The following is a 72,089-nucleotide window of genomic DNA, read 5'->3' on the forward strand; positions in this document are numbered from 1 at the left end:
GTCTGGGGAAAGGGCCCCTGCCTTCACTGCTCAGGAGTTGGAGAAGCTAGTAGACGGGGTCCTCCCCCAGTACACGCTACTCTACGGTCCTCCAGACCAACAGGTAAGTACACAGGGAGCACGTTGTATGGGCTATGCCTGGGTGGAGAGGGCTGGTTGTAAGAGGGAAGGGGGCAGAGTTCAGGGAACATGAAGGACTGTGAATGCATGTGCCACATGGCAAGGGTAGGGATGGGGGCCACTCACATGGGCGGTGCAGTTGGTATTGACTTCTCTTCTTCCCTTGTGCATGTCATGTAGGTCAGCGCCCACCAGAAGAAGGACATTTGGCGTGCCATCGCCAAGGACGTCCGGACCCTGGGGGTCCACCAGAGACGGGGCACCCACTGCTGGAAAAGATGGGAGGACATTCGCCGCTGGAGGAAGAAGACGGCGGAGGCTCAGCTGGGGATGGCCTCCCAACGTGGGAGGGGTGCCCGTCGCCCCATGACCCCCCTGATGTTCCGGATCCTGGCAGTGGCCTACCCGGAATTGGATGGGCGCTTGAGGGCATCACAGCAGACACAAGGGGGTGAGTACACTATCATTCTGGGGATTTGGTGAGCAGTTGAGGGGTCTGGGTGGGGGAGGATGGCTGTGGGTGTACCTAGGCCAGGCACAAAAACCTAGGCTAGGCCCCTCCGTAATGCAGGGCATGTGGCACTCTACCCCACCTCAGTAGTGGGCCAAGTACAGGTATAGGTGCCCGTGTGGCATCCATGTGTGCAGATGTCCACCATAGCCATGTAGGCCATATCCCAGCAATTGCATCAGTAGAGGCCAAGAGCACGGCATAGTGCAGGGGGCTGCTGTGTCTGTATTGCCACCAACGGTAGCAGTAAGCCATGCACTCAACCTGTCTTTCTTCTGTCGTCCCCTCCCCCTTTTTCTGCTCTCCCTGTTCTTTTGTGCATCAGCATCATCAAGCGGAGGTACAGTGGCACCGGGGCACGAGGGAGCTGCATCCCACATGGTCATGGAGGGCCACACCACGGACTCAGAATGCACCAGTGGGACGGAGGGCGAGGGGAGCTACACGTCGGTCACCGGATCACCAACCAGCGACAAAGACTCGTCCGCCGATGGGAGCTCCCTTGTGGTGGCGGCACCATTTGTGCCCCCCACTTGTACAGGTACAGCCGCCACCTCCCCTACCAGCACTGCCCTCCCAGCAGCCCCTCAGCGTTTGCCCCGTGCCCGCTCACCCAGGAGGGTGGGCATCACCTTTGCCCCCAGACACCTCAGCCCCTGCCCCTGTCACCCCTGCTGCCCTCAGTGAGGAGGTCATTGACCTCCTCAGGTCACTCACTGTTGGGCAGTCTACCATTGTGAATGCCATCCAGGGTGTAGAAAGGCAGTTGCAACACACTAATGCATTCCTGGAGGGCATTCATTCTGGTCAGGCTGCCCATCATCGAACCCTGCAATCTCTGGCCTCAGCACTGATGGCAGCCATTGTCCCTGTCTCTAGCCTCCCCCTTCCAACTTCCTCCACTCAGACCCAATCCCCTGTACCCCAGCCTGTCCCAAGCACCCCATCAGACAAGCATGCATACACCTCAACACCCAAAAGTAGCTCAGGCAAACATAGGTTCCACACAACCCACAGGCACTCACACAAGCATCACCCACATGCAGACACAACAACATCCACTGCCTCCACTGTGTCCCCCTCCTCGTGGTCTCCCTCCTCGCTCCCAGTATCATCTACACTCTCACCTGCATGCACTACATCTACAGGCACTAGGACTCGCACTAGAACACCCAGCACCACACCCCGCTCACCTGCACTCACCACCCCCACTCCCATTTACACGTCCCCTGTGTCCTCTTCCAGTGTGTCTGTGACGCCCCCTCCCAAAGTACACAAACGCGGGCACCCACACACCCAACATCCATCCACCTCACGACAGCCTCCAGTACCTGCACCTGCACCCAAAACACCTAAAGTGACACCTCCTACAACCACCTCCTCTTCCTCCACTCCCAGACCCCCTCCAGCTACCCATACCAGTGTTCGTCAGAAACTCTCCCTCAGCAACATTGACCTCTTTGCCCCCACCCCTCAAAGTCATCACTCCCATCGTAGCGCCTCAGCCAAAAAGACTCCAGTACCAGTGGTGCGTGTTACAGGTGTGTGGAGTGCACCGGCCACCAGGGCAGGCCATGTGACACGGAGCCAAGGCACTGCCAGTCCACGCCCTGTAAAGCATCTCAAGTTGGAGAGTGGCCGACGGGACCGGGTAAAGACTCCTGGAGGAAAAACTACTCACAAGGGTGCCAGGGGGATTGCAGAGTCAGCTGTGACTCCTCCAAAGGTCGGGAAGGGCCAGAAGAAGTCTGCACAGCCTGGTGTGAGCAGAACGGCTGAGAAGGGCGGCATCCTTCCCGGCGGGCGGGACGCCACCGCCAGCACCGTCGTCACTGGTCAGGAGACCACTGCCACCGCCAGAGACATTGCCCAGGAGGGCACAAGTATCGTCACTGGTCAGGAGGCCACCACCGGAGTCATTGCCCAGGAGGGCACAAGTATCGTCACTGGTCAGGAGACCACCGCCGGAGTCATTGCCCAGGAGGGCACAAGTATTGTCACTGGTCAGGAGACCACCGCCGGAGTCAGTGCCCAGGAGGGCCCAAGTATCATCACTGGTCAGGAGACCACCGCCCGCCGGAGTCAGTGCCCAGGAGGGCCCAAGTATCGTCACTGGTCAGGAGACCACCGCCAGAGTCAGTGCCCAGGAGGGCCCAAGTATCGTCACTGGTCAGGAGACCACCGCCGGAGTCAGTGTCCAGGAGGGCCCCGGCTCCCACAGCCCCGCTGGGCAATGAGGGACCGTCATGCCACACACCAATGCACAGGTCAGAGACCGCCATGGCAAAGCACCGCTGAACAGGTCAGAGCACCGCTGAACAGCCCAGAGACCGCCATGGCAAAGCACCGCTGAACAGGGCAAAGACCACCATGGCAAGCACCGCTAGCCCATGAGCGGCAGGGGCAGTAACAGAACTGTGACCGTCACAGCGAGAGTGATGCACTCTGGGCACCAGTCCCCCTCCAGTACCAGTGGAGAAAGGCATCCACTCAGTCTGTCCTGCACAGGATGAAGCACTCTGGGCACCAGTCCCCATCCAGAACCAGTGGAGACTGTTCTCAACTTGAGAGACTGTGTCTTTGCACTCCCCAGGATGGTAAAGTGGGCAACCCACCCACTTTATAGACTTGAGAGACTGTGGCTTTGCACTCCCCAGGATGGTAAAGTGGGCAACCCACCCACTGTATAGACTTGAGTGACTGTGGCTTTGCACTCCCCAGGATGGTAAAGTGGGCAACCCACCCACTGTATAGACTTGAGAGACTGTGGCTTTGCACTCCCCAGGATACATCAATGGGCATGGAGCCCCGTCGTGGATTTGGCGTGGTGCTGTAATCCGGCTGAGGTGCCCCCCCCCCTTCCCTTCCCCCTGAGGTGCCTGTTGTATTTCGATCTGATGCCCCAGCAGTGTTCTCTCCGTTTGTGGACAGGTATCTTGTGTGGGCCTCGCCCATGCATTTTTAGACCAGTGGTGCACGGACATTGAGATGTGCATATCTGCACTACTTCTCGTAATGTATATACTTTTGGATGAGTTTATATATATCTGTAGATATTTGAAACATGTATTTTGATACATTACAATGTTTGGACTGATTTCCTTTTGTGTTTGCATTCTTCCGGGGGGGGGGTTGTGGGTTGTTACTGTGATGTATGGAAATGCCTTAGTGTGTGTGTTGCAATGTGCGTGGGTGGGGGTGTTGCGTGTGTGTCCCCCTGACTTTTGCTTCCCCCCTCCCCTATGTCGTAGGTGCAGTACTCACTGTAGTCTTCGCTGCCGCAGGCGCTGGTGTTCGTAGATGAGTAGGAAGACAAGGGCAGGTAGGATTTGTAATTCCGGCTCCATGGTGGGCTCCTTCCCCGTGGGATGTGTTAAGGTGAGCGTTTTCCCATTGAAATGTCTGTTTCCGCCGTGTTTTTATCCACGGTGAATCCGCCCCGGAAAAGGTGGCGGATTGGCGGGTTGTGATACTGTGGGCGGTACATTGTCCTCCGCCTGTCTGTAGGCGGTGACCGCCGCGCTGCTTGTCTGTACCGCCGTGGCGGTCGGAGTGTTAAAGTGGCTGTCTTTGTTGGCGGTTTCCGCCACAGTCATAATTCCCTTTTTTTGTCCGCCGGCCTGTTTGCGGTATTACCGCACCTTTAACACCGTCCGCCAGGGTTGTAATGACCCCCATGATGTTTAGGATGAATTAAAAATGTGAAGCAGGGAAAAACTGCAGAAAAAGAAAAGAAAATTAATGGTCTTCAAATGTAGGTAGGTAGTGCAATAACTCATATAGCAACACAGTTAAAACCACAAAAAGTATTCCTCACCAGTTTAGAACAATAGATAATATTCATCTAAATAAAATTAAGACCAAAACAACAAAAATCCAATATGCAAAATTCAAGACATCTCTTTTTAAAGGTTTAAATGAGTCTCAATCTTTAAGACTCAGAGGTTAAATCCTTTTAACACACAGAACCTGGGATGTGTCATAAATAATGATGCAAAAGGGCCACAGAGGAGGAGATACATCGAAAAGTAAAACAATGCGTTGATTTTGTAGGCGTCGCAAAGGCGATGCATTGTTTCTTTCCATGCTGCAAGGCAATGAGTTGGTTTCCAGGAGAGCAGCCATGGTTCCTGACTGTGATGCAGGGATATTTTGATGCCCAGGGACAATGTGTGGAAAACCTATAACGTGTTGTGCAGAGGCAACAGGCCTCGATCAGTGGGCAATGCAGTTATTTTTCATCTGCTTGATTTTTCAGCCACGAGGCAGGCGCTGCATCGATCTGGCAGGCGCTGCGTAACATTTTTCAAGCTCTGCATCGATTTTCCAACATGCTAGATTTTCTTCTCTTTGGTGAAGTCTTTGATAGCCCTGAGTCCTCAGAACTGGAGACAAGCTCAATCAAAGCCTTTGGAGAGCACTTGAGGAGGAAGGCAGAGTCCTTCCAGCAGAGTCAGGTGTCAGCAGGCAACAGGGCAACAGGCAGGCCAGCAGTCCTTCCTGCGAAATAGCCCAGATGAGTCCTTTGGGCAGCAAGGCAGTCCCTCTGACAGAGTCTAGCTGTAAGTCCACAAGTGTCTGATTTGGTGGGGTCACACACCCAGTATATATTCCCAAAAGTGCCTTTGAAGTGGGGGAAACATCAAAGAGTGTTTTTTTAAGTGCACAAGTTCCCCTTTCAGTTCAGCCTTGTCTGCCAGGAGCCCTGTGGGGGTTATCAGTCGTTTGTGTGAGGGCAGGCTACTGGACGTTGAAGTGAAAGAGAGAGACCCTCCACCCTTCCTGCCCAGTGAAACCCATCTGTATGCAGGTGCAGCTGCGTGTCCTGTGTTTATGGCTGTCCGGGTGGAATGCACAAGGAGAGCTGTCAACCAGCACAGGCGAGGCGTGGATTGGAGACAGGATGTAAGGCACAGATAGCAGTAAGCACAGAGAAATGCCTACTTTCTAAAAGTGCCATTTCTGAAATAGTAATGTAAAATCCAACTTTACCAGTAAGTAGGATTTCCTACTATCATTCCAACCACATCAAACATGGGAAGTTTATGCCTCTCAGATGAGAAATTACCACTTAAAACATATAAAGGAATCTCTAAGGCTGGCCTATGAGAGGACCAGGCTTCACAGTAGTGAAAAGCGACTTTGGGAGTTTTTCACTACCAGGACATGTAAAACATATACATATATGTCCTTCCTTTTTCTTCTATAGCACCCTGCCCTATGGGTTACCTAGGGCCTACCTTAGAGGTGACATATGGAAAAAAGGGGATTTGAGGCTTGGCAAGTAGTTTTAAATGCCAAATTGAAGTGGCTGTCAAACTGCACACACACGCCTAGCAATGGCAGACCTGAGACATGGTTAAGGGGCTTCTTATGTGGGTGCCACAATCAGTGCTGCAGGCTCACTAGTAGCATTTGATTTACAGGCTCGGGGAACCTCTAGTGCACTTTACTAGGGGCGTACAGGTAAATTAAATATGCCAATTGGGTATGAGCCAATGTTACCATGTTTAGTGGAGAGAGCACAAGCACTTTAGCACTGGTCAGCAGTGGTAAAGTGTGCAGAGTCCTAAAACCAGCAAAAAGGAGATCAGAAAATTTGAGGGAGTTAGGCAAAAATTGGGGGGAAGATCCCTCTAAGTCTATCAGATCTAACAATATAGAATATCTAAAAAGTGTGTTTGATAAAGGAAATCCGTTATCTGAATTTGATAGTAAAATCTGAATTAAAAGCATTAGGTTTAGGCAAACAAGGTAAAGCATCAACTTTAGAAAACCAAATAAAGGTCTCTGAATGAGAGAGTATTGTGTGCTAGGTGAGGAAGCGTAAATAAGAGTGGTGTATGTTTTATTTCAAGAGAGTTTGTGGTGTCATGAACTGGTTTGAATTTGAAAGGTTGCACTATGTGGCTTTCATTTGCTGAATTGTAGGGACCATGGTTATCATGATTTTGATGTTTTTTCTTGACTTTTGAAGGCACTTTCCGAGACGTAACTAAAACGGCTTGCACTGGATAATTTTGCTTGTGCTCGCTATGCTAATGCAATTGTGATACAAAGCGGTGATTTAAGTCGCTGAGCTCATCCAAGTCTGCAATCTCAATATCTAGTTAGTTTGTCGAATTGTCTGCTAAAAGTTGACGTGTGCTCTGTGAAGTGTTACAGGCACACCAGGATAGGGACATAATATCAATATGTTTTGTGTGTGTAATAATCTGGATTGGTGCTTATTTATTCTTCAGCACAGGAGTAAACCCACTGATCAGAAGTAGGCTCCCACAGGTCAGGAGTTTTCTACTGTGACATTGAGGGTGGTGTAAAAAGTATAATAATCTGTATCTTCAAACTTTGACATTCTCTTTCATGGAGGTTAAACAGAAAATAATTGCTCAGTTATGCTTATACTATTGAAAATACACTGTGCGCTGTGCTGTTGCTTCATCAGGCGTCATGCTGGGATAGGTCCTGTGAGAAATTGGGTTGCTGGTTGACTGGGAGAACATAGTGGAATTGAATATCCCATTTGTGAGAACTTGAGGTGATTTGTCTTGACCTTTGTTCTTGAGTTGCAACCAGATATTATCAATCAGATACAACAGAATGTGATTTCTTGGCAGACAAATTCCCTTAATGAAATCCTTCAATAGTCAAAATACTGCAGCAATACTCAAGAGAACATTAAGGTCCCAGCCACACAAAAGGAAGTGAGAGTGTTTTTGGGAATGTTAGCTGTGAGGAAAGTGTTTTATTATAGGGTGTGGTTGTGTGACCTCACTGTGTAATAAAGTCACAGTTCTGTATCAGGTGCAGTCAGGTGTGTTTGTATAACCTTAGCTCTGTCCTGGATAGCTGTGGCTCAGCACAGTCAGTCTTTATCAAAGGAAAATATGTGAAGCATTAAGAAGTACTGAAACAGTGGAATAAGAAGAAAGCAGCACAACAAAAATCCAATACCAATTTATAAAAATCCTTTGCATTTTTATATTTTTATAGACAACATATCACATAAATCCAGTGCAGGGTTCCGAAAATATGGATGTCTAAATACACAATAAATCACAGCTTTTTACTTAGCACAATAAATCATTGTAATCTACTTCAATTTATTTGTGTTTTAGGGTTAGTCACAACATGTAATTTGAAAAGCAGCTGTAAAGGCACCCTTGTGGCGACCAACTATGGCAGGGAGGCAGTCATAGGGACCTTTGAGGTCCAGTTGAACAGTTGCCTGTCAAAAAAGCAGTCTCCAGTCCAGTTGCAGGGTCAATGAGTGAACCACCATAGGAATCAATGGAGTGGTCCTGATGCAAGGGATACCGGATGCTGTAGATGCTCGAGGATGGTGAGCCAATGTCGAAGGCCTTCCTGCAGCCACCGATTGGTCCACAAACACAGAAGGCACGACTTTGGCCTCAGAGGTCGATGTCCCATGTAATCTGGGTGTACTGCCAAACAAAACTAGTTACTGCTGGTCTATTGATCTCCTATTACAGCAAAACCATCAGTTCCCTTTTTCAGTGACTTACGTGCTGGGAGATCAAACTCCACTCTGATGACTCTCCTGAATCCAGTGGGACTCGCTCTCCCAGAATGCATCTCCGCATCCAGCAGGGTGGATGCTTCTTGGTTCAGGAAAACTTTTCCTTAAGCGGAACAGCACAGGCACTGTCCTCTCTTTGATAGCCCAAGAAGCAATAGGTGTAGCACAGTATTTGATGCAACCTCTCTTTCCTGGGTCCAGGGAACAGGATGGCAGTAGTCCTTCTTTGGTCCTCTTTCTAATCCACAGGTGATCTCAAGTCTGGGTGCCATGTTTATGCCTGTATCTTGCCCATGGGGATGTGGCTACTAACTAGCCAGTGGTCTACTAGCTCCCCTCCCGTCTGATGAAAACTTCTTGCAAAGTATGGCATCCAAAAAGTCCAGAATGTACCATTTTGCCAATTCATAATGTGGCAGAACCTTTTTGTTGGTGTGTGGAGCTCCCTACACCATCCTAGAGATGTGGTTACTTGAGGGCTACACCCACATTTAAAAAACAGTTTGGAAACAGCTTCTCTGTCTCTGTCTGAGATGGAAGCCTATCTGCTAAAACAAAAGAACAACACCTCTTGTGTGTGACTAACATTTACCCTTCAAAGGCAGCTTCCTCTTTGAAGCTCACTTTTTGGGCTCATACCCTGTTTGGCCATCCTGCCAGGAAGAGGTCATACCTTTTCTCTCAGCAGACCCTTTGTGTTCCTTACTTCCATGAGGACAGAAGGCTGCCTCGAGAAGGGTGTACCACAAGAAAATCTCCACAGTTCTTAACTGTGTGCAACCGTAAAGGTCCTGGAAACTTTGGGCAACAATGTGGCAATGTTCTAAAGTTGCTGTAGGAAAGTGATCTGTTTTGCCCTGAGCACCCGTGACTCTGAAAGTGCCCTGGACTCTGGTAGCCAGGCTCAGGGCCGGTGCTCTCTCCTCCAAAGGTATATGGTAATTGGTACAATTTTAATTGGCAAATGCAGGCTACCTGTAAGTCCTTGGTATATGGTAGGGCATGTAGGTTTAGAGACCCCAGTAGACCTAATGCACTTAAGTGTGAACTGCTGTGGTGCCTGGTGTCATTTTCTAGCCAGATCTGACTTGCAGGCTGGTTTTAAAATAAAAATATGTTTAAATTCGACTTTAGAATGAAAAGTCCAAAATTACCTTTTAAATACTTATAAGTCACCCCTAAGGTCTGTCCTAGATGCCATAAGGGTTGGGTGCATAGTTATACAAAGCAGCAACAATACAAAATATGTTTTGTATGACCAGGTAAGGAACAACAGCCAAAATAATTTTTCTCCACTGCAGTGTTGCCAGTCCCCTAGGCTAACATGGGAAAAGCTTTGTTAAATTTAATAAAAGTTATCTTTGAATTGGAGCTAGCTAGCAATTCCATTGGAATTATCACATTAATAGTCATATTAAATCTAACAACTTGCCAAACTTGGATTAAATATAACTGTTATATGAAAGTCATTTTTGAATATACTATCCTGAAGTTACCTAAAGCAGACCAATAGAATGCTGCTCTGATTGGCCAGCCTTTGACAGTCTGGGCCAAGCTTCTCCCTGAGTAGGTGTGAAAAGGTCTGGGGCTGCAACAATACAGCCATTTGATAGTAAGAGATTTGCTTTCTGGAAACACCAGGGAGAGGAAGGGGGCTGGGGAGATAAGCTGGACTTCAAAGGCAGGATAAAAGATGTCACAGGACCCCGGTCGCCCACACTTGATTCCCAGCCAGATCGGAGACCCCCTAATTAGATATGGGGTAGAAGGGGAATGTCATCAGTTGTTAGCCACACATCTTTGTGTTGGGTTACACAGACAGACAAATGAGAGATTGTCTGAATTTGGATTTTTAGGAGACTGTTGCATTCTGGGCCATGTTGCATTCTGGCACACTTCACAGGAACTGGTCATAGCAGAGGGAGGTAGCTTCAACCCTATTGGTTAGTGTGCACCCATCTTGCCACTCTAGAAAGGAGGATACACATGGAACAGCTGCAGGAGCTCCTCAGAACACTGCCTGGAACAAAAGAAGAAGGACAACCCTGGTAGGCCCCTTGGACTGCACCACAGAAGCCTTGCACTCCGAAAGACTATACCTGCTGCACTCACAAAGCTCCACGAAGAAAGGGCTGGGCTTGACTCAGAGGAAAAGGAGTGGACTCCCTGACCAGCAACAGGTACAACAGAGCTAGAAGAAATCAAATGCAAAGTCAGAGAAAATTACCCCAGCTGACCAGTCGTAACTAGATTTTCCTGGACTGCATAGGAGCATTGTGGGAAATTGAGTCCTGGCTACCAAGAGGCAATCCAGAGTCTCTGAACCCTTGTCTGGTGCTACTAGACCCTTATTTTCCCCAAAGGAACAAAGAAACCATAGGACTTCAAAGTTTGGAAACTTCCTACAAAGTTTTGCAGAAAAGCTCCAGGAGGAGACCGGCTCAAGGTTGAGACTCAAGCCGCTGACCCCAACTCACAGATTGGGCCGACTGTGCTGGTTCGTCCCACTCAAAGTCGACGACCACTTCAAGACCCTCCTCGCCATCAATGCAGATGAGTCAACGTCCGTCATTTCATTGAGTCGCTGAGTTGCAGCAGGCCGTTGTTGTTGGCTTTTGAAGTCCAAAGAACTTCTGACAAGCCTGCCAACTGGACAAAATAATCAAGAAAAAGACTAAGGGCCTCATTTAGAGTTTGGCAGAGTGGGTTACTCCATTACAAATGTGATGGCTAGCTCGTCTGCCATATTACGATTCCATTATTTCCAAAGGAAATCATAATATGGTGGATGGGATATCTGTCACGTTTGTGATGGAGTAATGCCCTCTGACAAACTCTAAATCAGGCCCTAAGTCCAAATGTGAAACTTTGACTGACATCTAGCCCACAGCCGAGCCAGTCCGCATTCCATCATGGTTGGCCTGAAACTTTGACTTTGTTTCCAGAGCGCACAGTCAGTGGTCCTGAGTTGTGCTTGAGGCTTTTTGGCTCTATAAAGTACGATGTTTATTTGAATTTTTAGAACTTCATATATCTCTGGTTCCCTACATTGGATTGATTTTCTTCATTTTGGTTTTATTTTAAAGATGAAAATATCTCCTATTTTTATAAATTGGTGTTGGAGTTTTTATTGTGTTGTGTATTTGACTTTTTTACTGTTTTGGTAGTGTTAGAAAATGAGTTGTTGGTTGACTGGGGTGTGATCCTTAGTTAAGCAACAACCACAATCCTAGTCAGGGTAAGTGTCAGGCAAACCCTATTATTTACCTTTGCTTACCCTCTGGTAGCTTGACACAGAGTATGCAAGCTTAACTTAGAGGCAGTGTGTAAAATATTTCTTTCAAACTGTGAAAACATCACACAAAATGAATCCTCACAAGTTTAGAAGGATAGGGTAGGCTTTAATAAATAAAACAAGACCAAAGCAGCAAACAATAAGTAGAACTTGAGTTATGAATGTTTAAAGAATAAGCACTTTAAAGCAAGCAGCGCAAACCAGGGATTTCTGGTCGGGCCGGACTGGGACAAAGTAAAAAGTTTAGGCTGACCACGATGCAGCATGGGCCGGATAAAGAGACCCAGTGAGGCCTCCTAAACAAAAGTACTGTAATCGTGCTTGTGTCCTCAACAGAGATAGCGGGGAAGCTGCAGCAATGTGGCGGTGTTGATCCCCTTGGCAAAGGATGCGTCAATATTCCCCATGGAGTAGAGGAGTTGCGTCAATTTTCTCTACACCGCGGTGGTGATGCATTGATTCTGAGGTGCGGTGGGCCAGAAGGCAATATCCCAGTTCCGATCCGTACAGCAATGGCGATGCGTTGGGTTGACAGAGGATGCATCGGTTTGGTTGCAACAAGGACCTCAGGCCCACTTCCAAGGGTCCAGGACTGGGGTGGCACCATTTGGCAGGGCCGACTCACAGATGGCTGAGTCTAGGTGCAGAGGTAGAATGGTTGGCTCTATGCCCCAGAGACTTCAGATCAGGAGACCAGTCAGCTGGCCCTTGTAGTCACTATGAGTTCAATTCTGGGTTGGAGAGAGGCAGGTCCAGTCCTTTTCACTCCCAGGCAAGATGGCAGCAGGCAGTACAGCAAAGCAGGAGTTCAGCAGAGTAGTTGTCCAGCAGAGTGACAGTCCTTATAGCAGCACAGCAGTCCTCCTTCATGGCAGGGTAAACACTGTCCACTGAGCTGGATGTGTCAAAGGTCTAGTAGTACATATACCTAGTTCGGACTTTTAAGTGGGGGAGTCTTCAAAGACTGCACTTTTGAGTGCACAGAAGTTCAACCCTTCCTTCCCTGGTTCCAGACTCACTACAGGGGGCTATGCAGCCCTTTGTGTGAGGACAGGTGTCATGGATTCTGTAGTGTAAGCCACAGTTTGCGCCTCTGCATGCTCATGGTAATTCACAGGAGTAGATGTATTATTCATATCTCAATATTCATAGTGATGACCCCCCTCCTCAGTGCATTATGTCATGATCATGTTTGTATTGTGTAATTTCCTGGTAGTAGTGATAGGACTGTGGGATTATATCCTTCATCTTCCCTGGTGGTAGTGGTGGACATTTCAAACAAATCACTGTATTGAACAATGTTAACTGAAATTGGTTCTCAGGGAGCTTGGCCAAGATGGAGACTGTGCAATTCACATAGCGTGGAGCTCTCGGCCTCAAACACGGCATCCTGAAGCATGACGGAGGCTCCCCACTGCCTTTAACTCCGGCACCCGCTCCTGACCACTGACGGGACATCGTGGGAGCCCTGACCTTCTCCACTGAGGCCTCCAAAGCCTTGGAGGATCGGCTGCCTGAAGATGCGGCCTTTGGCCTGACAGCATTGGCCCATGAGGTGCTGTCCGCACCCGGACTCTGGGCGGCCGAAGAAAGAGAGCCCCTCGCTACACAGCCAATCGACTTCCCTGGAGGGAAGCAGGCTAATTTGTTCTGCATTCAGTCGTGCTGGCTTTTCCCCATCAGGCAGGACCAAGGGGAAGAGAAAACATGGGAAGGAGCGCAACTACGGCCACCAATCCTCCTTGTTACTGCGAGGAGCCGTTGTACTGGCATTGATGCTCTGCTCTTCTGAGTGTAGCGCCTAGGTGGCCCACAATCCGATAATCTGTGCTGCATTCAGTCGCGCAGGCTTTTCCCCATCAGGTGGGACCACGGGGCGGAGAAAACGTGGGAAGGAGCTCAACTGTGGCCACCACTCTTCCTTGGCACTGCGAGGAGCCGTTGTACTGGCATGGATGCACTGCTCTTCTGCCACTGTAACCTGGGTGAGTGTACTGCCTAGGGGTCCCCATATGCTTACTCTCTGACCTCCAACTAATACTCTGGAGTAGCCCCAATAACGCTGCCCCAGCCGGTGGGTCTTCTTCTTTTCCCCAGGACTACAAGCTCTGCTGGCGGCTACAAGCTGTTGATGACAGCGGCACATACTGATATCTCTGCCCCTATGGCACAGCCTTGCACATCGCAGAGGGTAATACGAAGTTGTTTCCCCCCCCCTTCTACTTATTATCTGTTAGAGACACTACCACATAGCGGAGACCCAAAATCTATGCACAGCCCTTCCACTGTTGCCCCTCACTCTACATGATATACTTGCCTACTTGACTGTCTGGGACACTGATGCTGACCTGAGAGGGGGTGTGATTGCTGTGAGCCACCCTGTGGGGTCTAGGCACTGAAGTGAGCCTACTCTCCATTCCCCATATCGCCTCTGAACTCCATGCTTTATCACATACTGTCCCCTATGCAAATGAAGACCTACCATGCCTGGCGAATAGGGGGCTCTCAGGATTGCCTTGCATCAGAACTCACTGGCACTGTGAGTATCCCTCATAGTTCACACAAAACAAGGTAGGGCAATGGCAGTGGCACCCTGAGCAGCGGTTCAGAAGGAGATATGCTGTGCCCGATGGGAGGGTCTCTCGAGAACACACTAGCCACCCACTCATGCAGATTCAACAAGATCCTATCAGCTGTGCTGGACATTAAAACCACCATAGAGTTGAAGGTTGATGCCCTGAGGATTGATATGGGTCTAATGAGAGAAGATCACAAAAAGTAAAAGGAGCACATTGAGAGCACAGAGTCCAATCAAGCCTTCATCAGACCGACGGTCTCCGATACTAGTGCACACACTAAGGCCCTGAAAGATGCGGTGGACTACCTCAGAAAACTTGGGGATGATCAAAAAGGCACGTCCTAGCGAAACAACGTAAGGACTGTGGGCCTTCCAGAAAAATTTGAAGGGCACAGTATGAAACTCAACATTGAGGAATGGTTTTTGACAACGATCCTGCAAAGCAAGCACTCACAACCTTCTTCTTCATTGAACGGGCCCACTGGGTACTGAGCAGGTCGCTCTCCTTCGGCCCCCCCCCACCCAGTGGTCACTTACCTTTTCAGCTATAGAGACAGGAATCATATCATGCACGTCACCCAAACAAAAGGCCTGTGGATGGTGGAGAACTCCCAAGTCAACAATTTTCCTGACTATACCATGGAGGTGCAATGACAGAGGTCTTCTTTTCTGTCCGTGAAAAGGTGCCTCCGTGAGCACAACATCAGATATGCTCTACAGTTTCCTGCTACACTCTGGATAATGCAAGCAGACAGTGCCACTTTCTGCTCTATGCAGTAGGAGGCTTGTACTTGGTTGGAACGCAAAGGCATTGCTACCTCACCTCTGGAACAGATGGACTCTTCCACAGTGTGGAAGGAGCAAAGACCTCATGGACATTGCCATAAACTCCCTCCGATAGGCCTAATGAAGGAGCAGACTGGCAAAGAAAGGGCACAGGCGGTTGTGGAGGTGGAACTGCGTGTGGCGACCGCATCCCCCACTGGATCAGAGGCAGGGAGACTCAACAAAGAGACATCGGACATTGCCCTAACATTGGTTGATACATTGCTTGAGTGGGGTCCTGTGGTAACTGCCCAAACGCCAAAGATGTGCTATAGGTACATATTCTCACCCAGTTTGAAATGGCTTCCACTACACCTCTGTGAGTACCATGCAGTGCAGAATGGATGGGGGGAGTCATAATGGTGTAGTGGCCGAAGGTTGTGAATGCCCCATCCATGGATTGTTACTGATATATTACAACTACACCAACTAAAGACCGAGTGGTTTATAATTTTGTTCTTTATTTCATTACAGTGCTACAGGCCATACACCTGTGGTGTGCTAGCCACAGAGGGGGAGTTTGATGACAAATGTATGCTTGCTTTACTTGTTAAGTGTTGCTTATTTGTTGCATGTTTTAAAAGGTATGCAGTCTGCTGCGTTTGGGGGCTGTATTGGGGATGCTTCTTTTATGTTTAAAGTTATATGACTGCTGATAATGATAGGGCTGGGACACAATACCTGCTTCTGACCTGGAATCTTAACGGACTAGCTATCTACTTGAAACAATATGAAACAATATGGTGTGCATCAATATGTATGCAGGTGCAAGACCATTTTGCACTTTTCCAGGAGACCCATCTTACAGCCTCGGAGCTTGAGAGCATTTACAGGTTGGCGAGGCACACTCGTGGGACCTCTTACTCTAGATATGCTAGGGGCACTCTCATATGGGTAGCAAGAGGGGTACCGCTGGAGGTGTCACACACTAAAGTAGATCTGAAGGGGAGATGTGCGGTACTTTAAGGGATCTTAGATGTCCTCCGTGTCATTTCTTTCTTCATATGCTCCCAACACCAATCAGGCACTGTTTCTGCACTTCCTCACCCCTGCTCTGACATATAGTGCACTAGCACCTTACTACTGGGATGGGGACTTCAATTGCATTCCAGACTTAGACCATGACTGTTCTCGCCCACCAGTACCCGGGGCTTAATCCACTGCTTTAACTCAACATCTTAGACTCTTGGGTTCTCACACTCAGTTTTTAGGTGCTTGGCTCACTCTACATTCCACGACCAGAGAATACTTATTCTATTCAGGCTTACACGACCCACACACAAGGATCAAGCTTTTTTACTGCAGTTCAGAGCCACTATCGAGGGTTACCCGTGCTGAATGTCTGGGGCGCACCTCCTCAGATCACTGCCCCTTACAACTCTGAATATCATGGGCCATGGGTGCTCATGTATTCCTACAGGGCAACTCATAACAGATGCCCTGCAAGATAGTGCATTTTGCGACATCCTATCAGACCATATCATCACATACTTCAAAGAAACGAAGGTATGGCGTCTGACACCAACATAAAATGGGACGCGCTGAAAGTGGCCCTTCATGGACATGCAACACACAATCAAGATGGTGTATGGCACTAAGTTAGTGCTATGTAGGGAACTACACTCTTTGGAGACAGACATCCGGGGATATGAATGGATGTAGCCTGAGGACCTGACGGTGGCTGTCTCACTGGCACAAGCATGGCTCGCCCACAAGATGACGCTAGAGCAGTTGGGCAAAGTGGATTACAAAGATTACCTTACAAGGAAACACGTGGAAGGTGACAAGACAGGCAGGCTTTTGGCCTGGCTCCCCCTGCTCTTATTCCCCCGGGGTTCCAATTACCACTATTTCTGATGTGACGGAACACATGCTCAATATTCAAGAGGCCAATAATAATGCTTTCTGCTCCTACTATACCAAGCTAAATACAGCCCAGCTGAAGGTAGATACAAACTTGATTGGGCCATTTCTGATAGTATAAACCTGCCACAACTACAAGCATTCCAGCAGGTAGATCTTGAGGTAGCCCTATCAGTAACTGACATTTTGGAAGTGATCCAAAAAATGGCGCATGGCTAGATCCCTGGAGCAGATGGCTGACTAGTCGAATTTTACTCTACTTTGAATTCCCAACGCCCACTTGTTGAAAGTATTTAAATCTGCCTATTCCACAGGTATACACCCCACATCACTTCAGGAAGCGGTACTGGTTGTCCTACCTAAGCCAGATAGGGACGTCCTATTGATGGGGTCCTATCGTCCTTCTCCTTATGGAACACAGACTACATGAGCTTCGCTAAGGTGATGGCCAACCGGCTGATCCCCATAGCACAACATGAAATACATCCAGATCTGAACAGGGTTATACCTGGCAGGAATAGGTTCCTGAACCTGTGTCGCCTGTTCATGCTGATAGATTGGGCACGGTCTTTGGTCACGAACCGCTGGGTTGCAGAGCTCGACATAGATAAGGCGTTTGACACCCTGGGTTGGGATTATCTGAAGGCGGTCCTTGAGAGACTTGGGATATGCCCCAGATTTCTTCAATGGCTTGCTCTATTGTATAATACATCGCTTGCCCGGATGAAAATTAGATGCACCATATCCGACCCACTTAATATTGAATGCAGCCCCCGCCTGTGCTGCCCCTTATCCCCAATAATTTTCACATTGGCTATGGAACCCCTCGCATGGGCAGTCCAGATGCCAGCCTCAGAATGAGGAATTCAATCCAGAGACAGCTGGTGTGTGGTTTTGTTGTATACCTCAAGGATGATGCTACAGGACTCCACCAACTTATGGCGCTCCTTCGTCAGATTGCAGAAGCATCTTGATTGAGGGTGAACTGGGAAAAATCCCATCTGTTCCCCCTGACTGCCTTGTCTGAAGTCCAGCACAGAGGGCTTCTGTGTACTCCACTCCCCTTGTGATGTGACTCCTTTAAATACCTAGGGGTCCAAGTGTATCACCATGACAAAGACTTGGCGATGGCATTGTGGGCAAAGCCCTTACTGGTGTGAGGTCATCCCTCCCATTCTGGACATCATTGCCACTCTCTTCAGGAGGTAGGATTGCCATCTCCAAGATGTTAATACTCTCCAGGTTACTGTATTTTGTCCCGCCATCCCCATCCTGGTACCCAGCAGGTAATTTGCAGAGCTATGCTCACTCCTAAATATGCTGATATGGGGCAAGGGCAGAAGGTGAGTAGCACTCGCCAATCTCTATTCCCCTTTGGAGCGGGTGGATTAGATGCCCCAAACTATAAATACTACCATGCCGCTGCCCAGCTGCAGTGGCCCATGCACTGTCTGGCTGGTCAGAATATGTGTGAACTGGGATTGTGGTTTGGTAGAGCAACACCACCCCCGTATTGGGAGGGCTGCTGGGCTCCGAGGTGGAGGACCCCAGTAAGGGGGCAATGTCCTTATGCACGTGGCTATGGCTTGTTGGATCACATATACGGTCAAGAACCATACTTACCCTCCATATGCACAAGAACTACCCCTCTGGGCATTTGCTGGGTTGCTTAAAGTTCAGCTTGCGGCCAGACTCGACCTCATGGTCAGAGTCTGGCCTTAAGGGTGAGATGACCTTTTTACCGGCAAGATTCTTGGCATGTTGGATAGCTTTGTGGATGGTTATGGTGCACTGCCAGGCTTCTTCCTTATCTACGCTACATTTCTGCAACAATGACACACAATTTGGCATAAAACGCATGATGAGCCAGAGACCTCATTATTTTTTCAGGCGTTGTTGACACTTGTGGGTGGTTTCAAGGCTGTTCCACATCTTTTATGGCTCCCTAAGCACTGACAGGGAGGTACCCCTCCACTCTCTTCAAGCCTATTGGATGCCTCCCTTGACACTACACTTACAGACAAACAGTGGATGCATTGTATAGGGCTACTGAAACTTATCTGTACAAACAACAGACTGAAATGCACACCATTTCATTACCACCACCATACCAACTTTACCCTGAAACAGTTGGTGTGCATGTACCCAGGGGCCCCAAACACCTGCCCTGGAAGTCTGCTCTTGCCCCCTCCATCTGACTGTGGCTGTGAGATCTAGGCTCTGGAATACAACATGCAACAGGCACTGCATACTGTCGGATCAGGGTGCTTGAAGCCGGTCACTCCTCCTGATTGGCAAAAATATTTGGAGAAGGTAGAAGCTAAATCCAATGACAGGCTGCCCTGAATACATATTTTACTGCTCTCACTCCTGGGGATACAAGACTCATGCTTACTCCCTTCTCCCAATGGGGACTCTCTAGACTACTGGCTACAACCCCGGCAGAGCTGATGTCCAAATCTAAGTCCATATGTGCATTGGCCCCTCATCAGGTAATGTCAGGTGATCCTCTCTCCTCTCCTCTCCCCCTCCTGTTTTCTCCCCCCACCCACATTGCACCCAGCCATGTACAAGTGACTACATGCTACAGTTCAGTACATTTCAATGTAGATGAATGTGTTTGCAGGATCTTGAAAACTAGTGCCAAATATATAGACACTATTGTCCTTACGGAATCATTATTCTTGCTTTTGCACTTCTACTTGTGCAAACTGTTTATATTTTGTTTCAACCCACAAATGAGCACATCTGTATATTAGCAGATTTTTTAAATGATTTATGGCTTGTGATTGCTAAGTTACTGCTGTTCAAATTAATAAAGAATTATTTTTAAAAACCTGAACTTGGTTTCCAGAAGGTTTTCATGAACTCTTGCCAACCGGCACGTGCAAACTAATCCATGTGAAAGCACCCTCACTCTGACTCTCTGCTCCAGGTTCAAGTCGGCTTCTACACCAAGAAACTGTTATTGCGCTACACATGCACTGTAACACCTGCACAAGGAGCGGCTATTTAAACCGCTGCTTGGCTAAGCTGTAAGCTTAGCCTTGTTGGTTCCTCTCACTTATCTGACTCCTGACACTGTGATTCCATGTCAGGACCGGAGGCTCTGATTATGCTTCTCTTTCTATGCTTTAATTTTACAGCAACAATCAAAACAAAGTTTAAAAACACTACATATCCTATGAACATGTTAATATCACATGACCAATCATAGAGCCCCAGCCCTATATAACCTCTATTCTAAGAGACATCAAGACTCCTCTTTCTTAGATTCTCCACAGCTAGTTAAGTACCTTTGATTTCCTTTTCTCATATTATAGCCAATATTATTGCCCTCTACTGATTCTTACTCACCTGGAATGGACAATTTCTTTCCTACAGGTCTTGCGATTCATTGTGAACAGTCAGAAGTCAATTCTGATTCCTTCTCAGCGGCTGGAGTTTCTGGGGTTTCAGGTGGACTCTGCCCTGACCCAATTAATTCTTCCCCCTCTCAAGATCTGCAACATCAAGAAACAACTGAGATCGATTTTGTGCAAACAGACTGTACTTTTGAGCTGCATAACCCGTATAGTGGTCCTTCTGTCCTCCTTGATAGAGACTATTTTCTCGGGTCCCCATCATTATCGGGCTCTTCAATTTCTTGCATTTCCAAAAAGGCCTCAGTTACTCCGACCAAATTCCCCTGTCGTCAGAGGTGCGGACAGATATGCATTGGTGGCTGGCCCGTATGTATGCCTTGAATGGCAGAGCAATCTTTGCATCATCTCCGGAAATCATGATCGAATTGATGCCTGCTGTTGGGGCTAGGGCGCTCGATGCGACCCAATACCCATGGGAAGTGGTTGGTCCAGAGTGGAGCTGGACCTTCATATCAATTGCTTGGAACATTTAACGGACTCCTTCATGATCAGGAGCCTCTCCCCGGAAAGGACAGATTGTTGCAACCTCTTTCGGATGGACAACACTTCCGCCGTGAGGCATGTCAACAGTCCGGGAGGGACAAGGTCCTGCATTCTGGCAGAGATAGCCAAAGATTTCTGGCATTTTTTCATTCAACATTGGATATCCGTGGCAGCGGAATACCTCCCAGATAGGAACGACTTGGTAGCAGATTGGCAGTCACCTTCGAGACTTCAGCGATTTGAGACTACATGTGAAATTCTTCCACTTTCTCCAATACCATTGGGAACATTTCTCAATTGGTCTTGTTGCCTCTCAGCTCAACCGTTTTTTCAGCTGGCATCCATATTCTGCGGTATTAGCGACTGATGCCTTTCTTCAGGAATGGTCTGCATTCCTGGGTTATGCATTACCTCCATTCATGATGATACCCAGGGTTTTGTCCCAGGTTCGTCACCAGAGAGTGGACCTGGTTCTAGTGACTCCTCTTTGGAGAGCACAGGCTTGGTTTCCAATTGTCCTGGAAATGAGTTGCTCCTTTCGGATCCTACTCCCATCTAAGTGGAATCTACTTCTGGACCCCGTGGGCCTTCCTCTTCCTCTTGTTCAGTTGGAACACCTCTCTCAAGTGGCATGGAGAATTTCAGGGAGAGATGGAATCTCCCAGGACTTTTGCTAGGGTCTTCTGACTTCATCTTTAAGGACTGGTCCTTGAGTTCTCACAAACTCTACACTTCAGCTTGGAAACGCTAGTGTAATTGGTGCTGTGAACGGGGTGCTGATCCCTCTTCAGCAGATCATAGTTTGATCTTGAATTTTTTGTCTTCTTTGGCTTCCTCTGGTATGGCCTACAGGTCAGTGAACAATTACAGGTCTGCCATTTCTGTGGGTCATTTGCCTTTTGACGGTAAGCCTGTGGGGGAACTCCCCATTGTATACAAACTTTTAAGAGGTATTTGCTTGACCATTCCTCCACATCCGAAGTATTCTTCTCTATGTAATGTAAACATTCCCCTGCGCTTTTTGGATTCTTGGCCTACAAATCAGTATCTTTCTAGGAATCAACTGCCAGCTAAACTTACCATGTTCTTGTGCTTAGTTTCTTATAAATGAGTGTCAGACATAAGGGCTTTAGATTTGGTGGGTAGTGTTTTCTCCTGAAGGAGTGACTTTTTCCATTACACGTCATACCAAATGTCATTCTAGGTCAGTGTAATTTCCTAGTTTTCCGGATAATTCCAAATTGTGCACAGTGCAGTGTTTAAAAGCGTATAAGGTGAGTACTGCTGAGCTTCGTACTGACATGGGCGGTCAATTGTTGATTTAATTGTAAAACCCCTTCTGTCCGGTTTCATCGGCTACTCTAGCTAGATAGATGCAATGGCTTCTGAAGGAAGCAGATATTGATACTTCTAGATTTGGTTCTCACTCTGCTATGTGCGCAGTGGTGTTTAAGTCTTTTTCTATGGGTTTTCACCTTAAGACATGTTGTCTTACCCATTTTTGGATGGGTGGAAGAAGTGAATTAAGAAACTGTTCCAGACATATCTTTTTAATCAGTTCTCCCTTTGTGGTAGTCTCAGGTTGTAACCAATGTTCCACCAGGTCTTTGACTGCGAAATATAGCGATCTTGACGGCTCATTAGGCCCTTCTTTTATCTGTCTCAACCTCATTCTGTACATCTCACTATCAACCCACAAGGCGCTTTTCCTGATATCCTCATATGGCGTCATGCCTCGATGAGTCACCACTTGGTAAGCAACTTGAAGGTCCCCAGATAGTAGGGAGCCTAGATACTGATCCCATTTCTCTTGAGACCAGATGGCTGCTTGTGCCAATCGTTTAAAATTATTTAAAAAATAATCTGGGTCATCTCCTTCCACATACTTCTATAGGACTATGGAGGGTAATCCGGCGTGTCATCTCTGTTGCCCTAAAGTCTCAGCCAGTTTTCCTACTGTTGTTTCTTGGGTCTGTGCTAGTTTATCCAGTCTTTCCGCTTGTCCTGTGATGGCCGTTTGGATGGACTTCCGATCTTTCTCTGCTGCCATAAAAAAGCGCACCATGGCCTTTTCTAACTTGTGTTAGCCTTCCACACATTTTTGACATTACCACCTCCATTTCCTGCAACACCACTTCTGACGCCACTTGTGGGAAACTGGGTCAGAAATAACACCATTCTGTATCTAGGCTGGAAACTAAAAAACCTTTAGATTGGCCGAGTGGAAAAATGTTTTTCAATTTTAATTTGGACTAATATTAATTGACTCATTTTAAAAATAAATTACTCGGACACCAATTTTCATAAAGTTTTTGTTTTTAAATCCAATAAACACCATGACGCTTAATCTGACTAGTCTCCCCAATCTCCAAGTTACAAAGCTAAGGGACCTGTTTAGGGAAAGGGGTTTCCAGCATCCTTCAATTCCAGGAAAGCAGTGCTGATGAAGACCCTCAAGGCCTGGGCGGAAGTCCAGCTAGAGACTATCATACAGGAAGCTTCTAAGATAAAAGGACAGGAGAAGAAGGATTGTTGCTTGTGTCTGGAGTTTTTATTGGCATTCGGCAGCAGCATAAAGTCTGCACAGCCCTTGAGGTTTCCTCCTGGAGGCGAGACAAGCCATAGACTGTCAAAAAGCCACCATTTTTGGCAAATGATGTGTTTTATTGGCTGCCACCGTTCCTCAAGCTCCCCCATGAGCTCCTGTATACACTGTGTTCCATGACACAAGTATCATTCCTGCTGCCAGGCAACTGTTTAGTTGCAGGAAGTTTCCAGTGTTGTTGTCAAAGACATCATGGTGCCATGCCACTTGATCATGCGGGCCCTGCATTCCAGCATTGGAATGGTAAAGGCATCTGAAGAATTAAAGAGACACGTTTGTACTACGCTGAGAGTGAATAACTAACAGTTTACTGTTAAAGAATGCGTTGTTGAATTAAACATTTCTGGTGCAGCTCAAGAGAAGTATTTGTGATGCACAGGATATAAATAGCAATTGATTTTCCATTAAGGAGGCATTGCCAAAGTGTATGTTTTTGTTCTCAGTTCTGAGACTATGGAAGGATTCTTGGCATCCATATGTTTTTTACTGCTACTGATGAACCAGTTATTCCTTTGGATGACTGGAAGGAGAGTTTTGAAGCTTATATCCAGGTTGTTTAGGGAGACATTTTTACCGCAGCCAGGAAGTTGGCCACATTAAAACATGGTATTGATGCCAAAGGGAGAAGTATTTTGAACTATATTTCCCTTCCACAACAATGATGAAGAAGAGAATTATGGGATAGATGAATGTGAAACAGTGTTGTTTCAATTGAGTTAAAATTTTGGGGAAAAAAGGAATGACATGGTGGAGAGGTTCAAGTTCCTTAAAAGGTGCCAGTTTCCAGGTGAATCTGTAGAAATCTATGTTGCCAATGTACAATCATTGTGGCCACGTGCAACTACAAAGATTTAGTTGATAAAATGTTTAGAGACCAATTGGTGTTGAAATCTAATGATAAAAATTGTAGGAAGAATTAAACATTGAGGGTTTAACCTTGCAGATGGTGGTGTATAAAAAAAAGAGCGGGCTCTGCAAGTGAAGGCTTGAAGGAGTTGGCAGCCAAGGAAACAATCAAGTGGGTCAAAAGGAGTTTCCAAAGTTTAAGAAAGAGAACAGTATGGGAATTTCAACTAAATCTGGAGATACAATCAATGTGATGTGTGAGATAAAGGGTCATTTGGCAACAGATTATTGTTGTCCTGCTATAGGACAGACATAAAGGAAATGCAGAATAAAGGGCCATTTCGCCAGGGTGTGTCGGGGTAGAATGGGTGATATGGGAAAGCTAAGGTGCAGTAAATAATGTAGAGGGCTGTAGTGAAGAAAGTATTTATCAGGATGTAATTTTGTAGGTGAAACAGGTGGAAAGTGTCAAAAAAGATAATCCTTTTTGCTCAGTCAAGATTGATGGTGAATGTGTAAGGATGATGGCAGATTCTTCTGTCAGGTATACACTCATTGGAGAAGAATATTTAGAGAAATTCCCTAATCATATCCTAAAGCGTCTAGATAGGAAGTTGGAGGAGTATGGCAATAAACTCATAGATCTGTTGGTATTTATTGAAGCCCAAGTGGAATTCCAAGAGATGGAGGTTCCTTCTAAGGTTTATTTAGCTAAGAAAGGGTTTTGCTTACTGGGGTGGCCACAACAAAGAGAATTTTTCATGCAACTTGACCTGAACCATCCTGATGAGGTTTTAGGCGTGCGGTCTAGAATATGCAAGGTGAGGAGGACATCTGTGGAAGATGAGTATCCTTTGGTGCTCAAGGAATGAGTTGTCGGGGCTCAAAGAGCTCATGCACAACATTGCAGTAAAGGAGGGTGTGATTCCTAAGGTTGACAGATCCCATAATGTTCCTTTCATTTTCAGAAAGCCCTTAAGCCAACAGTTGCAGAGGTTACATTGAGGCATCAAAATGGTAAGCTCCCTTAATAATAGCCAAGAAAAGCAATGGGGATCTGCACATTTGTGTTGATTTATGGGACTCAAACACTGCCGTTTGGGTTGACAGGGATCCTTTGCCCAATATTGGGGAAATGTTGCCAATCATCAAGGGAGTCAAAGTATTTTCCACTCTTCTGCATACCGCCAAATTGTGTTACAACCTGATTCTCATCTGTTGATATCATTTGCGACACCAGAGGGTCCCTATAGGTACAAGCAGATGCTGTTTGATTTGACGTCTGTGTCCATAGTTTTGCACAGAGCAAGGCATCATCTTTTCAAAAGTTCACCCAGGTTACATACTTCCAAAATTATATTCTGGTATTCAGGGCAGATGTCGCTGAGCATAAAAACAATGCTGGAGATTTTGCAAAGGAGTGGGTTGCCGATAAAGATGGAAGAGTGTAAGATAAAAGTAAATGGTTTGGAGTATCTGGGGCACTGGATTTATCGAAGAGGCATTTCTTCAAAACTAAAATTGGTGTCTGCGATAGAAGAGGCTTCTTCCCCAGTGAACAAGGATCAATTAATATCATTCCCGGGTCTAGCGGAGTAATAATCCAGATTTATTCCTATGTTTGCAGCTAAATTCATGAGGAAACTCATGCTTAAGAATTAAAAATGTGGTTTGAGGAATGCGAGAAGGAGTTCTGTGAGCTTAAAAAGAGCTTTGTATTGGCCCGGGGCTTAAATCCTTTGATACCAAGGATGTGTCCATTATAAGCACTGACCCTAGCCATTGTAGTGTGCCGTGTTGTTGCACAGCAGTAATTGTGGTGAGGTCACTATTACATATGCATCAAAACCCTTAAGAGATGCAGAGAAGATTTACTCCACAAATGAGAGGGAGGCATTAGCTTGCTGGGGAGGGGTCAATCATTTCAGGAAATTTGTGTGAGGACTGAGTTTGTGATCTGTACCCATCATCACCTTTTAATTGATGGTTTTTAAACAAAAGTGGTGGGAGAGCCTTTTTCAGAATAGCACATTGGGTGATGAGACTGTTAAAATTCACTTATACATTAGAGAATGTTCCTGGGAAGAAAATTTTGACTGTTTGTCAAGATTGCTGGAAGCAGAGAGTGAAGATGTGGATAACAATCTTAATGAAGTGATGGTGGCCAGTGTGAATATTGTCACTGAGGACAGGATTTCACATGTGGAATAGGGAAGTGCAGTAAGGAAGAATGTGGTTTTATAAGAGGTAAGGAAGTACATTGTGGAAGGGAGGCCAGAGATAAGTAGAGTTTCAGCAGATGGAGAGAATTTGCACCGGGCGGGTGTTGAATTGTCCGTTGTGGAAGATGTGTTAATGAGAGGGGAGTTTCTGGTGGTGCTGACAGATCTGATGGAAAAGGTTGTGAAGTTGATGCATGAAGTGCTACTAAAAGGTACATCAGAGCTGAATATTATTGGCCAGGGTTGGAACGTGATGTCGAGCATTATATTAGGGAATGTCTGTTCTGTGTTTGTAGTGACAAGTCACAGAATACTGTATATTTTCCCCCTCTAATTTCGGACATATCTGATGGTCCATGGAAGAAAGGGCCATATGTACAAACACTTTTTCCCATAGACACAGAATGGGTAAAAACCTTTGCTACATCTGGCCCAAAATTGCTATTGATGTCACAGGTCCAGTGAGTCTGTTGGATAAGTGTCCCAAATATGCCACAGTGGTGGTAGATTATGTTCCTTGATGGCCTGAGGTGAAGCTCACTGTGCAGGACTCTACTGGTGTTGTGACTGATTATTTAAATTAATTGTTTGACCGGGAATATGTGCCTTAGACCATTTTTTCTGACAATGGTGTACCATTTTTATCTGAAGAAATGAGGGAGCTTCAAGGGAGGCATGGCATTGATCATATTCGGTCATTTATTTACTATCCTCAAATCAATGGTTTGGTTGCGAGGTGAAATAGTATGCTCAAGTAAGGGTTGCAATTGGCTTTGATGAGTGGAAGGGAGTGGTAGAAAGCTGTGAGCACCTTGATGTGAAACTATTGCACACCGCCCCACAGTGTAACGGGGACATCCCCTTTTGAGGTAATGAGAGGGTGTAATTCATGAGCATTGCTGTCAAAAGGGGCAGAGAAAATAAGGTTGTTTTGGAGAATGTGTTGAATGAATATTGTGTGGGTGACTGGGTGCAAGTGATGAAGGGGCGCAAAGTAAATAAGTATGAATCAAAGTGTCCCCTCCAAATCAGAACAGTGAATAAATATTCCTTTCTCCTCAGTGATGGGAATGTGTGGAACCATAAGAAGGTGGTGAAGATTTCGGATCGGCTTGAATGTGAAGAGGAAGTGCTTCATTCAGAGAGGTTGGGGCAGGTTTGTTTCCAGGAGAAGTTGTTTCCGGTATAAATGGTAAGCCTCGGGTGCTTCGTAAACACCAGGAACGTAGGCCCCACGAAAGTTTAAAGACATCATATTAGAAGGGATAAGTAGGCCAGTATGTTTTTTTTATTTAGGACTTGTTAGAATTGTTTAATGTTTATGTTTTACACTCATGCATTTTTCCTTTCCAATTATGGTTTATTGTTATTATTTTCACTGTTGTTTTCTTGGTATAAAAATTGTTAGTAGGTATTTCACATTTGGGCTGTAAAGATTGTGTTTGGTTTTGGGGATGGAGGATTGTATTCAGTGTCATTTGGAAGATTGAGGAGGGATCATTCTAATCTGGAAAGTGTCCCACACAAGTGTCTACACGTACTCTCAAATAAAGAGCTTACCTTTGCTAAGTCAGCCTGCTTCAGTTATCTTTTGGATTTATCACACAGCTGGCATATCTAGCCCTGGAAGCAGACTATTTCGCCCTGGCCAAGAAGAAGTGGGCATATGAGGAGAGGAGAACCACAAGGGGTGTTAGACAGGAAGATGGTGGCAGTGAAGAGGAGAAAGAAGTGTCCAGAATCCAAGACTACCGAAGGGGATTATCCCAAAGTAGCAAGACATTGACAAATGACTGCCAGCTTTTGAAAGGGCCCTCAGGATGAGAAGGGTGAGTTCTCAATACTGGGGTTCAATCCTGTGGGAAGTGATCCCAGTGGTGGGGAGAGATAGGCTCTCCGCCTTAGAGAGAGTGAAAGCTGAAACATATCCTCACATGAAGCAGAGCTTGATCAGAGTGTTTGGTCTAACCCCTGAGCAGTATAGGATGACATTTAGGGACACCCAGAAAGTTAGTACCCAATTGTGAGTTGACTTTGTAGACATAGCTGTTAAGGCACTAGAGGGCTAGCTACAGGGTAATAAGGTAAGACCCTATGAGGGGCTGCACAAATTGTTCATGAAGGAGCACATATTGACCAACTTCCCCACACAGACGTTAAGCCAGTATGTATTTCACTTTAAACTGTCTATCCACAGGGAACTGGGCAAGATAGCTTAAGAGTGGGTTTATACCAGGGTGACCAAGAAGAACCAGGGAGATGATCAGAAGAAAGGAGGACAGGTACCCTCCCAGTCAAAAGGTCCCCAAACACCAGCCTCAGGAGGGAGCTGCCAGAACCAATCCACTAACAAAACAAAGGGGTATCAGGAAAGACATTTTGACGGTACAAAGGCAGGGCTGTATTCTGACTGTCAGGACACAAAAGGGGAGATTCAGTCTGCATTAAGAAGCCCCCACCGGTTGGTAGTCCAAGGGGATAATGTAGGTGTGGGGTTGGGTGTTTGGACAGATATTGGGAAAGGGTATGCAGAGGTGACCTTAGATTCCGTGGGTGGGGTGGACGTTGCAAAACTGACAGCCTTACCTGACAAGCATGGAGAAGTACAGGCAAAGGCCTAAGATCAATGAGACTGAGGTTGAAGGTCTGAGGGATATGGGAGACAGTGTGACCATGGTGTTGGGTGAACTGGTTTCACCAGGGCAGATCCTACCCAATGTATTTCACCCGGTCACTGATGCAGACAGCAATGGTGAGCTTGGAATGGGTAGGCGTGACTGGCCCTAAGAAGGTGGTTGTGTCTCCTGCCCTCCCAGTTGAGTGTCTACTGGGAAATCATCTTGAAGTGTGGAGATATGCTTCCTGGAGAAGCCAAGGAAAGAAAGGGTGTTGAAGAGATGAGCAGGACTTCAAAGGCAGGAGAAAAGATGTCACTGAAACCAGGCCAGCCCTCACTTCCTGGATCCCCAGCCATATGGGACCCCCTCTAATTAGATTAAGAGAGGGCTGGAAGAGGAGAGCAGTCAGTAGTTGGCAAAACCTTTTGTTTGGGCTACCCAGGCACATGCTCCTAGGAAAGATTTTCTCCATTTTGATTTTTGGGAGAATGTTGCAATATGGGCCAGAAATATGCCCCACCTCGCAGGAAGTGGTAATAGCAGAGGGAGGTTGCTTCAATCCTATTGGTTAGTGTGCCCTTCCTTCTACCAGCCCAGAATGGAGGATGCATATGGAAGAACTGCAGGAGCTCCTCTGAACACTGACTGGAACAAAAAGAGAAGGAGGACTACCCTGTTGGACCCTTGTACTGGACCAGAGAAGGCTTGCACTCTCAAAGACTGCAAATGCTGCACTCACAAGGATGCTTAAAGAAAGGACTGTGCCTGACTCAAAGTAAAAGAGTGGAATCCCAGATCAGCAACAGGTGCAACAGAGCTGGAATAAAACACCTGCAAATTCAAATAGAGGATTTATTGAACTGCACAGGTGCATTGTGGGGTGTTAGACCTGACAGCCTTAGGATGGTCATCCCACAACTTTTTGCCTGCCTCCCTTCACTTTTTGGCAACTGTTTTTGCTGGTTTTAGGACTCTGCACACTTTACCACTTCTAACCAGTGCTAAAGTGCATATGCTCTCTCCCTTGAGTATGGTAATATTGGTTCATCCCCAAAAGGCATATTTGATTTACTTATAAGTCCCTAGTAAAGTGCTCTACATGTGCCCAGGTCCTGTAAATTAAATGCTACTAGTGGGCATGCAGCACTGATTATGCTACCCACATAAGTAGCCCCTTAACCATGCCTCAGGCCTGCCTTGCAAGGCCTGTGTGCAGTTTCACTGCCACTACGACTTGGCATTTACATTTTCTACATATAAGTCACACTTAAAGTATGCCCTAGGGAACCCATAGGGCAGGGTGCTATGTAGGTGAAAGGCAGGACATGTACATATGTGTTTTATATGTCCTGGTAGTGAAAAGCTCCTAAATTTGTTTTCCAGTACTGTGAGACCTGCTCCTTTCATAGACTAGCATTAGATCTGCCCTCATACACCTTTTGAGTGGTAGATTCTGATCTGAAAGGGGTAACCAGGTCATATTTAGTATGGCCAGAATGATAATGGATAATGGTTGGATTTTATATTACTATTTTGGAAATGCCACTTTTAGAAAGTGAACATTTCTCTGCACTTCAGACCATCTGTGCCGTACAGCCTGTCTCCAATCAATGTCTGGTCTGTGCAGGTTGACAGCTCCCTTGTGCATACCACCCAGACAACCACAAACACAGGACACTCAATAAAACCTGCATTCATCTGCATATTGAATGGGTCCTCCTGGGCTGGAAGGATGGTGAGCCTGAGACTTACATTTCGATTCCAGTGGCCTTCCCTCACACAATGGTCTGCCAAACAGCCGACTGGGCAGACAGGACTGAACTGAAGCGGCAACTTGTGCACTTCAAAACAACCACTCTTTAAAGTCTTCCCCACTTCAAAGTCATTTTTGGGTATGTAAGCTGGGTCTCTGACCCCACCAAACCAGACACTTCTGGACCTACACCTGCACCCTGTCAGAGGAGCTGCCTGGTTGCCCAAAGGACTCATCTGGACTGCTTTGCTGAGAAGGACTAGTGCCCTGCTGTTGCTCTGCTGTCCTGCTGGCCTCTGACTTTGCTGAGAAGGAATCTGCCTTCCCCAAAAGTGCTCTTCAAAGGCTTTGCTTGAGCTTGCCTCCTCTATTCTGAAGTCTCAGGGCCAAAAAGACTTCATTACTTCAGGAAACTCCTTGTGTGCTAAAAATCAACGCACCGCCTGCCAAAATTGACGCAAAGCCTGCATTGCGACAGAGAAATCTCTGCACAGCATAATGGAACGACCCAGCCCCGACTTCCCAACTGGAGTTTCGATGTAGTGCCTGCCTTACGATGGAAAATTTGATGCATCGCCTACTGGATCGACACATCGCCCGTGCCTTCTTCCAGAACATCAAGCATTTTCCCTACATCGTCCCTGGACGTCAAAATATCCCCTCACCGCAGTGAGGAACCAAGACTTCATGCCAAAAACTAAGCAAACTCCTTGCTGCGTGGAAAGAAATGATGCGTCATCTGTGTTGTGCTGGAAAATTCAACACAACACCCTATTTTTCCATGCATCTCTTCCTCTGTGGTCTCTGTGCTTCTTTATTTTTGACGCCTACTAGGTACTGTGTGCAACAAAGAGACAACTGTTTATTTCTAAGGATTAAGACTCTTTCAAACCTTTCAAAAGTTATATTTCAACTTGTGCTTATTGGATCTTTGTTGTTTTTACCTTATTTTATTCAGATACATTTTATTTATTTTTCTAAACCTTTGTGGTGTGTTTTTGTGGTATTTTCTTTTTTTTTGTTTTTTTTTACATTTGAATTGTTTTATTAAGAATGTAGGGTGGTACATAATATATAAAAGTGAACTTTTCAAAGCGTTTTTTCAAAACGGTTTGTCTTACAATAGTTGTTTCCGTAATAGATATACAAACTTATACAGTCTGACAGATATTCCTGACTGGATAATTGAGAGATTGTGAGCACACTCTTAAGAAGGAACGGGTACTGGGGGAGACGATAATATGAAGAGTTGGTCTTGCAATAAGGGAGAGGTAGGGATGACTTGTGAAGTGAAAGGAAGAAATAGGGGAGGGGGGGTGTTTTGTGGTATTTTCACTGAGTTACTGTATGATTCATTGGACAAATACTTTACACATTGCCTTCCCAGCTAAGCCTGACTACTCAGTGCCACGCTACCAGAGGGTGGGCACATAATTATTTGGATTGTGTGTGACTTACCCTGACTAGAATTGGGGTCCCTACTTGGACAAGGGTTAATGCCTCTGCCAACAAGAGACCCCATTTCTAACATGGGGGAAATTGAGCCCTACCCCCCAAGAGGTGATCCAGAGTTTCTGGACCCTTGGCTGGTACTATTGGACCCTTACTTTACCCAAAATAACCATGAAACCACAAGATTTCCAAGTCTGGAAACTTTCTGCAAAGTTTTGCAGAAAAGCTTCAGGAGGAAGCTCAGTGATGAGAGTGAAGCCAATTATGTTGACTCGCCAATTGAAGCACCCGTGTTGGTTTGTCTCGCTGGAAGGCTCCTGGCAGAGCCCAACTCGATGTCAAGAGGAAAGCTGTTAAAGACTGTTTTGAGACCCTCCTCGCTGTCAACTCTGAGGACTCAATGCCTGTCTTTTCACAGAGTTGCCGAGCTGCAGCATGCCACCAAAGCAACTCAAACTCCAGATCCAGCAAGCTTGAGTACCCTCTGAAGATTCAACTTAGACCGGTACCTAGCCCGCAGCCTAGCTGCCCCGCGCTCCATCGTGGTCAGCCTGAAACTTTGACTTTGTCCCAATAGCGTGCCCCCTAGAGGTTGTGAGTGATGCTTAAGGGTTTTTGATACTATAAACTAGAATTTTAAACTTAACCTTTAGAAATTCGTATTCCTGATTCCCTACATTGGATTTTTGTTGTTTTGGTGTCATCCTAAAAAATATTTCCTTTTTTTTATAAACTGGTGTTGAATTTTTCTTTTGTTGTGTCTTTTACTTATTTACTGTTTGGTAGTTTTAACTGTTTTGCAAATGCAGTCTCCTAAATTAAGCCTGACCGCTCGTTTGCCAAGTTACCAAGAGTTGAACCAGGTTTAATTTATTGAGACATGAGTGGACCTTTTAGTGATTGTGGTATTATTAACAGCTAACGTTGAATACCCCCACCTACTAATAACCCACTTTCTTACAGTTGCAAAAGTTACATTAAATTCAACTTCGGCAACAAGTCGGATTTAATGCAATGATTCTCTTGCTACCTTGAAGAATCATATTTAGTAGTCCTATTCAGAACCTAGTGCTGCTGAATTGTCAGCATGTCATTTCGTACTTGTAATTTTGTATTTTTGTGCTTGCCAATCAGAGCCTTTCCGCAATAAAAACAACAATGCTGTTTTTTTTCAGTCAGGGCATGTAAAGCTACTAAAACACATCCATCTTTTTAATATAATACATCCTGCCTTCTGCGCTCAGTAGGCTGATCTGAGGTGTGTCTTATAAATTGCCATTGATTAAGAGGGCGAAGTTTGGTTAGCCATTTAAAAAACACCCTACCAGTCAGCAATAACAGTCTGGGAGTAATGCTTTACTTTGTCACACTCTTGGTGGCACAAAAATGCTGCAGTCCATGAGGGACACATAACTTACATGCCCAGGTTACCACTGGTAGCATATACTAGGGACTTATAAGTAAGGTAACATGCCAATTTGGGTTAAACCAATTAAACGTATACTTTTAAGGGTTAGAGTGCATGCACCGAGGCCTGGTCAGCTGGACCCAGTGCATAACAGATTCATTGTAACAGCACTTAATAGTCAAAAAGTGGGGGCAAAAAGTTGGAGTGATCGAACAAAAAAGCCACGGTCTCACAGTTGGCTACTGTTGTTGGTGGATTCCTAACTTTTCCCTAGTGACAAAGCCTTTCCAGAGGCTCACACACAATGACACCAGTGACCCAAAACCATTTGACGAAGAATGCATGAAAGTCTTCCTAGAGCTTCTAAACCTACTTTAAAGCGAGACCACTCTAGTAATGCCTGACTATGACAAAGAGTTAATTTTGTATTGTCATGAGCGCGAAAGATGCACACTTTCTGTGTTGACACAGTCCCATGTAGAAGAAAAATAGCCAATGGCATGTGTTTTAGCCATGCTTGATCTAGTGGCCGCAGCGCTTCCTGGTTCCTTAAATACAGCCACTGGTGTTCATTCGAGCACACAGCAGTACAAGGACATAGTGATGGGTTACCCACTTATCGTGATAGTTTTGTATTCAATTAAAACCTCTCTGACCTGCACTTGAACCCAATACATGACAAGTAATCAGCTTACCTAGTATAAACAGGTGATTTTCGGCTGCTGAAAATGTTCTACTTAGACATTGAAACGTCCTAAACTCTACTACCTTCTTGCCTACTCTTGATAGAGATTCTGACGAGGACAAATTCCACCATGTCAATGTAACAGCGTTGCTCCATGCCACGACCAGATGTTCTAGATGTGCCACTCGAACAGACTCATCACACTTTATTTGTAGATGGCTCTTCTTTAAAAAAAACAAATGTGGAATTTTGAGAGCAGTATATAACCTTTGCACAACCAATGGTGTGGTAGCATTCTAATTGAATTGTCGAGATTGTGCTGTGCGTCTGATGGGCAGAGGGTTACCATTTATTCTGACAGTTAGTACTGGTTCATCATGGTGCATTACTTCGGGTAGACTTGTTCGCAGACAGGTATTCTGGCCTTCTCTGGTTCCCCTTCACGAAACAGCATGTATATTAAGAACTTTTTAGATGCACTAGAGTTACCCACAGAAATAGCTGTCATGAAATGTGGTGCCCACAAGAATGGCGACGATGTTATCACTGTTGGAAATTGGGATGCGCATAAAATACTGAGCTCTTGGACTCAGTACATTTTATTTGGATGAACCATGCAATGACAAAAAAGAAAGTGTACCAAACATGTTATTCAGCAGTGTGCAAACTTTTTGCAAACTCCAAGCGATTTATAACAATGTTCCTCAGACTGAGAAGGAGAAATGGGAATGAGCAATTTATGTGAAATATGCCAAAGAACTTTGAGTGTTTAGTGATGGGAGGCCAGGTCGTACCTGATTCCATATTTCTGGCCATGGTTCTACACTTACATGGTGCTACACATGTTGGCAGACATGGATTGGTGCTGACCTTTTCACAATATAATTTTTTTGTATTGAAAAAATAAAAAGCACTAAAGCCAGGATTCCAAAAGGCCTTCATGCAATCAGTTCAAAGTTTACAGACAGGAACTCTAGTATCCTCTCATCATACCCCCTGATTAATAAGGATTGTTTTAAGGAATTACTGCCTAAAGTAAAATCAGGCTCCATGAATGACGTGCTCTCCTACAATCCTGAAATCGGTGTTCACTGAATTTCCAGATATTGCGCCTTCTCAATTACGCCATAATTTCCGTATCAGTCCCGAGCACTTTTAAAGAAACTATTGTGGTACGCCATTCAGAAGAAACTTGGGGAAGACCCTCTTATACTGAAAAATGATCGTCTTATTTCCTTGTTGCCATTTTTGGCTAACATATTCGACGCACATGTAGCTAAATGCTTATGCACCTTCTTAGAGGAAAGTGATTATCTCGATCCTTCTCAGGCAGGTAGGTGACATTCGTGAAGAAAGTGACAAAGACACCATTTTGGCCTTTGTTCTCATAGATATAGCCGCGTCCTTTGACATGGTTGACCACAAGCTTTAAATGGACTGAGTCAAGGCTGCAGAATTACGACTCTGCAAAGGACTGGGTCTTCTCCTTTCTAACAAATCAGACTCAATATTTCCATCTTTCACCTTACAAATCCTCTGAGGTACAGCTGGATTGTGGAGTTCCCCAGGGATCTTTGCTGTCTCTGCCTTTATTTAACCTATATATTCGCCCTCTTACCCACCTACTTAAAAAGAGAAAATGCATGATATCCAGGTAGTGATTGCTCTGGTAATCTCTAGGATAGACTATGGCAACTCTTTCTAAGTTAGCATCTCTAAAGGCCTCATGAAAAAAACAGTACTTGGTCCAGAATCAAGTGGGACATTAGATACATTAACTTCCTTATCAGTGCCACATCACATTTTAAGGAAAGAACTTCATTGGCTACTGGTGGCACAAAGAGTAATTTTTAAGACAGGCTGCATCATCCATTAAATTCTATGGGCCAAATGTCCAGCCACTATTTCCACACGTATTCAGAAATATACTCCCACTCAAGCTTTGCAATCCTCTCGTGCTAATTATTTGATGGTCCCCAAATTCAAAAAGAAGAGAACTGGTGGAGCCAGATTTTCAGTTCTGGGCACCTACCTTGTGGAATTCTTTCTCTCCAGCAATAAGATCTGCCACCTGTTACCATAACTGTAGGAAGGTGCTGAAAACCTTGTTATTCTCTCAAGCATATAACTAATTAGTATCTCAGCACTTCTATATTACTCGACCCTCATCGCCTTGAAACTGATGGTGAACATGCGCTTAATAAATTACCCTAAAATAACATAACAACATTGGTACAATCCACATTTCTGTGCCCCAACTGAAATTCTGTGTCAAAATTGTATTGTGTGTCAGAAAGTAAATGCAAAGAAGAGGATCTTTGGTGATCATGAGTCACATAGAAAAGTCAGATGGCCCATTCAATCATCTTCAAATTGACTTTTTGAAAATGCAACTGATGTAACAAGCTGAGGTATGTTTTAGTTATAGTTCCTCCTTCTCATGCTGGGTCTTTCTACGAGATGCGATATTCAGACCGTTGGCAAAACTACTTTTGAGGAAATTGATTCCAAGATTTGGCATGCCTGTGTTTCTTAAATTGGACCAAGGCAGTCATTTTAAAAGTGATGTGATGCAGTTATTGTACATAGCTTTAGATACTGATCAGATGTATCACTACAGTTACAGGCCAGAAGCATACGGGGCTGTAGAGCGAGTCAACAGAACAATTAAAGCTATGCTGGCGAAAGCATGCATCGCCACATCTATACATCTCTCAAATGTCCAGGTGCACTGCCACTAGTACTTATGAGCATTAAGTAAACCCCTTGCAAAAGAACAGAAGCTTAGTGGTAGTGTGATAGGTTGCGGCCAGAAGTCAAGAGACTTAAAGTGGTCAGAAAACCGAACAGGAAGTGTACTGTTAGTGGTGACTGATTTAAATATGAAGAACTTCATGAAAAGCAAAAACTGTAGTTAGAGTGAAAAAATCTCGTCAACTATTTTTGTAGCAAAACTTCACTGAAAGATGAAACATCACTTGTGTTTGTACCATTGGCGAACAACTCGAAAGACTTTGTAGCCCATAAGTACCCAGCTGAAGAAGACAACCAGCACCATAGATATTTAACTATCACAGAGAGCATAGGATAGAGTTCAAATTGTACTGACAAAATCAAAGAACTGAATTGATACTTAATGATGACTAGACCAAAAAACATATTTTTTTTTTCTTTGCTTAAACGCCTTAAAGATAGAGATGGTGTTTAAAGCACAACTGTGTTGCAAAATTGTCCTAGAATTCTAGGACAAACTGCTGCCTTTATCCTGCTTGACCTCTTGAAGGCACTCAACATTGTCTCCCATGGCACCCTCATCACCAGACTTCAGGAATCTAGAGTCCAAGGTCTAGCCCTAAGTTGGATTGTCTCCTTCCTCTTCAACAGAACACAGCATGCCAGACCCTCCACTTTCACCTTTGAACACAGGAAGCTCATCTGCAGAGTCCCTCAGAGCTCCTCCCTCAATTCACCCCTGTTCATTGTTTACATGACACCTCAGACCCGCATCGTAAGAACTCATCTTCTCCCTTACTGACATGAACTCCACCATCAGGTACAACTTCACCACCTGCATGTCCGAAGTGTCCAACTGGATACAAGAAAACTGCCTCAAACTCAAAACGGAGATCCCGATCTTTGGTAATAAGAACTCTCCCTTGGACACCTCTTGGTAGCCATAGCCACCCAAGCCCTCATTGCCAGCAGACTCGACTACAGCAATGCACTCTACGTTGGCATCTCCAAACAACTCAGACAAAGGTGATCATTATGAACACGGCGGAAGCAATCGCCATGTTCATGCTGGCGGTCAAAACACTGACCGCCAGCGACCCCGGAACCCAGCCGGCCAGATAATGAACTTTTCTGTGGGCCGGCGGGCGGAAACATTGTTTCTGCCCGCCGACCCACAGAAAGGCTTGGCCGGGACATTGACGGCGGCTCCACATGGAGCCGCCGTCAGTGCCTCTGTGCATGTGCAGTGCTGTGCATGTGCAGTGCAGTGCAAAGTGCATGTGCAGTGCAGGGGCCCCCAGGGGTGCCCCGGGGCACCCGCTCTGCTAGCCTTTTCCTGCCGGGATATCCCGCCAGGAAAAGGCTGGCGGGAAATGAAACATTATGCGCATGGTAGCGGCGGGAGCCTGGCGGTGGGTGATGGCTGCCGCTGGTGGCCGTCATCATGTACATTATATGGTGGTTTGGCCAGCCATGCCGGCTGGCGGCTTCAGCCGCCACTGCCGGCATGGCGGGCCAAACCGCCATGATCATAATGAGGGCCAAAGACTCCAAATTATCTGTGACACCAATGCCAGTCATCCTCGATGTCCACAGAAGCACGCAGATCACCCCTTACCTCACAGAACTGCACTGGCTACCCATCCAGAAAGGCTGCAAAGTCAAACGTCTTAGTCACACCTACAAAGCCCTACAACACAGGACCAGCATACCTCAATGACCGACTCCAACTCTACCAAACCTCCAGGCAGCTGATTCATGCACCTGTAGTGTATTTTTAAAATTCTTTATCATCAGGACACCATCAAGTTATTTTATAAAAAAATATTACTCATCTTTAGAGAAGGTACCTATTAGTTGGTATTAAGATCTATACATTTTGAAGACAAATCTTATTTCTCGATTTTCAAAGATACTTAGAAGGGTGACTAAAAGAGTGTCAATGGTGAAGTATTTCCAACCTTATTTTCAACCCAACACAGCTTTCACGTAAAATTAATCATGATTAAAGAATTTGTATAGATGAACTTAGTGAATGAATAAGGAACCAGAAGGAAAGAACAAGTGAAAGAACAAAGGGTAAGATGAAGCATGGGGAAGAGAAGATTAAAAAGGCTGAAATACATCCAAAGTCAATTTAGATTGGGCAAGAAGGGGAACATATGTGTTATTCGTGAACAGGAAGGGAGCAAGACTGTAGAATTGGTGGGTTGGAGAAATTGTGACCATGGTCATCTAGAAACTAATATAAGGGAAATATTCATGTTTTTGGAAAATCTGCATATTTACAGCTACCACATCAGTGGGATGGCAGCTGTTATATTGCCTTAGTCCTTCCAATATTATGTTAAGTAAATGACATGAATAAAAGGAATGCTACAAATTTCAGGAGAAGTAGATTTAGGCCCATATTTATGAGAAATGATGGACAACTGCCCTAGCGCAGTTGTGTGTCAAAATTTGTAATGTAAGCTACCGTAATTCGCTAGTGCCATCCATGTGCCATATTAAAAAAATTACGCACAATGGCGCTTAGGAATGGTTAGCATTAAAAAGATGATGCTAACCATTGCGACTTGCAATAAGAAACAATTACGCTAATGCTACAAAAGTGGTGCTAGACCATTTTGCAGCACGTATTTTTGACGCAAAATGGGTTAGGTCCATTTTTAACTGCATGAGTGTAAAAAAAAAACATACAAGCAAGAAAAAACAATTTGAAAGACAAGATGGAGATTGCAGGCCAGGAGAGACCCAAGGGAGACCCCAATCACCCAAGTACCAGCCAGGAGGGTCCAGCAAAGACCCAGGAGAAGGAGAAGAGGAAGCAGAAGGTCACTTTACTGAGAAGGAGCATGACATCCTGGTCAGAGAGGTGACAGAGCACCAACACCAGCTCTTCGTCATTTCCAAATTGCCAGTCGGTAGGAGAGACACCGTATGGCAGACAATAGGAGACAAAGTCAACAGCGTGGCAGAGGTAAGGAGGACTGTTGACGATTGTAAAAAGCGCAGGCACGATTGCAAAGCGGGACTAAGGAGAAACTGGCCAGGAACCAAAAGGCAGCACTGCAGACTGGAGGTGAAAGTCTTGCACCACAGGAGGACCTGGATGAGTTGGAGAAGATGGTCACAGTGGTCATCCAGGAAGAGCTGATCACTGGAATCACAGGACAGCACAGACTACCAAGAACAAACAGAGATGCAGGGTAAGTTGGAGGGGGGAATATCTGGAATCTCACAAATGGCAAAAAGGGGAGGCCCATGGGATAAACTCAAAGCATGCTAAAAGGTTTCATCAGCACATGTAGGGCCTGAATCAAAACACCTCATCTCCACCCAAGTCACACTTGTACTGACGCTCTGGTTGTGCAACATATACACAACGTGGACATAAGCCACTCACTATGGCTATACTCAACCATGTAAATATGCAGCACATTGCCTGGAAGTGGTGTGCAATTAGTGTGTCTGTGCCACAACAACACCCATTGCATATTGTCATAGCCCCTGATCCAACACAACTTGTACATCAGAGACTAGGAATTAAGTCAATACCACCCCAGGGGTGGTGTCAGGATGGCGTAACAGGGCAAAATGATTCCCTTCCTCCTTGTGTCATTGCCCTTCTCATGTGTGCTGTATCTTGCAGCCACACATCGAAAGGACACCTTAGCAAAAATAGCTTGCACATGTGCAGGAAGGGACACCTCCCTGCACATAAATAATGTATCCCCTCAACGCAGGCACCCCTTCATCATGTTGCAACAATTTCTGTGTTAGTGCAGGGAGAACAAACCTGCGCAGGCGCAGGGGGAATTGCAGGGGTGTACCGTATTCCACTAAACATGGCACATCCCTGCGTTTCTAAACTGGTGCAGCGTCGTGCAACACATATTGCTGCTGCACTGAGCTGTGCCACTTAAGCAAAAATCAGGCCTAAAGTGTGCAACCTGTGGAATACAAACCACACAGGATGAACCCACAACAACTCTCACACAACGCCATGCGCCATTTTGGAATGGCCGCAAAATTAAACATATACCATACATGGGGCATGTCTGTGAACATCATGTGTGTAGCTGTACAAGTAGCTGCAATCTCACCATCTGGCAAGATAGAATGTGTTGTGTGAATGGTTGGTCTACTGCTTAATGGTACAATCAGCATGCGTGAGAACGGGCACAAGTGACATCAATGTTGCACTACTGGCACAATGTCACTAGCCCGTGATGCAACTGTATCATCATTCCAATAATAGCCCATGTGGAACCAAGCTGCAAATTCCCCTTGTGTCACGTCTACAAAGTCACAAAATGCATGTATTGATCCACATTCAACATCCTTACAGCAACACATGCATTTTGCCGATATGTTGTGTGCAAAGAAATATTCCAGATTTAGGGAGGAACAATCAAATGGGGCAGACAATCCATAATGGTTGCACTGTGCCTTCCAATTAGCACATGTGTGGGGCTTGCTACAGGCAGATGACAATGTAACAAAAGCATTGTATGCATTGGACCTACCTGTGCTATGCTGCTCTAGTCCCATCATTCATGGGGCCAATGCATCATAGCACCAAAAGAGTGACAGCACACATTACACTACTGTGGCAATGTCCACCATGGTGAATAGGAAGGCTAATTACATGCCACCATCGTGTCAGTGGCAGGGACAAGGAGCCTGCAAGGACGCAGGTAGTGCAGGATCAAAGCACAAAGGGCCAGATGTAAAAGGACACAATGGTGTGCCAAGCCTCCCCAAATTTGGAGCAACTTCATTTTAAAAGCTCACTCCTGGTGCTGGTGTTAAATTAGCTGATGATGGGCCACAGAGCAACCATTGCACCATAGTGCATGGATGGCTGCTTTGATGGGGAGATTGTTTTTGTGCAGGAAGGAACACCTTTCTGCACAAACATATTCTTAAAAGGCCATTAGCTCTGTCTATGTGTGTTGCAAAATGCAGCATACATTGAACAAGTTAAAAAAGAGGAGAAAAGATGGCACATAACTTCATTGCCTAATGCCAATGCCACCCCTGGGGTGGCGATATATTTTGGCAATGACTTGTAAATCTGAGGCACTGTCAAAATGCAATGTGCGTTGCTGTGGCACACTCACAGCAACTCCCATTGCATGCCCCTACCACACAAACTGCTGTGTGTGAAGGGGCCCTTTTTACAAGATGGCATTAAGCCACAATAAGTCACTTAGTGCCACCTTGTAAATCTGTCACAGGGCATTGTGCCACCTGAGGATCATGAAAAATGACACTCAGGTGGTGCAGGAGCACCTAAACATGCCCCAAAATACTTTGTGAGCTTGCCCCATGTGTAATGCACAATGCTATACATAATATACAACTAAAACCTTGGATCTGTAACATGTCACTGAGCCTCTAGTAGCAAGTAAATTATGTTCCATGTCAGCAGACACCACAATCCAAGATTTAAATTTCACTATCTCATTGCTGAGGAAGATGCCTTACCTCCTGCTGACCTGCCTGTCCTGGATTTTACAGATGACATGGATAACCAGGTGCTGATCATCAATGAAGAGACTTTCCAGAATGTCCTAGGTTCCCTCCAGACACCACTTCCAGTTGCTGGGACACACAGAGTTTTGGGGTCTCCACATGAACCACCCAGATACCAACACACAGCACCAGTCAATCATGACATAGCCCTGGACTCCGAGAACCCAGACCACCTTCCAGAGGACAGTGGTAAGAGTTGAACGGGAGCTGGCCAAGCAGGTGTGGGTAGGGATGGAGACCATGGCAGGAGGCATTAAGGGAGGTCAGAGGTGCCTCACTCCAATTAAAGACAAACCAGCTGCCATCAGAGGCATCCACTCCCCGCTGCGTGGACTCCAGCAGTCCCTGGGCAGTATAGCTGCTGTCATGAGGCAGAGGATTCAACAATTTCCCTCCCAAAGTGTCAGCAGCATGATAGACAACAGGCTGGGGGCTCTACAAAATACCCTGGTCTCTATACAGCAGGAAGTCGTTTCCCTCAGGGAAAACATGGCTTCCTACCACCGTGATGTTGCTACGGTGCTGAGAAGTCAGCAGTTCCTCCTTGCTGCAGTGATGCCTTATGTGTTCCCACAAATGCAGGGACCTTTGGCTTCACATCTCTATACCCTGATGTGTGTGTGGCCTCTTCAACCTCAACAACAGCACCACCCATAGCAGAGGAGGTGCCACACACATCAGAGGATGAAGATGTGGAAGGAACAACATTCACAAGGAAAACCACCCCTAGCACTAGTCTGTGCCACATGGACAGTATCTCCTTAGTTCTGTGTTTAAGATCATGTCAATGTTATGACAGCAGGAAATGTGCCCTCTTCATTCAACCACCGTTGACTTGTCTGCTATGTAATGTCATTGTCTCAAATCTTACCTATTGGCAAGTTTGACACTTACTCACTAATGCATACTTCTCCTAACCATGTCTCATTACATGTCCTTCACCCCTGGACCATGATTGTACAACAAATGGCTAAGGTTCTCTCATGGGGTCTGTGAGCTGGACATTGTATAGCATTTGAAAATACACTTGCACCTTTAAAATAAAGCACCTTATTCACATGTACCATTTCTATGTGTACTGTGATCCATCAACTCAGCAAAATGATTGACTTGTGTGAATCATTGTCAATGAGTACAGAACCTAATGAGTGCATTAGTGTCAGACGCAAAGCCACACACTGGGATCCTAACATGAAAAAGGTGAATGATGGTGTTGTGGGCTACAACCAACTTAAAGAGTATTCAATACTGTGTTGAACAGAAATCCTTGGTAGGTGATATTCTGCATATATGGGTCAGAACCAAGTCAATTGTAATTTACCCGGATGGGAGTACCAATACAACTAATATGTGTGGTACGGAAGAGGCTAATATACTCAGTGACAGGCACCTGTCAGTGTTAGAGGATACAGTCCCAAATTTGGTTATTGTCATATGTGCCACACTTGCCAACAATGATACTGCAAGACCCCTCCAATGACAGTTGAAGTTCCATATTTACCTGTCCAAGATAACGTATACATACACAATGTGAATGGCTGGAACAGTGGATGACAAATGTATGGACTAGCTGATGTTATTTAGCTGCCAATCTGTCAGCTCCATGGTCATAGGATATGCACATGGTAATCCATGGAAATGAAGACAGGAAGCATACTCTAAGCCAATTTTCCTACTTGGCAAGTGCCCACATGAGAAGAAAACGCAGTCAACATGGAGAAAAATAGTCTAATACAAACAGGATTTATTTACAATTATTTAAAACTTCATACCTAAACCTAACCTAAAAACTACCCTACACTAAACTAACCTAAACTATCAACTTAAATTACACCTGCACCTATCCAACCTATTAAAAACTAACCTTACAGATGTATGCCACACTCTAAACATTGTCCCCACCCCCGTTAAGAGACAAGATACAAGTAGGACAACATAAACTAAGGCTAGACATGTACTTACCTAACCTATGTCCTAAACAAATCTGTTTTTTTAAAGTTTTTTAAACGTATTTATTTATATATATATATATATATATATATATATATATATATATATATATATTTTACATATATACCCCAAAATATCGCTCCACCCACCCCCAAATAAAAAAGTACTAAAACCCACCGCCAGCTATACTTATTCTAACCTATGCCTAGCTTACACTATTTCACTAACCTAACACTAGCCATCTAAAACTCAATTCAAAATATCTAATAACTAGTAAAAGGGAGAGGAAAGGAACTGGGAGGTTGTGGCACTGCCAATTCACATTTGTCTTTCGATTTTCTCTTAATGTACTTTAACAACTTATGATTTTTTGCACTCTCCTTCTTCAAACATTCCAATCTGGCCTTCATGGCGACCATGTCCCGTCCCATGTCTGATTCAAAGTTTGATGTCATAGCTGCAGCAGGTGACTGTATGGGTGCCTGGCTCGAGACAGGTGCAGCTGATGTGGAGGGGGTCGGACCCACAGAGGCGCCCTGGACCCTTTATTTTTTCCCCAGTGTGACCTGCTTTGTTTGTGGCTGCTGCGGAGGTCCCCCATATGGGAAAGCACATCAAGCCTCTGTGGCCTTTTCCTTCGGACCTCCTCTCCATCCTCTGGTGTCCATCATTCACCTCCAATATGTGCCTGTACCTGTCTGCCTGTTGGTGGAATGCATGTTGTTCTACTGGTGTCATATTGGCAGCCGAAAAATGAGGAGAATAAAACATTAAGGGCCAGATGTAGGAAGCATTTTGCATGGTGCAAACTGCGAAAATCGCAGTTTGCGCCATGCAAAATGCTCATCGCAATGCACATTCACAATTTGCGAGTCGGTACCGACTCGCAAATTGTGAATGTGACTCGCAAATATGAAGGGGTGTCCCCTTCCTATTTGCGACTCGCACCGCGATGCTAAATTGCTTTGTGACCGCGAATGCAGTCGCAAAGCAATTCTCAGTTACCACCAGTGTCACACTGGTGGTAACCCATTCGCAAAAGGGAAGGGGTCCCCATGGGATCCCTTCCCCTTTGTGAATGATGCCCAAAATGTTTTTTCAGAGCAAGCAGTGGTCCAATGGACCACTGCCTACTATGAAAAAATGAAACTAAATGGTTTCGATATTTTTTTTATTTTGCAACTCGTTTTCCTTTAAGGAAAACGGGCTGCAAAATAAAAAAAAAACTGCTTTATTTAAAAAGCAGTCACAGACATGGAGGGTCTGCTGTGCAGGCCACCATCCCTGTGAGTGCAGGGACTCGCTATGGGGTCACAAAATGCGACCCACCTCATTAATATTAATGAGGTGGGTCTTTGCGACCCCATAGCGAGACACTGTTCTGCATCCGATTTTGAGAATCGGAACTTCTTACATCTGGCCCTAAATACAGCATTGGGTGGAGGTAGGACAGACATGCAGTGTACACAGCATCTGCAGATGACACATGAAGTCCACCACATATTCTACAACAATGACTGACTCCAAATCTATGACTATTCCCTACCAGCCATCCACAACATCATGTACATGTCACTGGGATAACGGCTATCCATTGTTGACCATCAGGGCCCAGAGAGGAGTGGACTACTGCATCCTTGCTCAACATTTGTGTTAACAAACTAGTGAGGATCACGTGGCCCAACAAGTCCAGATTCCCTGTGCCATTTCCAATATGGGGCACTTTGGATGCAATCCACCACTTTGACACCCCTGGTGCTACGTCAAGCCTTGTCCAGACATCATGGATGTAAGGTGAGGGGTCATCTGATAGGGGGGGGGCTTGAAACTTCCCACCGGCTATTCTAAGGTTTGGTAAAGCTTCATTCATGTGTCCTGTTTTCAGACATGGTCTGAGCATATGTTACAAGGGGGCACACCCCATAAAGTTTGGGTAAAGCCTGAACAGCACATCAAAGTTGTCTACAGATGTTGTATCTGTTGCCTCCTACCCGGTGCTATGTTGTGCAAAATATGTAGTGTAACACACACATGGGTGCCCTTCGGGCCATAGTAAGATTGGCACTGCATTGGGTGCTGTTACAGTATTCGTATCTATTGAACAACATGTGTACATGCATGTTAGACATCACCTAAGTACAAGGTAAACACTCGGCATTCACATTATATGCACATTTGATGTGACCAAGATCACTCATAAATATCATGATGGCTAGACCATGTTGGTAAATCTGCTGCAATCTAGCTTGCAACAATCCATAGACATTTCCCATAACCATCAGGAGCTGAGTTCTATACTAATTGTGTACTCTACTAACAGTTGCCCAGCACAATATTGCTCCTTGTATGACTGCGGCCTCAATTTATATCTGAAGGGTACTGAGGCACCAGTGGTGCAAGTGTCTCCTACATAAGCCCCATAGAGACCTCTAAACATTACCTTCATCTGTACCACTTTGTGAGTAACTGTAAGCTACGTGTGGCACACAGTGCTGTCAAAAGTGCTGTGACAAAGTTGTTGGCAACAGGCATGCTAATTACATATACATCAGCTCTGACACCTATCATGATTGACATCAATATATATGTGACCATGCTTTTCATTTCCTAACACCCACAATTCCATATCAACACACCTTGCCACTTGTGCAACAATCAAGCCATTCTCAGTGCTCAACATTGCATCAGACATGATGTCAACATCCTGGCTCTGATGATATCATAGCATTGGTCACACAAAACTTTGAATCATTGCATTGCATACAATGTTCAGATCCTTTGGCAAAACATGCTGCACTCAACCTTATCTCCACTTGTCAGTCACATGTAAATAATGGTGTTGCTTTGTAAATGGGATACTTACCAACTACTCCACCAATCTGAATTTCCAGGTGATGCAGACTGTCTCACACAAAACCCTGGATTGCCACACATAATGCACAAGGTGACACTTACTGACAGCATTGCGGTCTTCAAATCTGGACACCTCTCCACTGGTGTAGGGTAGAGGCCCACCTGCAATACATGAAAGGACAACATAGATTTCTGATATTTGTACATTTCTGTGCATGGACGACAGTTTTAAAATCAACTTATTAAGCTGAGTGAGCAAGTCAACCTAGTGGTAGACCTTACCAACTGTCAAACATCTATAATCTGTCAGTCATACACAGGGTCAGATAATGGAGACCCTGGCACCTACAAAGCATCATTTTCCCACACACTCCTGTGGAACATTTAACTGCACCATATGTACATGGAATTGTCATGGAGGTGTTTTGTTGCTTTACACCTCCATGACCATTTGTATTCTGCATCTGAGGAGCATGCAATGGTTGTTGCAGTGGCTATCCTATTGTGACACCCATGGATTTTGACCCTGCCCCAGATGTTGAAGGCATCTAACTTATTGTCACCGCAACAAGACGTACAACTGCCCAGAGGTTGTGTGAATATTACAAAGCGTTGAGGAATGCTTTGATACATCCTTGTTTCTTGTTTCTAATAGGTGTGTGCCATTACAGGACACACATGTTTGAGCTATTATGCCATGGCAGTTTACTTATGGTCATTTAGTTGTTCCTACCTGCACATTAACGGATTGAAATCACTGATGTCTTGCCAATACTGTGTGGCCAGCCATTGTTGCCATGGTATGTCACTAATTTTCCAGGAAGGGATACCAACATGTGCATAGACATTTACCTCAACACAGACACACTTGCTCTGTGGTCCAAAGATGCCTGTTGTGGTGCAGGTTTCTGAGTAATGTGCTAGTGCTGGTGCAGATTTTGACCCTGCCCCAGATGTTGAAGGCATCTAACTCATTGTCACCGCAAAAAGACGTACAACTGTCCAGAGGTTGTGTGAGTATTACAAAGTGTTGAGGAATGCTTTGATGCATCCTTGTTTCTTGTTTCTAGTAGGTGTGAGCCATTACAAGACATACACGTTTGAGCTATTATGCCATGGCAGTTTACTTATGTTCATTTAGTTGTTCCTACCTGCACATTAACGGATTGAAATTACTGATGTCTTGCCAATACTGTGTGGCCAGCCATTGTTGCCATGGTATATCACTAAGTTTCCAGGAAGGGATACCAACATGTGCATAGACATTTACCTCAACACAGACACACTTGCTCCGTGGTCTAAAGATGCCTGTTTTGGTGCAGGTTTCTGAGTAATGTGCTAGTGCTGGTGCAGATGCAGACCTGCCCCATACTGTCTGTAAGACGCGGCAGGCCTGTGGTACAAATTCAGGACATGTGTGTGGGGTACTAGACATATTTGGGGTGTATGTGATACACAAACATATAGCGCAGCACGGTGCAGGTAGAAGGCAAGTGTGTTAACTTATATGGACACTTATGATGTACTCAGCAGTAGTAGCAACAAAAAGATTAGCACAGCTTCTGCTGAGTACATAGGGGCCCATCATATACAATGATCTGCCCGCTTATAACACCTGCCCTGAACAGCCGTTCAAAGTGCAGGAAATATGGCAATAGGAAATGTATCGTACTTTAGTCTCCCATACAGGTGCAGGGTCCCCCTCCCATACAAAATGCCTGGTGCAGGCCTAATGTTGTGCTGGTCTAAACTGAGTGGCACTAAGCATGCATCACACCATTTTGCTATGATTGCACAGGGAAGATGGCACTTCTGCCCTAGCTCTGCTTTGTTAACGTAAATTACAATGGCAGCCCTAAGGTGGTGCTGGGGCTCTTAATACAGGTACATTACAACATGTTCAGATCCTTTGTCAAAACATGCTGCACTCAACCTTATCTCCACCTGTCATGCACATGTAAATAATGGTGTTGCTTTCCAAATAGGATACTTACCAACTACTCCACCAGTCTGAATCTTCAGGTGATGCAGTAGGTCTTGCTCTCTTGAGATCAGGTCAACCCAAAGGTGTTTAAGCTGGTGGTCAATGCGTCTGGCTCTGTAAATTCTTGTTAGGTAGTGGAACACCTTGCCCCACTGCAGCTACCTGGCTTCTGTGAGGTAGCCCTAGATAATGCAGCCACCCAATACCAGCATCATTGGCAGGTAATGCTGCACAGCCATATAAAACCCCCAGTTCATCAGCCGTCATCATCGACATTCTCCCTTTCCCAGACATAATGCAGTGTTTGTATACGGTAAATGTAATTGCACCAAAACAATTCAAGATAAAACTACCACGCTTACCCCAAATAACAAACTATCCTACCCCTAGACAAACACCCCACAGTACAGTGACAGGTACAGTACAAATAAACTACAAAAGACTGATTAAAAGACAAACATGACACAACAGCAACAGAACAAAGCACAAAACACTCCAAAAACTCCAATCCACCAACAACATCAGCGCCACACACCCTTACACAGTCACAGACAATAAGATTGTGAAGTGAAAGTGAACTCACTGTACCATGTATGCAGGCAGGATGTCCTGTTTCATCACTTCCTGGGCTTGTGTGTCATGTTTTCAGTTATGAGTCGTTTTTTTTTACACATGATGGTCATACATAAATGTTTCCCTTTTGTGTCTGACAAGGCCTGTGGACTTGTGACTGAAGCTCGGGGCCAGGTGTCATTTTTCTGCATAGGAAAGTATGAAGTTTAGGCATTTGCGTCTACATTTTTGATGCATGACGGTCATGTGTGGTATTCCTTCCCATATAGACTGGCAAGGCCTGTGGCCATGGGATTGACATGCAGGGGCCAGGCGTCATTTTTCTGGGCTTGCAGAGTATGGAATTTAGCTGTTTGCATCAAAGATCTTTGACGCATGACGGGAATGCGTGGAAATTATTTAGAAAGGCTTACAGTGCGACCAGATTCACATACCATGTCACAGGGGCTCTGCAATTATGCAATTATGTTGTCAGTATGATGTGCATGTTCATTCATATCTTGCCGGTGACATTGGTATGTTTAACCTATATGTTTGTTTATGTGTGTGATGCATGCAATGCCTGACACCGTGTGCATATGTGCATGTATAGCTAGACTGTGTCCACATACATGTTAGCACATATTTGTGGGTGTACCACATTGTAATGTCTGATATACAAATGTACGCATACCAACAACACAAAAGTTATGATGGGCTATGTCCAATACAGGGTAAAGCATGTGACAGGCATGACAAATTGTACTCAGAGGATGCAGTGGACTACGGCTGGGTTGAAATCACGTTACCCCTGGCAATGTGTGTGCATGTGTGTCGACTCTGTGCCTTCATGATGCTCTGCTAAACGTGTGACATATAGTTCCCCATGCATTTTAGTTGCAGAAGATGGTGTACACACGTGTCAATGAAGGTTGCTATGTGCTGCATGTGTGTAAAGATATGTGTAGTGTCATTTCAGTAACATATGACCACAGCTGTGTGTTCATAGCACATGAAACCTCACATATCTATCTTCCTGCATGGACACATGTTGGACTTTGACAAATGTCTGTGTACTCATATTAGTACCACCTATGTTTCTGTATGTCGGAACACATGTGAAGGTCATTTATTTCTGTAAATGATCTTGTGATACATATGCACTTACATTTGTGGTAGGTTGCCTTTTTTCAGACTCCAATGCACATTACCAGGCCTGTGCCATTTAAGTGGTACATGTGTTCAGAAATACCTGGTACATGTGTGCATGCCACCAACTAGGTACTCACAACCGATCACATCATGTTTGTTATGACGTCACGTACAATGGTATACCACTGTGTAGCAGTCTGGCAAAGATGGGATTGTAATATTCAATCCAAACAGATGGTTCAGTCATTGCAAATATGTGTTGTGTTGTCTATATTTAAGCCAGTGTCCTATTATTGGTGGAACCTTCCACCTCCTTGCACCACAGTGGTGTCATATGTAGTGACACCATGGTAGCCCTACAAACCCAAACTCTGGCCCCCATTATACCATGTGGCACTACGCATGCAGTGCAACACATAGTGACCCTTTGTGGCAGATAATGGCTGTGCCAGCCATCAAGTGAACTAGAGTGTGAATCACACAATTGTAGGATGATCAAAAGTTGGTAGAGTGGAATCTCCAAAGTTCCTATACATGATTTATCACAGACACTTTCAACACATGCACAGTGCAGGCGTTGGGAGTAGGCACATCATTCTTTTACATGGGTCCTGATGCCCGGTGCATGAAAGGTCAGGTATTTCCTCTATACTCCTACAGAGTTGTACAATGACATCCATGATCTTTAGAGTATTGCACAAACTCTGCACCGTGGTGGACCATTTCTTGTATACGGCACACACATGGTGGTGTTAGAGAGCGCTAAGGAGTGCATGTGAGGTGGCAATGGACCAGTCTTCATTCTGCCCCATGGTCTTTCGTGGCTGGTAATGTTATATTGCTATGTGTGCAACGCAATGCAGCAAACAGGTGATTATGCACACTAGTGGTATGTCAGGTATGTGTAGGTGATATGTAGTTGGGCATGGCAACACTTGGATGGCATTTGATATTGGTGCAGCCAGATGCTTGAACCCCATGACTGATGTGGGGCTGTGCCTTTGTATGATTTTCTTTACATTGACATGGCCTATGCCATTCAAATTGCTGATCTATACATTATTGGGTGTAATGTGTGTGGGATCTGTATTTAGGTGTCAACCAGTGGGCACATGTAGTGGTTTATGCCCAGCTTCTGTATGCAAAGGCGACATAGCTCCACCTGTCCTCACATGGTGTGCCAGTCAGGTTGTGGCTGTTTTATGTACATGTGGGTGTATATGTGTGTGTAATGTGCCAAGATGGCAAAGCAGTGTGGCATGTGGCAAATGTGTTGTTGCCTTTGTTCCCCTGCCTGTGTATGTTTAGTGTGGTGTATGTCTTGTTTGTCCTACATGGTAGGTGTGTTGTCTGTGTACTGATTGGTATGGTGGCTTAACTATAAGTAGGCCATTGTGATATTGCCCATCCTGGAACCGCTCATTGATGGTGGAATGCCGGAATATCTAGGCATCATGTATGCTGCTGGGGTATTTGGCAAGGATGTTTAAGAAGAGCCCACAGTGGTCCCCAATGGCCTGCACATTTATGGAATGGGTGTGCTTGCAGTTCCTGTATAGGTATTCCGTTGCTGCAGGTGCCACCAGTTGGACATGGGTGCAGTCCATTGCATCTAGCACATGCCTGAACCCAGCAATTAGATAGAAACCTTGTTTGGTCTCCTGTAGGAAGCAGATGTGGTTGCGAGTGAGGCATTTTATTGTGTCCAGAACCTTTAGAAGGAAGACCGAGAAGGATGGCTGGAAGATCATAGCCACTTGTGCGCCTGTTTTCTGAAAAGATCCTTTTGCCAGCATATGGAGGACATGAGGAGTTTGGTCATGGGTGGTATGTTTCTTGTGTTGCCACCCTTGCAGTGGTATCTGGCTCAATGTGGTGCAGCAGATGTACAATTGACTTCCGGTTCAGACAGTAATTCCTGATGGCAAGGATGGTTGTTTACTGTCGAAAGATCCTCTCCTGCCTTCTGCACTGCCTTTGTGGCTGCTGTGGTGGTTTTTGGCTTTGTTGCGGTGGTGGTGGAGAGACATGTTGTCATCACTGGCGTTTGCGACATGTGCCAAGCTGGAGCAATAACACTTCCATGTTGTTCTGGAGGTTGCCAATGCTCTTTCTGTGTGTTTTCCTTAAGTGGTGGTGTGTGGGCCTCTTTTTAACACCTGGTCTGACCAGGCATTAAAATCTGACGCAAATTGGCCTTTGCATCATTTTTTGGGTCTACTTCCTTTATGTGTCATTTTTGCATCGGTAAGTAAATATGGTGCTGGAGGGCTAGCGTCATGTTTTGGAAGGGAACGCCTACCTTGCCTATCATTGCCGCAGTACGACGCAAGGTGGGTTGGCACTCCTGAAAAAGGGACGCTTGGTTATTTTGGCGATAGACAAACTATTAATATGGCGTTAGGTTTGCACTTCTTTTGCGTAAAAAAAATGATGCAAAGGCGGCGCAAACTTTTCATAAATCTGGGCTTTAGTTTTTCACAAGTGGAAGTGTGGTGAATTCTAGTCTGTTTTAATGGGGATACAGGAGTTAGCTTAGCTGTTGGCTTGCAGACTCGTGCCTCCGTCATCTAGTGGCTTTTACCCTACTTAGCCTGCTCTGTTTTAGCACATTTATTTAATTTATTCTTTCAAGATGGCTGCCTTGTTTTGACTTAGGGCCATGTTTTGATTTCCTTTATCAGTGCCACCACGCTAAGGCGTCAAGATCAGGCAACAAATACAAACAAACTGAAGGTGTCCGTGTTAGGTACTTTCCCTGTCCACGCTTTCGAGGGAATCTTTTATACTAATTACCGTCCCAAGCACGCCTTGTTTTTTATTGTTTGGGAACTAACCCACGTCAGGGGTCCAGGCAGATCTGTATATATACTCCTCACTTTATCAGATAGGTAGAGGGATTCCAATCAGATGCCATCACTGCTATTGCTGCGGCACGTCGCCTTGACACTGACCCAGTCTTCGTCCTCCTGCGGAGCCTGAGCTCGAGACCTCATTCCCAGGTAACAAGGGTTGGGGGATCTTCTCATGGAAATTGCATTGGTAGATTGAGGTTTAACACACCTAGCTCTCTTTTGGGTTAAAGGTTAGGCCTACAGGCTAGGGTATTAAGACATTTCACATACTTCATGAAATCGAGTGATATTGCAAGATGGTGGGGGTCTTTGTATTGATGACTTTTGTCTTTATAATCCTGTTTCTTGCATTGTTCATTATCCTAATCATTGCAGCCCATGCAACTTATCGTAATTGCAGTTTTGATTAAATAAATATTATAGAACCTTTTACTGCATCTTCTTCATTGCCTGTGTATGATTGAGACATGTTGTTAATGTGAGAAAGGGGTAATCTCTGTTTACCCATGACGCTTCCTGAGATGTCACTCTTTTGAGTCCATGTGTAAAGACTACCACAAATCACCTTTAATCATTTGGGGTTTTTAGTGAGGTACTTCTAGTGAGCCGGAAGGGTTGGGACGACAGTTGCATTTGTTGTAGGATTGGCATAGTAACCTACAAACATGAGTACTGTCATCCTTAAACCAGCAGTCTTGCCTGGAGCAAGAGTGCAACTACGACATAAGAAGATATATTTAGTGCTTTAATATCCTCTGTTAGATCAGCTTTTATCAGCATGAAATTAGAAAATTGTCCAATTTAAGGGATAAGTTTGCTATTAATGCTTCTGGAGCATTAACAGTCATTAACAAAGAACTAGTTGCTATGAGAGCCATGATAATGCAAAACCATCTTGCATTAGACATGTTGCTTGTAAAAGTAGTGGGAGTCTGTTGCATGCTTTGTGTACAGCAATGCTGTGCATATGCACCAAACATGAGTAACTGGATTACCATTTTTGTCATTAACATAACCAATAATACCCATGAAATCAAAGAGTTAGAAGAAACTGGTGCTTGGGATGATAGCAACTCATTGGCTAGTTAAATTGGAAGAGGGTTGTAAAGATAGATCAGGTGTTCATAAATTTAGGAAGAGGAGTCCCAAAAGTAATTTTAACCCCTGTAATAATATTCTTGTTTGGAATAGTCTGTGCTCTTTTCTTTGTTAAAGGTTTTGGATTTATTTCATCAAGGGATGGGGCAAATTGTGGGAAACTGAAAAAGGAACTAGAACAATATTGAATTGTAAGAGCCCCAAAGCCAAATCTATAATTAGATAAAGGAACTAGAAGAATGCAGATGCAAAGCTCAAAAGCTGATGTCTTCTGTTTTGTTAGATTAGTTTAGAGAAGCTAGATATTATGATTCTAGTGAATCAGCAGGGGCGGGGGTAAATGCATTGTAATACATAAGAATCAAGCTTTAGCTGGCATAGCAATTTTAGGCCTCACATATTACTTCATGGCTCTGTAAAGATATGATTAAATGTATTTTTCCTAAGCAAGACAACATCCTTCCCAAGAATATTAAAATGTTGGTATAGCTTTCTTGAAAAGTCATGTAGAATGTAGCAATATTTGTTCTAGCACAGGTGGAATTTTTGAGAAGTTCTATGTTGTAGAATTTTGGGAGCTTTCATTAATTGTATTTCTTCTAACAGTTTCACCTTGCTGTTTTCCTGTTGGTTGGTTTTGTGGGAATCATAATTGTATGGGAAGCCGTTCATGTCAAAATTACAGCTCCGTATATAGGATGCCTCCTGCAAATGCATAGCATGCTGCAAAATGAATATGACACACAGCAGAATTAATGTACTATGTGTCAAAATAAATATGATACCTGGCAGAGTGAATCTGACTTGAACCAAAATAAATATGAAACCAAGCAAAGTGAATATTCTACTTAGTGATTATTATGAATAACTCACACTCAGAATTGATTAGGAGAAACACTGAAATGTATATCAATCATACTGAAATAAATATGGCCCTCACTGTAAATAATAAAGCAATCACTGAAGCACATATAGGCCCTCATTACAACATTGGTGGTAAAAGCCGCTTACCGCCGTGCAGAAGACTGCCAACACACCGCCACAGCTGCGGAAATCCACCACAGTTATTATGACCCACAGCACGGAATCCGCCAAAATTCAGACACCCACACAATTCCGCCACACCAAAGGTCAGTGATAAACTGGTGAAAACAAATCCTCCACCGTCACGCCAACAGAAATACGCCCACACTATCACAACACATGAATCCACGCGGCGGTCTTTCAACCGCGGAATTCCATTGGCGGTACACACCGCCGCGCTCAAAATACACACATATATCAAAACACAGCCACATTGGACAATTCAAAATACACACACCTGATACACATACACACACCACTCCCACACACCCAATACAATATAAAACACACACCCAAATCACCCACAAACCCCTATGACAAAAATACTGAAAGAAGGTCAGAGAGAGACACTACAAACTACTACCAAGCATCCACAGGCACACCAGACCATCACCCACATAACTTCCACGCACCTCAAACAACACACCACTACATATCAGCACACTTATCACCACACACACCACCCCACACATCACCCACAACACCCCATGGCACGGCAAACACACCCCAGGTTCTCGGAGGAGGAGCTCAGGGTCATGGTGGAGGAAATCTTCCGGGTAGAGCCACAGCTATTTGGAGCACAGGTGCAGCACTCCTCCATAGCTAGGAAGATGGAGCTATGGCGAAGAATAGTGGACAGGGTAAATGCAGTGGGACAGCACCCAAGAAATTGGGAAGACATCAGGAAGAGGTGGAACGACGTACGGGGGAAGGTGCGTTCCGTGGTTTCAAGACACCATCTTGCGGTTCAGCGGACTGGCGGCGGACCCCCACCTCCTCCCCCACAACTAACAACATGGGAGGAGCAGGTCTTGGCGATTCTGCATCCTGAGGGCCTCGCAGGAGTAGATGGAGGAATGGACTCTGGTAAGTCAAATCTTAACTATTACATCCCCCACCCTACCTGCATGCCATCACATACCCCCACCCTCACCCCCATCACTCCAACTCCTCACAAATGTCCCAATTTCACCAACCACCCATCCCAACACCAAGCCCTGCATGCAACACCAAAGCATGGACACCCATCACCGAAGCATGCCCACTGCACATACCCATACACCCACTAAACCATCATCACACAAGGTCCCACACAGGAATGCAAGCACTGGGGTACACGGTTACCCACCCATTGCACACCATGGCACACACAGATGTAATAAACATCCTTTTATACCCCTGAGGACCACTACCCAACGTCACCGGACAGGAGGGTCCACACATGTACACACCACCAACAGAAGGGGCCCACAGTGATGACAGCAGCTCTGTCTAACTGGATCTAGATGACCAGCCCGGCCCATCGGGGACCTCGGGACAGTCGGTTCCCAACACACAGTCATAGGCCACTACAGAGCTTCCACCCTCTGGAAACACCAGCACAGCACCCACCCAGCGGGCCCATACCTCTGTCCCCAGGACACGTCAAGCAGCAGTTTGTCCACCACTACAGGGAACCCAGACTAACCCACCACCCCAACAACAAAAGGGACCTGGGGGCAGTGGGCACATGGTCCAGGGGATGGAGGCCCAGGAACACAGGGGAACTGGGAGGGCTGCTGTGCGACAGGGGAAGGACAGGCCAAGGGAACCCACTCTCCACGAGGCGCTCTCCTCCATCATGGCCAAGTTTCAGGAGACCCAGCGCCTGCAGGAGGAACAGTATTTGGGCTTCAGGGAGGAACTCAGAACCATCAATTCCCCCCTGATCACCATTGTAGGGGTGCTGAAGGAAGTACTCAACACCAGGAGGGACACCGTGGCACAACAAGGGGCCCCTGACACTAGCATGGACGATGAACTGCCCACCACCTCCGCCGGCGCTATTGGACAGGACGCCCCGCCACGCACCCCACCCCCTGCAGAGGGAGAACCACCCCGCAAACGGTCCCTGAGATCCAGGACAAAGACAGAGAACGATGCTGAGACCCCCGCCAAGAAATGAGACCACCCTGAATGTCATCTTTCTGTCCCACTTTGTCACCCTGTCCATCCTCAAACTGCCCCAGCACCACTTCCTATGCCCATTTGGGCAATGCACCAGTGAGACTAATAGACTGGACTCTGCCATGGACATTCCTCCACCATCACCCCTGACCATTTTACAACCCCCTCCAATATTTAGCACTTAAATAAACACCCTTGAAGCACAAAACAATCTGGAGTCAGTCTGTGATTTCGAAATAGTGTATTAGCAATTACAGTGACAAAATGCTCTTACAATTGTAATGTCAACATACCTATGTCACACAGCTCTAGTCCATGAGGAAACAAAGCAGATGTCACACAGTGGGACCCACATCTGTGAAATCGTAAGGGTAAGTGACAACTCAGTGACCATACACTGGGTGAAAATGACAGACAGTAGAGGTAGTAGTGTTAAAGTACATGTAGTAGGCAGGTCTGTACCCTTACCTCTGTCTCACTGGAAATATTGCAGGATCACCGAGTTCCTGTTGTCCATGTCCTCTTCTTCTGCTTCCTCGTCTTCACTGTCCACAGGCTCCACAGCTGCAACAACACCACCATCTGTACCATCCTCCTGCAGAAAAGGCACCTGTCGTCGCAAAGATAAGTTGTGAAGAATACAGCAGGCCACGATGATCTGGCACACCTTCTTTGGTGAGTAGACTAGGGATCCACCTGTCATATGGAGGCACCAGAACCTGGCCTTCAGGAGTCCGAAGGTCTGTTCGATAATCTGCCGAGTTCGCCCATGGGCCTCATTGTAGCGTTCCTCTGCCTTTGTCCTGGGATTCCTCACTGGGGTCAGTAGCCATGACAGGTTGGGGTAACCAGAGTCACCTGCAAATGGCGAGGGACAACTGTTAGACACACACTAACCTTTAGGGATATCCCCAGACACAGACAACCATTCCCACTTTCTTGCTTCCAGGTGCTCACCTAATAGCCACACACAGTGCCTCTGGAGTTGCCCCATCACATAAAGGATGCTGCTATTCCGCAGGATGTAGGCGTCATGCACTGAGACAGGGAACTTGGCATTGGTACTTGGTACTTGGTACTGGTCTGCCAACACACCATCTGCACATTCATGGAATTATATCTCTTCCGGTTTCTGTACACCTGTTCACTCCTGCAGGGGGGGACCAAAGCCACATGTGTCCCATCAATGGCACCTATGATGTTGGGGATATGTCCCAGGGCATAGAAATCACCTTTTACTGTAGGCAAATCCTCCACCTGAGGGAAAACGATGTAGCTCCGCATGTGTTTCAGCAGGGCAGACAACAATCTGGACAACACGTTGGAAAACATAGGCTGGGACATCCCTGCTGCTATGGCCACTGTTGTTTGAAATGACCCATTTGCAAGGAAATGGAGCACTGACAGCACCTGCACTTGACGGGGGATTCCTGTGAGATGGCGGATAGCTGACATCAGGTCTGGCTCCAGCTCGGTACACAGTTCATGGAATGTGGCACGGTCAAGCCTGTAGGTGATGATCACATGTCTTTCCTCCATTGTCAACAGGTCCACCAGTAGTCTGTACACTGGAGGATGCGGCCATCTCCTCACATGTCCCAGCGGACGGTGCCTATGAAGGACAAAAGCGAGCACAGAGTCAACCAACTTGGAGGTACGTACCCACAGCTTACACAGAACACGGATCCTAATCCGAAAAGTGGCCTCTATGTGTGTTGAGTCTAGGCCTAGGTATGTGTGACGCAGTTAAAAATTAAGCCACGTGGGACCCTGAAATGGCAGCTGCCTGACCTCTAAAGTGGGACAATGGGATGTGAGGTAACTGCGCTGGCGTTGTACACCGTTGCAGTAGGCGGTCGAAAGACCGCAGCGCAATGCTGCATTGGTTAACATTGGACCCTATGGGTCCCAGGAGCCAATGACGATGTACGCCGGCTGTGACGGTACGCACCGCCGCGGACATGACCGCCATTTTCTATCTGTTCAATCACTCGATACCTGATCTTCGACAGGAGAGGACCTACACTGCAAGTGCTGCTGTGACCTCGGTCTGGAAGAGACAATGGCTTGAGTGTCTGGGGAAAAGTACCCTGTCTTCACATCGAAGGAGTTGGAGAAACTCGTGGATGGGGTCCTCCCCAGTACACGCTACTCTACGGTCCTCCAGACAAACAGGTAAGTACACTGGGAGCATGCTTTATGGGCTATGCCTGAGTGGAGTGGGGTGGATGAAAGATGGGGGGGGATTGAGGCATGCATGAAACAACGATGAATGCATGTGCCACATGGCAAGGGTAGGGATCGGGGCCAATGACTGTGACGGTGCAGTTGGTAATAAAGTTTATCTTCCCCGTACAATTCATGTAGGTCAGCGCCCACCAGAAAAAATATATTTGGCGTGCCATCGCCAAGGATGTCTGGACCCCGGGGGTCTACCACAGACGGAGCACCCACTGCTGGAAAAGATGGGAGGACATTCGCTGCTGGAGCAAGAAGATGGTGGAGGCTCAGCTGGGGATGGCCTCCCAACGTGGGAGGGCTGCCCGTCGCACCATGACCCCCCTGATGTTCAGGATCCTGGTGGTGGCGCACCCAAAGTTGGATGGGCGCTTGAGAGCATCACAGCAGCCACAAGGGGATGAGTACACTCTCATCCTGCTGATTTTGCGTGCAGTGGAGGTGTCTGGGTGGGGGAGGTGGGCTGTGGGTTTCCCTAGGCCAGGGCGAGTTTAGTAGGTAAGGTCCCTCCGTAAAGCAGGCCATGTGGCACCCCACCCCACCTCTGTAGAGTGCCAAGTACACCTAGTCATGCCCCTGTGTCATCCATGTGTGCAGATGTCATCCATAGCCTTGTAGGCCATTTCCCAGGGATTGAACGGTGGAGCCCAAGAGCGCGGCGTAGTGCAGTGGGCTTCTGTGTCTGTCGTGTCCGCCAACGGTAGTGGTAATGCATGAACTCAACATGTCTTTCTTCTGTCGTCGTCCCCCCCTTTTGTGGTCTCCCTGTTCTTGTGTGCATTAGCATCATGAGGCAGAGGAGCAGTGGCACCGGAGCACGAGGGAGCTGCATCCCACATGGCCCTGGAGGGCGACACTATGGAGTCTGAGTTCACCAGTGGGACGGAGGGTGAGGGGAGCTCCACGGTGGGGACAGGAGCTGACACCAGCGACACGGACTCGTCCTCTGATGGGAGCTCCCTTGTGGTGGTGGCAACATCTGTGCCCCCCACATCTACAGGTACAGCCGCCTCCCCCCCTACCAGCACCGCCCTCCCAGCAGCCCCTCAGCCTTTGCCCCGTGCCCGCTCACCTAGGAGGGTCGGCATCACCTTCGCCCCAGGCACCTCAGGCCTTTCCTCAGTCACCCCTGCTGCCCTCAGTGAGGAGGACATTGACCTCCTCAGGTCCCTCACTGTTAGGCAGTCTACCATTTTGAATGCCATCCAGGGTGTGGAAAGGCAGTTGCAACAAACACATGCATTCCTGGAGGGCATTCATTCTGGTCAGGTGGCCCTTCAGCCAGCTTTTCAGACTCTGGCCTCAGCACTGATGGCAGCCATTGTCCCCGTTTCTAGCCCCCCCTCCAACTTCCTCCACCCAGAACCAATCCCCTGTACCCCAGCCTATCCCAAGAACACCTTCAGACCAGCATGCACACACGTCAACACACAAGGGAAGCGCAGGCAAACATAAGCACCACACATCCCACAGGCACTCACGCAAACATCACACACATGCAGACACACTAACATCCACTGCCTCCACTGTGTCCCCCTCCTCGTCTCCCTCCTGCCTCCCAGTCTTGTCTACACTCACACCTGCATGCATTACATCTACAGCCACTACTGCCATCACCAACACACACACCACCACACCCCGCTCACGTGGAGTCACCACCCCCACTACCATTCACACGTCCCCTGTGTCCTCTCCCAGTGTGTCTGTGATGCCACCTCCCAAGATACACAAACGCAGGCACACACCCACCCAAGAGCCATCCACCGCACGACAGCCTCCAGTGCATGCACCTTCACTCAAAGACACCAAACGAACACCTCCTACAACCACAACCTCTTCTTCCACTCCCAAACCCCCTCCAGCCACCCGTCCCAGTGTCTTCCAAATACTTTTCCTGTCCAACCTTGACCTCTTTCCCGCACCTCCCCCACCCCGTCTGTCTCGTAGGGCCAGACTCTCCAGGTCCCAACCTAGCACCTCAGCCACAACATCTCCGAGACCAGTGGTGCCTGTAGTCACCGGAATCTGGAGTGCACCGGCCACCAGGGCAGCCAGTGTGGCACGGAGCCACAGCACGGACAGTCCCCCACCTGTCAAGCATCAAAAGTTGGCCAGTGCCCGGCGGAAGAGGGGGAAGACTCCAGCCACCAAAGCCGCTCCGAGGGGTCCCGATGGGAGTGTGGAGTCAGCTGCGACACCTTCCAAGGTGAGGAAGGGCCACAAGAAACCCGGAAAGTCTGGGAAGAGCAGCACGGCGGAGAAGACCGCCAGCATCCCCGCTGCCCAGGAGGCCACCGCCATCATCCCCGCTGCCCAGGAGGCCACCGCCAGCACAAGCCCCGCTGGGCTAGAGAGGACCGCAAGCACAAGCCCTGCTGGGCTAGAGAGGACCGCCAGCACAAGCCCCACTGGGCTAGAGAGGAGCACCAGCAGCTGAGTCACTGCAAAGGAGCCCGCCGCCTCAAGCACCGCTGAACAGGGCACCACCGCTACAAGCACTACTGAACAGGGCACGGCCACTACAAGCACTGCTGAACAAGGCACCGCCGCCTCAATCACCGCTGAACAGGGCTCCGCCGCCTAAAGCACCGATGAACAGGGCACCGCCGCCTCAAGCACTACTGAACAGGGCACGGCCACTACAAGCACCGCTGAACAAGGCACCGCCGCCTCAATCACCGCTGAACAGGGCACCGCCGCCACAAGCACCGCAGAACAGGGCACTGCCGCCTCATGCACTGCTGAACAGGGCACAGCCGCCACAAGCACCGTTGAACAGGGCACCGCCGCTACAAGCACCGCTGAACAGGGCACCGCCACCTCAAGAACCGCTGAAAAGGGCACCACTGCTACGAGCACCGCTGGCCCATGAGCTGCAAGGGCAGTGACCCTACTGAGTCCGTCACGAGCAGGATGAAGCACTCTGGGCACAGAGCCCCCTCCAGAACCAGTGGAGACTGACATCCACTACCTCTGTCCTTAGCAGGATGAAGCACTCTGGGCACCATTCCCTCTCCAGAACCAGTGGAGACTGTCATCCACTACCTCTGTCCTTAGCAGGATGAAGCACTCTGGGCACCATGCCCCCTCCAGAACCAGTGGAGACTGTTATCCACTTGAGAGACTGTGGCTTTGCACTCCCAGGATTGAACAGTGGGCAATCCGCCCACTGTATAGACTTGAGAGACTGTGGCTTTGCACTCCCCAGGATAGAACATTGGGCAACCCACCCACTGTATAGACTTGAGAGACTGTGGCTTTGCACTCCCCAGGATGGAACAGTGGGCAACCCACCCACTGTATAGACTTTAGAGACTGTGGCTTTGCACTCCCCAGGATGGAGCAGTGGGCAACCCACCCACTGTATAGACTTGAGGGACTGTGGCTTTGTATTACCCAGGATGGAACAGTGGGCAACCCACCCACTGTATAGACTTGAGAGACTGTGGCTTTGCACTCCCCAGGATTGAACAGTGGGCATGTGGCCCTCTCGTGGATTTGGCGTCCTGCACTCAACCGGCTGAGGTGCCTCCCCTTTCCCTCCCCCTGTGGTGCCTGTTTTCTTGCTCTCTGATGCCCCTGCAGTGTTCTCTCCATCATGGTCGGGGATCTTGTGTGGGCCTTGCCCATACCGTGTGGGCCCAGTGTTCCACGGACTTCATTGGAGCACTACCTGGACTACTAAGCTTGGTGTATATTTTGTTTATGGTGTATATATATATTTTTGCGTACTTGATTTTAATATATTACAATGGTTACACTCATTTCCTTTTGTCTTTGCATTCTTCCGGGGAGGTTAGGGGGGCGTAACTGTAATGCATCATACTGTATTTGTGTGTGTGTTGTCGTGGGTGAGGGTGGGGGTGGGGGTGTTGCGTGTTGCATGTGTGTGTCCCTGTTTTTCCCTCCCCCTCCCCTGTGTCGTAGGTGCAGTACTCACCATTGTCTTCGCCGCCGGCGTTCGTGCTCCTGGTAGAGGAGCAAGAAGATAAGGGCTGGCAGGATGTGCAGCTCTGGTTCCATGGCGTCCGGATTCCTCGTGAGGTGTGTAGAGGTGAGCGTTTTCCCTTCGAGATCCTGTTTCCGCTGTGTTTTTGTCCGCGGTGAATCTGCCCCAGAAAAGGTGGCGGATTGGTAGGTTGTGCTACTCTGGGCGGTACTTTGTCTTCCGCCTGTCTGTTGGCGGTGACTGCCAAGCTGTTTGTCTGTACCGTCGTGGCAGTCGGAGTGTTAAAGTGGCTGTCTTTGTTGGCGGTTTCCGCCATGGTCGTAATTCCAATTTTTTTACCGCCGGCCTGTTGGCGGTCTTACCGCCGCTTTAACACCGTCCGCCAGGGTTGTAATGACCACCATAATATTCATAAAAAAGAATGAGACATTTCTTGAAATGACTGACACATGCCAAAAGGAATATTACACACATTGGAATGAATATGACAGATTGAAATGAATATAAGGTACTGAAATGAAAATGCATTATTCTGAAAGGAATATAGGGGGTCATTACAACCTTGGCGGTCTTGCAAAAAGACCGCTGAGGCTGCGGGAGACAGAATACCGCCATTGCCGGCGGTATTCCTGGCTCCCTATTATGACATTTCCGCTGGGCCAGCGGATGGTAACAGTGTTACCGAAGCCTGGCGGTATGTTGGAGGGCCCGGCGGTATGGCCGTGGCTATTGCGCCACGGTCATAATTGCTGGCGGAACACTGCCAGCCTGTTGGCGGTGTTACCGCCACCTTACAGCCGCCCGCCAGGGTCGTAATGACCCCCTTTATGTGCAATGAACATTATATTTAGAAAAAAATGTGTGTGGTTTGCATTGAAAGTAATATGATACACATTGACATGATTATGATATATGTTGCAATTGGTGTGAGTCTTGTTAAAATCAATGTCATGCGTTAATATGAATGAGACATCTATTGAAAGGAATATGACACATGCTAAGATGAATATGACATGCATTGAAATTAATATGAGCCCCTTTGAAATGAATTCAACATGCCTTAAACTGAATGTGACCAATGCTGAAATTTAAATGAAACTTGTCAAAATGAATGTTATGCTTTGAAGTCAATTTGATACACATCGAAATGAATATTACATCTATTGGAATGAATTTGACCTCTGTTGAAATGGATATGACCCATGGTAAAATTATAATGTATGGTGTTAAGATGAATATGACTTCCATTGACACGAATATGCCATTCATTAAAAGCAATATGACACATGATAAGATTAATATGAACCACTCTCAAATGAATGACATCTCATGAACTTGATATGACCCATATCAAAATTAATATGAAATTCATTAAAATTAATATGACACTTATTGAAATGGATATGAAACTATGTGAAATAAATATAGCATGCTTTGAACTGAATAAAGTACACATCGAAATAAACACAAGCCATGTGTAAATTAAAATGACCACTGTTTACATAAATATGGCTTGCCTTCAATCAATGTTGATTTGCTTTAAAATTAATATTACACATTGAAATTAATATTGCATATTCTCAAAGGATATGATATGAAGAAAAATTAATTAACTAAAATAAATATATGTGTTTGACTATGTGCTACATTTCGTTTTTGCCGGCTTTCGGACTCTGAGCACTTTACCACTGCTGACCAGTGCTAAAGTGCAAGTACTCTCTGTCTAAATTGCACTGATGATTGATTTATCCATGATTGGCATATTTGTTTTACCAGTAAGTCCCTAGCATAGTGCAACATGTGTGCCCAGGACCTGTAAATCAAATGCTACTTTTGGGCCTGCAGCACTGATTGTGCCACACACATGAGTAGTGCTGTAAATATGTTTCAGACCTGCTACTGCAGTGTCTGTGTGGGTAGTTTTAAAATGCCATTTCAATCTGGCAAGTGCACCCACTTGCCAGGCCCAAACCTTCCCTTTTACTACATGTAAGGCACCCCAAAGGTAGGCCCAAGGCAGCCCCATGGACAAGGTGCAGTGTATTTAAAAGGTAGGACATATACTGGGGTATTTTACATGTCCTGATAATGAAATACTGCTAAAATCGTTTTTTACTATTGTAAGGCCTATCTCTCCCATAGAGTAACATGGGGATTGCCTTGAAATATTTTTTAACTGTAATTTCCCCTTTGGAGCAGATAGAGATCGGAGTTTGGGGTCCCTGAAATCATAATTTAAAAAATACATATTTTGGTGCGGTCGGTTTTCAAACTGTAGGTTTTAAAATGCCACTTTTAGAAAGTGAGCATTTTATTGCTTAACCATTCTTTGCATCTGACTGGCTGTAGAATACATGTCTGGGCCAGGATGACGGTTGGGCTGTTTGTGAATTCACCCTAAACAGCCATATAAAGGGATCAGAGGTGTGCCATGCATATCCTGATGGGTCTTCGTCAGCTAGAGTGGTGGGAGGAGCTGACACATGCACCTGAATAGGTCTGTGCCTGTCCTTAGACAAAGCAGTCTCCAACCCCCTGAAGTGTGTCTGGAGCCAGGGCAAGAAAGGCAGGGTGTTGTGCACTACACACACTTCTCTCTGAAGTGTTCCTACTTCAAAGGCAGAAATGGGTAAGAGGACTGGACCTCTGACCCCACACATTTAGAATCCTTCTGGACTGAGGACATCCTGCCAGGAAGAAGAGCTGGATGCTGTAGCAGGGACTGCCACTGTACCCGTTGCTTTGCTGATCTGGCCCACTGCTTTCTGCTTCTGTCCTGGGATTGAAAGAACTGGATTTTGCTTTCTACATCCTGCTTCCAAAGGTTCTCTAGGGGCTTGGACTGAGCTTTCCTCCTGTTAGGAAGTCTCAGGGATATCAAAGACTTCATCTGCCAGCACCTGGGCTCTCTTGCTGAGAGTCATGACTTGCTAAGTGGTGCCAAATCCAGTTCCTGGACACTTGGGAGTGATTTCTGATGCAACCAAGATGAAAGCATGTACATTGACACCAGAGCGACTTCGGAACAGGTGCCTCTGTCTGACTCTGCTCAGCTGCCGAGACCCGAGCTGTGGTCCCCACTGAGGGCAACGATGAGTCCCGAGTGCAGTGTCACTGACACCTGTAACACCCAACTCCGATTCCACCGCAGTACCATTGACCCCATCGTGTGATTGCGACACCATGAAGTCGACGCCTCGTGTCTTGACCTGCTGGATTCATCGACCCCACCTTGTCGAAAGGAAGAGATGCCTTGCCACTGATGCCACATCACCTCCCCTGCAACTGTAAGGAAGCGATTCCTCAACTCCCCTGCCTAGCAGTAAGGAACCATTGCCTCCCTTCCACGATACCAGTAAGGAACCGACACCGCACTGACTCCAGTGACGCCTCACCTCCGTGACTCTATGCAAAGTCTTTGTTTCCTCATTTTCCAAGGTACTGTATCTGGGGTCCGTGCAACTCCGTGACCAGCCACAGTCCCACGCAAGTGGCGTCGGACTGTTGAAAATGATTCTGTCAAGATGTCATGGTAGCCCCAGTTGGAGCTATTGTGTTTCTAACTGCTATACTAAGATTTAGGTCCTGATTACATGTTTGGCAGTCAGGCCACCAGACCGCCATGTTGGCGGTCCCAAAAAGATCACCGCGCTTGTGGTTCCCAGACCACCATATTATGATTCATGCAGGCAGGACCACCATCTGCCAAGCAAAAAAGACAGACTGCTAGCAGCGCAGCAGCTTGGATTTAGGTGGTCTGACCTCCAGTGCAATCATTGCAGCAGCAAAACACCAAGCCTATTACAAACACACAGTTCCCGCAGCAGTCAGCCAGTGGTGGTCGACCACCTCAGTCTGGATTCAGCAAGGTAACAGACAAGTTAATTAAAAAACAACACAGCTGATGCACATTGTCTAAGTGGATGCACCTGCTAAGGACGCTATAAAACACACCCCTTCACAGACCACAATCTTTTTTTATTTCCACTGCAACATAGCAAGACAAACCACACATCATTTCGTCCATTTTATGTCATAAGGCAGCCCTTTTTCCCCCATCCCATTTTACCTTTCATGCAATCGTCTTTTTTTCCCCTATATTCACTTGTCTTGTTCAGTAAGTCGCTGTCACCCTGTTTAATTTCCAGGCATATTACGGGCCAAAAACCCATGATTTTCAGAGGATGAGTTGAGAGTCATGGTGGATGAAATCATTATAGTAGCGCCACAAATGTTAGGAGCCCAAGTGCAGCACACTCCTTTCAGCAAGGAAATGAAAATATGGGACAGGATAGTTGACAGAGTGAATGCTGTAGACACCACCCTGCGCACAAGGGAGGAGATTAGGAAGAGGTGGGACGACCTCAGTGGCAATGTCAGTTCCATGGTCTCCTGGCAGCAGGTAGAGGCCAAAAAGACTACTAGTGGCCCTCCCATTGCCCTGTTAAGACTCTTTGGCTGGGAGGCCATCCTGCATCCTCAGGGTTTGACAGGAATAACTGGGGGAGTGGAGTCTGGTAATTCACACACAAATAATGTCACAAAACTGCAGTGCCACGCATGCTTACAGCTGAGTTGTTGCCACTGTCTTGTTAATATACCTCAACACAATTCAATGCCCAGAGTATCTGAGATTGTAACACTGTCAGTCTGTATAATTGGATCCATTATCACAGCTACCAAGGCCCATCACATGCCATATGTCAGAATGGTGTTTGGAAATCTCCCCAAAACACATTCCAGGATTCATTGTATGTCCCAAAATGTCTCATGCACCCAAATTCTGCGACCTACATTACCTGGAACAATCCATGCCCACTTTGTATGTCAGAACAGCATCACATACCTGCCAATGTCACAACTCTGAAATGTCCCCATGAAGATGTCATGATGAAGGTACCTGTACAAAGAACAAAACAAGGAGTATAGGCTTAAAACCATACAAATGTCACAAGTCACATAGCAAACATCTGGAAAACAAGTTACATTGCAAAGAAACTGACACAAACAAAGTAACATCATCAAGGTGGGGATGTGTCAAAAGCTATCTTATCAATCAGCCTTTGGCTGATTTTTGCAGAGTATCAGCTCCCTCACTGTTTCACAAACACTAAACTCCACACATTCCCACAACTACAATTCATTTTACAGTCACACTCCATACATCACATGACATTCTTACACTCACAAGAAGTAGCTGTGGATGAGATCTTCACACAAGTCATCTCCTTCTTTTTACCACTGTCTTCTTCATTTGGCATTTCAGGATTCTCACCTGGTGGCAATGCAGGCTCCCCATCCTCTGGGATGTACAGGATATTTCTCTGCAGGGCGATGTTGTGGAGCACTCAGGATGCAACAGTGATCTGACACACTTTCCCGGGTGAGTAGAGGAGGGCTCCACCAGATCTTTTCATCTATGATCACGTTGGGCGTTGTGAGCCAGATGAGGAGTGGGAGGGACTCTGTGGGGGTGACAGGTAATATCAGCATCTTGTGGCTTGTCAATGTCTAACAGTGCTTTGGCTTCCTATAAAGTGTGCACACTCCATGTCTCATTGTTCCATATGGCCCTAAGGTGAAATGGGTGTCCCCAATTACAGCAAATCCTCCATTCTTTCAAGAATTCTGTGATAGGCCTTAGTAATCTATGACCTTGCAGAGTGATGGGAGATAGGTTCCGATATAACCAGACCTTGTTGGCCTCAAAGTCAATGCATTTCAATCTCGTACTGCAGCCATGGATAATAAACTATCCTTTTCTTTGAAAGGGGCGGGCCACTGAGTGATGTGCAATGAGGGGGAGTGCTGTGCCGTCTCGGGTTGGCCAAACATACATGGGCAGTATCTCTCTCAAGCCCGGCAACTGTGCACAGGCTCCCAGTCTGCCTGGGAGTGCCCTGGCTGGGCGCTCCCAGCCAATCCTGACGCTGCTTTGAGAAGCGTCAGGATTGGCTGCAGGGCAGGCTGGGAGCCTGTGTCTGCAGCATGCGAGGAGAGGAGTGGCTCGGCGTGCGGGGTGGGAGCAAAGGTAAGTTTAAAAAAAAATGTAATTTAATTTTATTATTAATTCTTCCTATGTCCCCGCCAATCAAACCTCCTCCCTCCCTCCCCTCTGCACTCCCTGCCCCCAGGAATCCCCGCGAGCCGCGACTGCCTTTGCGTGTGGTCCATTATAATGTTTTGTTTAGAAAGATCTGGTGCCACATGATGAAATAGTCTGAGGACATATTCCTCCATGTTCCCTGATGCTGTCTGGAGAGGGACTCCTTTAATTCTTATGTTGGCTTGCCGAGACCTATTTTCAAGGTCCTCCAACTGGAAGGGCAGATCATTGTTCCTATCCTGGAGATCCAGCAGTTGCTGCCAATGTGCATCAAACTCATCCTCGCACTAGGTACCAACCTGTTCAAGTGTATTTACCCTCTCTCCCAATTCTCCCATATTTTGTTTGAGGTCCTTGACATCCATTGCCATTTCATGTTTGAGGGTTGTGATATCCTCCGTCAAAGTGCCAAAGAGATTCTCCAAGAAGGCCCAGATGACCAGTGCTTCCGTGCCCATATGGTTGGAAGCAGCACCATCTGCTCAGGAGGATGCCGATGGGGATGCCCTCATGTGGTGTTCTGGCTTTTTGTTCATGGATGTTAGAAATGGGGTCCTTGGTTGGCAGTCAGGTTACCCCCTGTCCAAGCAAGGACCCTCACTCTAGTCAGGGTAAGTCACACAATCCAAATTTATCCTGTGCCCGCCCTCTGGTAGCTTGGCGCTGAGCAGTCAGGCTTAATTTAGAAGGCAATGTGTAAAGTATTTGTGCAATAAATCATACAATAACACAATATAGCACCACAAAAATACACCACACAGTGTTTGGAAAAATATATAATATTTATCTGGGTAAATGCAGGTTAAAACGATCAAAGATGCAATAAGTAAAAGTAGAGATATCACTAAAAAGTGATTTAAAGTGTCTTAAGTCTTTTAAAGGCAAAGTCTCTTTCAAGCACAAAGTACCTGGTTCGCCTGAAAAATCTCCGCAAAGGGCCGCAGAGGAGAAGAAGGGTGGAAACAAAGGGGTGTGCGTCGATTTCTTGGGCCACACACGGCGATGTGTTGTTCAGTTTCCACGCAGGGACGTCTGTGCATCGATTTCCGTCACTCGGCCGTGGATCATCTTCGGGTTGCGGGGTTTTCAGATGCACAGGGGATGGTACATGGATTTCCTGTGCTGGCAGGATGAATTCACAGGAGCTGCGTCGATCCGGTGGGCGTTGTGTCGAATTTTCTACCGCACTGCAGGCACTGCGTCGATTCCTTTCTGGAAGTCGGGCTGCGTCTTTGCAGCTTGGCTATATGCCGATTCAGTGGCCCGTGCATCTAATTTCCGGTCGCTACACTGGCGCTGCGTCGATCTTCTTGTTGTGAAGTTGGGCTACGTCATTCCGGTTCAGCGTGCGTCATTTCTGGCAGGCTGTGCATCGAACTTTGCCGCACAAGGAGCCCTTCTTCAAGAGATGAAGTCTTTTTGGTCCTAAGACTTCAGGGAACAGGAGGCAAGCTCCATCCAAGCCCTTGGAGAGCACTTCTTCACCTCAGCCAGAGAGCAGCAAGGCAGCAGGGCAAAAGCAAAGCAGCAGTCCTTCACAGAAAGCAGTCAGGTGAGTCCTTTGGGCAGCCAGGCAGTTCTTATTGGCAGGGTGCAGGTTCTGGTTACAAGTTTCTTCTCCAGGAAGTGTCTGAGTTGGTAGGGGCAAAGGCCCTGTTTATATACCCAAATGTGCCTTTGAAGTGGGGGATACTTCAAAGAGTGGCTTATAAGTGCACCAGGTCCCCTCTCAGTTCAATCCTGTCTGCCAGGGTCCCAGTAGGGGGTGTGGCAGTCCTTTGTGTGAGGGCAGGCCCTCCACCCTCCTAGCCCTGGAAGA

The sequence above is a fragment of the Pleurodeles waltl genome, chromosome 1_1, assembly GCF_031143425.1.
Source record: "Pleurodeles waltl isolate 20211129_DDA chromosome 1_1, aPleWal1.hap1.20221129, whole genome shotgun sequence".
Taxonomy (NCBI): Eukaryota; Metazoa; Chordata; class Amphibia; order Caudata; family Salamandridae; genus Pleurodeles; species Pleurodeles waltl.